A 72,089-nucleotide genomic window follows, 5' to 3' on the forward strand; every position below is an offset into this window, starting at 1 on the left:
AATCGATACTATGTGGACGATATAGATCTTCAAATTGCGTCCATATTATGCTGCTAATAGGTGCTATAGATATTCAAACAAAGCACATATCTACAGGGCACATTATACTAATAGTTATAAGTGCCATAGTTTAGTATATATAGTGCTTGTAGTGATGTGACACCTCCGTCAATTTAATATATACGCTGCCTAATATACCTCATATAATGATCTTGGAGACTATAGAGCTGTCTTTGTCTCACTATCTATTTTTTAATAGTGAGGCTGTCACTCATTAATTCATAAACGAGGACACTCCCATTAATTGGTATTGAATGGTACAGATCAACATATATACTAGTAAGGTATATTGGTTCAATGCTTGTCAATGCTACTAAATGCCAAACAGCGTCTGTGTTTTTTTCTTTTCAATGCACATTAACTTAGTGCTCCTAAACGTCACAGCAGCATATGCACATTAGCAAGGCACATTACATTAGTGCTCACGAGTGCCACAATATAGAGCATGTAGTGCTTATAGTAATATCAGGCATAAATAGACATAGTTTTATAGTAATCTGAGATTGCTGCTCAAACTGCGGGTAACGGCTAAGCCGAAATCGGCATTGTTTTAAACATAAAGTAAGGTGAACGGGGCCCTCAGCATAGACCCGATGCGCATTTCGCCTATGGCTTTATCAAGGAATCAACCCGATGGGTGTATTTGGGGCGTTTAAATACCCTTACCTTTCCTTACTGCCAATCAGCGCTCTGTAGAATGGAGACAGGAATTCATGTAGATTGCCGATTGCCGATTATAGTATCAGACCTGAGTAATGGATCATTAAAAAGATGATCCCATGCATTACAGCTTACCTAGCTGCCGATCAAAGCTTAATGGAAATGGAGATAGGAAATCATGTTGATTGCCGATTCAAGTGCCAGACCTAAACAGTGGATCATTGAGAAAATGATCCTATGTATTCCAACTATAATGGAATTTATACAGAGATCAAATAGAGAATCATAATATCTTTGATGTTATAATAATATATAGGAGTCCAATTATATTTATATAACTAAAGTATGTTCTTCACGCATATAAGATTCCCTATGCTAATTATTTTACATATATCTAATCTCCATATCCATATAAAATTTAGTGATATAATAAGTGATTAAATGTTATATAGTGATATAGTAATCCCACATATAATTCATAATAACTGTTAAATATCCTTTGCATTAGAATTAATGTCTTCCATAAAAGATATGGATGTCTATTTACTTTTCTCCATAAAACATCAATCTATAAATTCACAAGTTATCATCAGTGAGTAATATTGATATATGATCTATAACCCTATATTTTGAAAAATTTTATAAATTGATAACGTGATATGTGACAAAAACAGAAAAATAAAGTGAAAAATATATATATATTGAAAAAAATATATGTATCATCAATGAATAATATTTATATATTAACTATATCCCTATATTTAGAAAAAATTTCAGAAAATAATAATGTGATATGTGATAAAAACAAGAAAAAATTGTGTATAAAAAAGTATTTTTTATGAAAAAATATATTTAAGAGAGAGAATAAAAATAAAACTTATGACTCTCATAATAGAAAAAAAGAAGAAAGAAAAGAAGAAGAAAAATTATGGATTATCATTAGGACCCCAAGGATGAACACTCCCCATTAAAAATATAAGGCGTGCTTCTCTCCTGAGAAGTTGTTTAGTTATTTCGCCTCCTCTTCCATCTGTTTACATTTGTTCCATTGCAAATGCTTTAAGTAAGCGTGGATTACTTTGATGGTGAGATAAAAAATGTCTGGCTACCGTGGATAATATTTTAAATTTCTTTTGATCAGCATCTGCATTGCGAATATTTCCTGCATGTTCTAGCAGTCTTTGTTTAAAAGGTCTGCTGGTCATGCCTATATATCGAAAATTGCAAGGGCACATTAAACAGTAAATGACATTTCGTGAGTTGCAGTTTAATGATTCTGACCATGGTGATATGTCATCAATCTCAAAAAAATACACTTTTGGCCAGAGGGATATTTTAGGAAGAGGACAAGAAATCCAAAATCCCAATATAAAAGGACCAGGAGAGGGTGGAAGAAATTTAAGAACAAGGAACACTGGAGGGAGATGGGAGAAACCCAAAACATACAGGAAGAGATATTAATGGATTACCAAATGTAATTGCAGATTATTAATTTAACAAATAGGATTCTTACAGAACCCCAGAAAAGAATCCTAAGCAAAGGATTATCCTATTCTCCAACGCAAACCATGAATAGATTTGAATTGGAGAAGGATATACATCTTTTTGCAAGGAAATTATTTCTTAAAAAGTTCTTTCTTAATAAAGAAGATCTTCCTAAAAACTCCAATTCTCAAGATCATACACCTGGTACCAGTGAAGAACCACCCCTCTTGGTACATCAATTTGATACCAATGAAGAAAGAGAGGCTTTGGAAACTCTAATTGAATTACAGAACGATAATGAAATATCTGACTCTCTGAAAAGAATCTCTGATAAACCACTCCTAAAGAAAAAGTCAACGTTCTTTCCCGATATTAATAGTAATCCACATATCAAAATATTTATTGATTTAGTATCACAAGATCTTGACAAGTTAGTAATGAGGAAAGAGAGGATGAAACATAATATTAGCAAAGAAGAACAAGATGCTCTCAATGATATACAAAACTGGCCAGATGTCCTTATAAAACCATCCGACAAAGGTGGAAATATAGTCCTTTGGCCTAGAGATATGTACGTTGAGGAAGCAGAAAAACAACTTTTGAAATCTCAATGTTATAAAAAGCTAGCATGCAATCCAACAATTGAATTTTTGAAACAATATAACAATCTAATTCAACAAGCAAGGGACATAGGTACAATAAACAAAACTCAGTTTGAGTATTTAGAGACAAAGGAACCCAAAGTGGCAACATTTTATATGTTGCCAAAAGTCCACAAAGACAAATTGAAACCACCTGGTAGACCTATTGTCTCTGGTATCAACAATCTAACTGAGAAGGCGAGCTGTTTTATTGACCAATATTTAAGACCATATGTTGTGAGTTTACCATCATACGTCAGGGACACCATGGACATTCAGACGAAAATAGAAGATTTGACTATCGCTTCAGGGACATGGTTGGTCACATGTGACGTACAATCCCTATATACTAGTATCCAACATACTAGAGGATTGCATGCTATTGAATATTTCTTAAATATGGACATCCACTCAGAATTTAATAAATTCCTGCTTCAACTTCTCGAGTTTATACTGACAAGAAACTTTTTTATCTTTAATGGTGGTTTCTTCCTGCAGCAGAGGGGGACTGCAATGGGGACAGCATGTGCACCAACCTATGCAAATTTATACATGGGTTGGTGGGAAAAAGAACATGTCTTTACAGACAGTAATGAATGCTATACCCAACATGTCCTCCTCTGGCTACGTTACATAGACGACCTCTTCATAATATGGGATGGAGACAAAGATATGTTTGAGGAATTTACAACTATTCTCAATTCCAATAATCTCAATTTAAAACTCACTATAGAGATGAGCCAACAGTCTGTGAGTTTCTTAGATCTATTAATTTCAGTAAAAGAAGATGGTCATTTAATTTCAGATATGTATAGAAAACAGACAGCGACAAACAGTATCCTACATGCAACAAGCTCCCACCCAAGATCGGTAATATCTGGTATACCCAAAGGAGAGTTTTTGAGAACCCGAAGGAACTGTGCTGAGGAAGAAACCTTTAAAAGAAGAGCCAAAGAATTGGATCAAAGGTTGATAGCAAGAGGATATAGTAAAAGGGCCACGCGGAAGGCATTTCATCTGGCCGAACAGAAGAGAAGAGAGGTACTGATTCATCCTAAGCCTAAACAAACATCAATGAGTCAAGAACAACAAACATTAAGATTTATTAGTACATTCTGTCAAGAGAATCAAAGGATTAGAGAGATCATTCAAAATCATTGGCATGTTTTAAGAGCTGATCCAGACCTAGCCAATATCATTGGACATAGAGTCCAAATTTCCTGGAGGAGATCTTGGAATTTGAAAGACTCTTTAGTACACAGCCATTATAGATCAGAATCCACGGTTAGATTAACCACTAAAGGATTCTTCAGCTGTGGTCATTGTAAAGCATTCCAACATATGATTAATACAAAACAATTCTCAGACAGATATAATCATACATGGCAAATTCAGGATTTTCTAAACTGCAACTCACGAAATGTCATTTACTGTTTAATGTGCCCTTGCAATTTTCGATATATAGGCATGACCAGCAGACCTTTTAAACAAAGACTGCTAGAACATGCAGGAAATATTCGCAATGCAGATGCTGATCAAAAGAAATTTAAAATATTAACCACGGTAGCCAGACATTTTTTATCTCACCATCAAAGTAATCCACGCTTACTTAATGCATTTGCAATGGAACAAATTTAAACAGATGGAAGAGGAGGCGAAATAACTAAACAACTTCTCAGGAGAGAAGCACGCCTTATATTTTTAATGGGGAGTGTTCATCCTTGGGGTCCTAATGATAGAAATAATTATTCTGCCTTTCTATGAGTGAACAGACTTTCATCTTCACATATTTTGGATTAAATGAGATTTCCAATAAAAATCAATATATCATAATATCATATCCACATAGGGGTAGTATCACATAATCGGACACATTTTATTAACTTTTCACACATAATTTTTCTTCTTCTTTTCTTTCTTCTTTTTTTCTGTTATGAGAGTCATAAGTTTTATTTTTATTCTCTCTCTTAAATATATTTTTTCATAAAAAATACTTTTTTATACACAATTTTTTCTTGTTTTTATCACATATCACATTACTATTTTCTGATTTTTTTTCTAAATATAGGGATATAGTTAATATATAAATATTATTCATTGATGATACATATATTTTTTTCAATATATATATATTTTTCACTTTATTTTTCTGTTTTTGTCACATATCACGTTATCAATTTATTACATTTTTCAAAATATAGGGTTATAGATCATATATCAATATTACTCACTGATGATAACTTGTGAATTTATAGATTGATGTTTTATGGAGAAAAGTAAATAGACATCCATATCTTTTATGGAAGACATTAATTCTAATGCAAAGGATATTTAACAGTTATTATGAATTATATGTGGGATTACTATATCACTATATAACATTTAATCACTTATTATATCACTAGGTTTAATATGGATATGGAGATTAGATATATGTAAAATAATTAGCATAGGGAATCTTATATGCGTGAAGAACATACTTTAGTTATATAAATATAATTGGACTCCTATATATTATTATAACATCAAAGATATTATGATTCTCTATTTGATCTCTGTATAAATTCCATTATAGTTGGAATACATAGGATCATTTTCTCAATGATCCACTGTTTAGGTCTGGCACTTGAATCGGCAATCAACATGATTTCCTATCTCCATTTCCATTAAGCTTTGATCAGCAGCTAGGTAAGCTGTAATGCATGGGATCATCTTTTTAATGATCCATTACTCAGGTCTGATACTATAATCGGCAATCTACATGAATTCCTGTCTCCATTCTACAGAGCGCTGATTGGCAGTAAGGAAAGGTAAGGGTATTTAAACGCCCCAAATACACCCATCGGGTTGATTCCTTGATAAAGCCATAGGCGAAATGCGCATCGGGTCTATGCTGAGGGCCCCGTTCACCTTACTTTATGTTTAAAACAAAGCCGATTTTGGCTTAGCCGTTACCCGCAGTTTGAGCAGCAATCTCCGATTACTATAAAACTATGTCTATTTATGCCTGATATTACTATAAGCACTACATGCTCTATATTGTGGCACTCATGAGCACTAATGTAATGTGCCTTGCTAATGTGCATATGCCACTGTGACGTTTAGGAGCACTAAGTTAATGTACATTGAAAATAAAAAAACACAGATGCTGTTTGGCATTTAGTAGCATTGACAAGCATTGAACCAATATACCTTACTAGTATATATGTTGATCTGTACCATTCAATACCAATTAATGGGAGTGTCCTCGTTTATGAATTAATGAGTGACAGCCTCACTATTAAAAAATAGATAGTGAGACAAAGACAGCTCTATAGTCTCCAAGATCATTATATGAGGTATATTAGGCAGCGTATATATTAAATTGACGGAGGTGTCACATCACTACAAGCACTATATATACTAAACTGTGGCACTTATAACTATTAGTATAATGTGCCCTGTAGATATGTGCTTTGTTTGAATATCTATAGCACCTATTAGCAGCATAATATGGACGCAATTTGAAGATCTATATCGTCCACATAGTATCGATTTAATGTGTTTCTATGAACATATACGTTATTTTGTAATATTGAATGTGACCACAATCAATTTATAAACCTTCTTATATATGAAGGATTACTAAGAGATATATTTGGACAGAGTAGTGCTTGTTGGAATTATTGTGTGGAAAATTAATTAATTCCGATTTCATCTAATAAATTTCACATGTGTTAAATAAGCCTGATTCAACACTTTGTGGTGGTTATGATCATTGAAAGAATACATGTGCTTATTTGAGATCCCACAGTATTGAAAAACACTGTCTGTCTATGTGCTGCTTCATAGCTTAAGTGTGAATAATTTAAAAATGTCTTTATATGTGAAACATTATAAGTCAATACAGTTGGATACAGTGATATTAACTGGAATCAATGTGTTGATAATAAGAGGAGATATAGTGCACACTACTTGAGATAATTGATATCAGTCCACAATTTTCAGTAGAGTATGTCATAAATAGATAAATGTGCATTTGATTGCACTCTGATATTATAAGAGTGAAATAAAATAAATATCAGAAACACGAATTAATAGTGACACTACTGATTGATATATCAACTATGTAATTATGTGAGTAATAGAGACAGATTGATATTTTGTTATTTATTCTGCAGAGTGAACTTAGACTGTTATTTTTGAAATAATTTAATAACAGCAGGATTGCCATCACTTATCTGGCAGTATTGTACTGATAAGTATCCATTAATATCAACTTGAAGCAGATGGTGATTACAGTACTTTATATTTAGAGGACACAAATAAAAGAATTTAATAATATTTGAATCGGATAATATTTATTCACCCAAAAATATTCAGATATAAAGGTTTATTTATTCATAGACATAACAGTAAACATTTGTAAAGGAAGATCATAAGTCTGCTGTTGGGTGACGGAGCCCTTGGCATATTATTTTAAACTTTATTTCTTTCTTTAATCTATCATTTTAATATTTCGCCATCCATGAATCTCTAGAGGGGATATTTTAACTAATTATCAATAAAAGTTAATTTTTAAGATTTACTATTTAATTCTCGACCAGTGCACCAACATACTACTTCTTTTTTGTGTAGCTCTGTTGTATGTATAATTAATAGTAGTAGGTAGCACCCCCCTGATATATTAATTCAAATAGAATACTTAATATATATTTATAAGGTGGTTGTCGAGTCAAATCTGTGCGGTGTTTGTGTTTTTTCTCTAAATCATACTTTCTTTACAAGCTGAAGTCTTCAGTCTCTGACACCAGCACGATTTATAATAATATTAATAGATAGATAATCTAAGAGAAATTTCTTTTCCATCTTTTCCCTCATAAACGATCTCATATTTGGAGGTCACCATTTCCTTTCCAATAAAAAATGGCCAGTTTCAGCATTAATCAGGATTTAACCCATAGACAGGAGAAATGGCAGAATGAAGCTAGCAATTTTTTCTCTAATGAGAGTTTAATCAGAATAGGCGATAAAGATGATTGGTCCACGGGACTACAGGAATTGAAAAAGATTTTACTTAAACAATCCAGGACACGTTGGAATAGGCTTGCATTTGATAACTACATAAAAAACAATATGATACCGAGAAGTCTTACACCAAAGATCTTTCCCTCATTCGAATTGGCCAACGAGCTATTGAAAAAAGAGTGGGAAGATACCCTTGCCAAGTGTTCATTTGAATTGATCAAAATTCTGATTAAACATGATGAAATAGTCTTAGAACAGTGTACTAAAGAAATAAATTGTATCAGTGATAAACTAAAACAGTTTGAAAATCTTGAAGAATTTCAGAAAACTTATCAAAAACATATCGTGGAAGTAGAAAACATGGAAAAACTTATAATAGAACGGAAAAGACGTAAATTCCAACGAGATACAAATGATTACGTTGAAAATCAGGTATTTCAGTGGAGGAAATCAAAAATAAAGATGACACAAACTGATTATAATTATACCACCTCGGAGGTAGACTCATCAGATTCTGACCATGGTGATATGTCATCAATCTCAAAAAAATACACTTTTGGCCAGAGGGATATTTTAGGAAGAGGACAAGAAATCCAAAATCCCAATATAAAAGGACCAGGAGAGGGAGGAAGAAATTTAAGAACAAGGAACACTGGAGGGAGATGGGAGAAACCCAAAACATACAGGAAGAGATATTAATGGATAACCAAATGTAATTGCAGATTATTAATTTAACAAATAGGATTCTTACAGAACCCCAGAAAAGAATCCTAAGCAAAGAATTATCCTATTCTCCAACGCAAACCATGAATAGATTTGAATTGGAGAAGGATATACATCTTTTTGCAAGGAAATTATTTCTTAAAAAGTTCTTTCTTAATAAAGAAGATCTTCCTAAAAACTCCAATTCTCAAGATCATGCACCTAGTACCAGTGAAGAACCACCCCTCTTGGTACATCAATTTGATACCAATGAAGAAAGAGAGGCTTTGGAAACTCTAATTGAATTACTGAACGATAATGAAATATCTGACTCTCTGAAAAGAATCTCTGATAAACCACTCCTAAAGAAAAAGTCAACGTTCTTTCCTGATATTAATAATAATCCACATATCAAAATATTTATTGATTTAGTATCACAAGATCTTGACAAGTTAGTAATGAGGAAAGAGAGGATGAAACGTAATATTAGCAAAGAAGAACAAGATGCTCTCAATGATATACAAAACTGGCAAGATGTCCTTATAAAACCATCCGACAAAGGTGGAAATATAGTTCTTTGGCCTAGAGATATGTACGTTGAGGAAGCAGAAAAACAACTTTTGAAATCTCAATGTTATAAAAAACTAGCATGCAATCCAACAATTGAATTTTTGAAACAATATAACAATCTAATTCAACAAGCAAGGGACATAGGTACAATAAACAAAACTCAGTTTGAGTATTTAGAGACAAAGGAACCCAAAGTGGCAACATTTTATATGTTACCAAAAGTCCACAAAGACAAATTGAAACCACCTGGTAGACCTATTGTCTCTGGTATCAACAATCTAACTGAGAAGGCGAGCTGATTTATTGACCAATATTTAAGACCATATGTTGTGAGTTTACCATCATACGTCAGGGACACCATGGACATTCAGACAAAAATAGAAGATTTGACTATCGCTTCAGGGACATGGTTGGTCACATGTGACGTACAATCCCTATATACTAGTATCCAACATACTAGAGGATTGCATGCTATTGAATATTTCTTAAATATGGACATCCACTCAGAATTTAATAAATTCCTGCTTCAACTTCTCGAGTTTATACTGACAAGAAACTTTTTTATCTTTAATGGCGGTTTCTTCCTGCAGCAGAGGGGGACTGCAATGGGGACAGCATGTGCACCAACCTATGCAAATTTATACATGGGTTGGTGGGAAAAAGAACATGTCTTTACAGACAGTAATGAATGCTATACCCAACATGTCCTCCTCTGGCTACGTTACATAGATGACCTCTTCATAATATGGGATGGAGACAAAGATATGTTTGAGGAATTTACAACTATTCTCAATTCCAATAATCTCAATTTAAAACTCACTATAGAGATGAGCCAACAGTCTGTGAGTTTCTTAGATCTATTAATTTCAGTTAAAGAAGATGGTCATTTAATATCAGATATGTATAGAAAACAGACAGCGACAAACAGTATCCTACATGCAACAAGCTCCCACCCAAGATCGGTAATATCTGGTATACCCAAAGGAGAGTTTTTGAGAACCCGAAGGAACTGTGCTGAGGAAGAAACCTTTAAAATAAGAGCCAAAGAATTGGATCAAAGGTTGATAGCAAGAGGATATAGTAAAAGGTCCACGTGGAAGGCATTTAATCTGGCCGAACAGAAGAGAAGAGAGGTACTGATTCATCCTAAGCCTAAACAAACATCAATAAGTCAAGACCAACAAACATTAAGATTTATTGGTACATTCTGTCAAGAGAATCAAAGGATTAGAGAGATTATTCAAAATCATTGGCATTTCTTAAGAGCTGATCCAGACCTAGCCAATATCATTGGAGATAGAGTCCAAATTTCCTGGAGGAGATCTAGGAATTTGAAAGACTCTTTAGTACACAGCCATTATAGATCAGAATCCACGGTTAGATTAACCACTAAAGGATTCTTCAGCTGTGGTCATTGTAAAGCATGCCAACATATGATTAATACAAAACAATTCTCAGACAGATATAATCATACATGGCAAATTCAGAATTTTCTAAACTGCAACTCACGAAATGTCATTTACTGTTTAATGTGCCCTTGCAATTTTTGATATATAGGCATGACCAGCAGACCTTTTAAACAAAGACTGCTAGAACATGCAGGAAATATTTGCAATGCAGATGCTGATCAAAAGAAATTTAAAATATTAACCACGGTAGCCAGACATTTTTTATCTCACCATCAAAGTAATCCACGCTTACTTAATGCATTTGCAATGGAACAAATTTAAACAGATGGAAGAGGAGGCGAAATAACTAAACAACTTCTCAGGAGAGAAGCACGCCTTATATTTTTAATGGGGAGTGTTCATCCTTGGGGTCTTAATGATAGAAATAATTATTCTGCCTTTCTATGAGTGAACAGACTTTCATCTTCACATATTTTGGATTAAATGAGATTTCCAATAAAAATCAATATATCATAATATCATATCCACATAGGGGTAGTATCACATAATTGGACACATTTTATTAACTTTTCACACATAATTTTTCTTCTTCTTTTCTTTCTTCTTTTTTTCTATTATGAGAGTCATAAGTTTTATTTTTATTCTCTCTCTTAAATATATTTTTTCATAAAAAATACTTTTTTATACACAATTTTTTCTTGTTTTTATCACATATCACATTACTATTTTCTGATTTTTTTTCTAAATATAGGGATATAGTTAATATATAAATATTATTCATTGATGATACATATATTTTTTTCAATATATATATATTTTTCACTTTATTTTTCTATTTTTGTCACATATCACGTTATCAATTTATTACATTTTTCAAAATATAGGGTTATAGATCATATATCAATATTACTCACTGATGATAACTTGTGAATTTATAGATTGATGTTTTATGGAGAAAAGTAAATAGACATCCATATCTTTTATGGAAGACATTAATTCTAATGCAAAGGATATTTAACAGTTATTATGAATTATATGTGGGATTACTATATCACTATATAACATTTAATCACTTATTATATCACCAGGTTTAATATGGATATGGAGATTAGATATATGTAAAATAATTAGCATAGGGAATCTTATATGCGTGAAGAACATACTTTAGTTATATAAATATAATTGGACTCCTATATATTATTATAACATCAAAGATATTATGATTCTCTATTTGATCTCTGTATAAATTCCATTATAGTTGGAATACATAGGATCATTTTCTCAATGATCCACTGTTTAGGTCTGGCACTTGAATCGGCAATCAACATGATTTCCTATCTCCATTTCCATTAAGCTTTGATCGGCAGCTAGGTAAGCTGTAATGCATGGGATCATCTTTTTAATGATCCATTACTCAGGTCTGATACTATAATCGGCAATCGGCAATCTACATGAATTCCTGTCTCCATTCTACAGAGCGCTGATTGGCAGTAAGGAAAGGTAAGGGTATTTAAACGCCCCAAATACACCCATCGGGTTGATTCCTTGATAAAGCCATAGGCGAAATGCGCATCGGGTCTATGCTGAGGGCCCCGTTCACCCTACTTTATGTTTAAAACAATGCCGATTTCGGCTTAGCCGTTACCCGCAGTTTGAGCAGCAATCTCCGATTACTATAAAACTATGTCTATTTATGCCTGATATTACTATAAGCACTACATGCTCTATATTGTGGCACTCGTGAGCACTAATGTAATGTGCCTTGCTAATGTGCATATGCTGCTGTGACGTTTAGGAGCACTAAGTTAATGTGCATTGAAAAGAAAAAAACACAGACGCTGTTTGGCATTTAGTAGCATTGACAAGCATTGAACCAATATACCTTACTAGTATATATGTTGATCTGTACCATTCAATACCAATTAATGGGAGTGTCCTCATTTATGAATTAATGAGTGACAGCCTCACTATTAAAAAATAGATAGTGAGACAAAGACAGCTCTATAGTCTCCAAGATCATTATATGAGGTATATTAGGCAGCGTATATATTAAATTGACGGAGGTGTCACATCACTACAAGCACTATATATACTAAACTGTGGCACTTACAACTATTAGTATAATGTGCCCTGTAGATATGTGCTTTGTTTGAATATCTATAGCACCTATTAGCAACATAATATGGACGCAATTTGAAGATCTATATCGTCCACATAGTATCGATTTAATGTGTTTCTTTGAACATATACGTTATTTTGTAATATTGAATGTGACCACAATCAATTTATAAACCTTCTTATATATGAAGGATTACTAAGAGATATATTTGGACAGAGTAGTGCTTGTTGGAATTATTGTGTGGAAAATTAATTAATTCCGATTTCATCTAATAAATTTCACATGTGTTAAATAAGCCTGATTCAACACTTTGCGGTGGTTATGATCATTGAAAGAATACATGTGCTTATTTGAGATCCCACAGTATTGAAAAACACTGTCTGTCTATGTGCTGCTTCATAGCTTAAGTGTGAATAATTTAAAAATTTCTTTATATGTGAAACATTATAAGTCAATACAGTTGGATACAGTGATATTAACTGGAATCAACGTGTTGATAATAAGAGGAGATATAGTGCACACTACTTGAGATAATTGATATCAGTCCACAATTTTCAGTAGAGTATGTCATAAATAGATAAATGTGCATTTGATTGCACTCTGATATTATAAGAGCGAAATAAAATAAATATCAGAAACACGAATTAATAGTGACACTACTGATTGATATATCAACTATGTAATTATGTGAGTAATAGAGACAGATTGATATTTTGTTATTTATTCTGCAGAGAGAACTTAGACTGTTATTTTTTGAAATAATTTAATAACAGCAGGATTGCCATCACTTATCTGGCAGTATTGTACTGATAAGTATCCATTAATATCAACTTGAAGCAGATGGTGATTACAGTACTTTATATTTAGAGGACACAAATAAAAGAATTTAATAATATTTGAATCGGATAATATTTATTCACACAAAAATATTCAGATATAATGGTTTATTTATTCATAGACATAACAGTAAACATTTGTAAAGGAAGATCATAAGTCTGCTGTTGGGTGACGGAGCCCTTTGCATATTATTTTAAACGTTATTTCTTTCTTTAATCTATCATTTTATTATTTCGCCATCCATGAATCTCTAGAGGGGATATTTTAACTAATTATCAATAAAAGTAAATTTTTAAGAATTACTATTAAATTCTCGACCAGTGCACCAACATACTACTTCTTTTTTGTGTAGCTCTGTTGTATGTATAATTAATAGTAGTAGGTAGCACTCCCCTGATATATTAATTCAAATAGAATACTTAATATATATTTATAAGGTGGTTGTCGAGTCAAATATGTGCCGTGTTTGTGTTTTTTCTCTAAATAATGAATACACAGTAAGAAAGAGTGAATGGTATAATGGTATAATGATATCATTAGTATTTTGAAATCCAAATTGACAAATGGCAAAATTCTATAGTACTTTTACAAGGACACAATAAAAACACAGATTTTGCATTACATTATATTTGCGTATGTAATATCAATGCCATCCAGAAGGTGGTTTATTTCTTTTTTATAGTATTTACATATACCTTAGTCACCACATAACATTTCAATATTTATTATGTGTAGGTCAAGTGGAGAATAGCAACAAGCAACTATGATGATGAGCGCTGGGCATCCATCACATGGCCTACTAATCACAGATGCAGAATGGGATATATAAGGGGCGTTCATTCATATAATGATCTATACAGAAAAGTCCAACCATTGGAAAAGCAGATAAATGGATTTATTTCAATTAGAGATGAGCTGGTTCAGATTAGTTCGGATTTCCACGCCAAGTTCGGATTTTTCACGGCAAAAAACGGGACTCAGAAAGAGGCAAAACATCATTTTTCATTGCCAAACATCATCATTCCTGGACTTTTGACAAGGAATGATGATGTTTGTCCATGTAAGATGACATTTTGCCTCTTCCTGAGTCCATATTTTGCCAGAAAAATCCAAACTCAGCGTGGAGATCCAAACCCGCTCATCTCTAATTTCAATATTATTCAGCATTTGCACATAGTGAGCTATACTGTCATTTCCAACTCACTCACTGCAGACAATATGAAACATTTTAAATGAGCCGATATATACAGTGTGATTAAAGGGAACCTCCATAAAGTATTTAGGTATTTTGCATTACATTATACTTGCGGATACAATATCAATGCCATCAAGAAGGTGGTTTATTTCTTATTATTAGTATTGGTATGTGTCTTGTCACACATACTAATAATATGCAAATTCCAGCTGACGGGACATTACGGGGTTTCCCAAGTCCCGCCAGTGAATCAGAGGCCAATTCACATCTAGCAGCTTCTCATTGGCTGGAACCCATTTGTACCAATACCAATGAGAGGCTGCTAGATGTGAAGTGGCCTTTGATTGGCTAGCGGAACGTGGGAAACCCCATGATGTCCAGTCAGCTGGCATTCACGTAGTATTGGTATGTGTGACAAGACACATACCAATTCTAGGCCGTATGGTATCGGGTAAGCGTGTTCTTATTTTGCCAAGACCCCCCCGTAATCCTACGGAGACCAGTGTGAGGATCAGGTGAGTATAGGATCTTTGTTGCCGGTCCATACACATGGATTCTACTTGGAGAAGAGGACAGAAACATCTCATAGAAAGTAAGTATGTATGATTGATGTATGTGTGTAATAAATCTTTACTAACTATGGTGTGTGTGTCATGTCTTTATTTAGCTATTTATTTTACAGTGGGGGTAGAGGTGCCGGCCGCCAGCTGGTTCTTGTAGTTCCACAAGTGCCAAAGGCATGATGGCACCTGTAGTTCCACGGTAAAATACAATATTTGACATCTATTTTATACTTTATTACCCACATACCCACAGCCCAGGGGTGTGGGGAAGAGCCCTGGGCTTAAGGCCAAGCCTGAGGTTATGGGAGAGAGGGATCCCTTTTTTCGGGGGTCCTCACCTCCCTGAGATTCCCGGCTTGGCCTGACCGACTTGGTGTGAGAATGCTTTGGCTCTGGAGATCCGGTAATAGGGTCTCCGGGTTGTGGCATTACACCCCGGTCGTTTTGGGTCCGGTGCTGTTTTATGAAATGCAACAAGTTTCATGCATGCAGAGTGCACAATGGGCAATGTGGATGACAATGTGCAGGAGATCGTATCATCATCGACATAGCCAGTACACACTGGCCAGTGCTGACAATATGTTGTACAATCTGCTAGATTGGACAAAATATCATCAGGTGTGTCTCCAGCATTACACTGTGATGTTTATTTATTTATTATTTTTAGAATCTTGTGCATAAGTTTTTATGTTATGTTACTGTTTGCATTTGTACATAAAGTGTCAGAAATATGCTGATATTCTTTTATTAATTTCTATTTCAGATGCAGAACGTCAGAGGCCTGATTGACAGGATGTACTCAGGAGGGAGTTGAACCTCCTGAGCAATTATTTGGGGCTTATCCAAGAGTCCATTGAGAGGATGAGGAGTGTTTTGAGGTAAAATTTAGATTTTTGTGTTTAAAAAAATTAATAAATCCAATCCAATTTTTTTTGTTTATATCATGTGTTGTGTAAATATTATATGTTAGCTTATTATAGTTTACAAGTGAGTATATATTAATAATACACAAAGCAAAAAAAACACACATAGGCCCTGATTCATAAGTGCACTGCTAATTGCAAATTCCCGATTATCTGCGAGTGGGCAGAATGGGTCCTGCGTTTTCACACGCAGTGATTCCCACCATGACTCAATTTAAACAAGCTGATTCTAAACTTAAACATTTGGGTGTACAGATTACTTCTGATCTGTCTCAGCTTTATACTGCTAATTTCTCTGCTGTTATAGACAAAATTGTCACTATGCTTGACAGTTGGAAATTACTGCTGTTGCCAGATTTGGGGCATGCGGCTTTCCTTAAAAGCATTATCTTCCCAAAGATTTTTTATTTCATGCAAATGTTGCCAATTAGCTTGTCTAAATCAGATATTATTTTTTTTTAATAAGAAAATGACCAAAAGTGGCCATTTCAAGGTTAGTGGCTGTACACAATTCGGGAGGGGCTGGAATCCCAGAGTTATCCTCTTACTCAGTGTCAGTCTTTTACAGATATATGAATGACTGGTTCTTGGATCAAAATACTTATACTGATTATAAGCTGGATATAGTACTATTTTCCCCTTATTCCCCTAGTGCTCCCCCCCCCCCAGCCACAATCCCCCTCTTTCCCCCACAGCCTCCTGGAGCAGGGACAACAATAATGCAAGAATAATAAGATACTTACCTGACCTCCTTCTGTTCTGTCCTCCATCCAGGGTTGTTGCTAGCCTCAGTCCAGTCCTCACATGTCATGGCTCCTCTTTCAGCGGTGTGGTGTGACTTCATGACGTCACGCGCACTGGCTCACAACAATTAAGAACTTTATTGAACGCGAGCCGGCAGCAGCAGCTTAGGTAGGATGTGGAGCGGGAGCACAGGATGGAGCGGGAGGGTGGGTCCTTGCCTGTCACCTCTATTGTGCAGCAGCGGAGGGTAAGAGAGAGCCCCTGGGCCTGTCACAACAAGGATATAGTAATACAGGGCTCGAGCCACCGTCCTTATGGCTGCAAGCTACCGGTGGCTTGCGAGCAATGGGTTGGTGACCGCTGGTTTATACTGTAATAGAAAACTATAAAAGGTGTACAATGTTTCCTTATTCCGCAAAAGCTTTTGAAGTTTCAACAGTTGTATCCAATTGTATTATCAAGAAGCAGGATTAGATAAACAAAGTAATGCTTTATTTTTACTTGTAAAACAAATGAAAAAGTCCAAATACATAAAAATAGTAAAAAGCAGCAGCAAAGTCTTTTGATAGCCAAACCACACTGTCACATATAGCATGGTTTCTTTGCAGAAAACGGTGGCAGTTTTTTAAATACTGTAACTATATCACATAGATTCCTTCTCAAATCAAAGAGGCAATTTTCATGTAGAAAAATCAGTGGAGCAATGATGTGATTGTTGGCTCATAGAGGCAGTTTTTATGCAGAAAAGATAGTAGAGCAACAATGATTTTTAGCTCATTGGACTTTCGGAAATATAAGGTATGCGGCAGTAGACACACCGGCAGAAGCCAGAAGCCAGGGTCCTTGTGGTCCCCAGCCGCTAAACCTCCCTCTTCTGCGCGTCGCTGATGGATGCAATTAGGGATCAGGCAATGTATCCCGCACTTGGAAATCAGTACTGACCACCTCGATATGCTGCTACTATTTATTTATTAATGTTACCCAGGTGTTATTAAGGACTAAGATAACAAATAGTATTAATGTCACCCAGGGGTTATTAAGGACTAAGATAACAAATAGCATTAATGTCACCCAGGTGTTATCAAGGACTAAAATAACAAATAGTATTAATGTTACCCAGGTGTTATCAAGGACTAAGATAACAAATAGTATTAATGTCACCCAGGGGTTATTAAGGACTAAGATAACAATTAGTGCTAATGTCACCCAGGTGTTATCAAGGACTAAGATGACAAATATTATTAATGTCGCCCATATGTTATTAGGATTAAGATGAAAAATAGTATTAATCTCACCCAGATGTTATTAAAGACTAAAATGATGAATAGTATTTATGTCACCCAGGTGTTATTAAGGACTAAGATGACAAATAGTATTAATGTCACCTAGTTGTTTTTAGGGACTAAGATGATGAATAGTATTAATGTCAGCCAGGTGTTTTTAGGGACTAAGAGGACAAATAGTTTTAATGTCACCCAGGTGTTATGAGGGGACTTAGCTGACAAATAGTACTAATGTCACCAAGGTGTTTCCAGGAATTAAGATAAAAAATAGTGTTAATATCGCCAGGTGTTATTAGTGGACTAAGAAGACAGTATTAATGTCACCCAGGTGTTATTAAGGACTAAGATGATAAATACTACTAATGTCACCCATGTGTTATTAGGACTAAAAAGACAAATAGTATTAAGGTTACCCAGGTGTTTTTAAGGACTAAAATGACAAATAGTATTAATGTCACCTAGTGGTTTTTAAGGACATAGATGATGAATAGTATTAATGTCACCCAGGTGGTTTTAGGGACTAAGATGACAAATAGTTTTAATCTTACCCAGATGTTATTAGTGGACTTAGATGACAGTATTAATGTCACGCAGGTGTTATTAACGACTAAGATGACAAATAGTACTAATGTCACTCATTTGTTTTTAAGGACTTAGATGACAAATAGTATTATGTCACCGAGGTGTTATCAAAGGTCTGAGATGACAAATAGTATTAATCTCACCCAGGTGTTATAAAGGACTAAAATAACAAACAGTATTAATGTCACCTATGAGTTTTTAAGGGACTAAAATAACAAAAAGTATTAACGTCACCCAAGTGTTATTAAGAACTCAGATAACAAGTGATGATACTAATGATTAGGGGACTAAGATGATGAATAGTATTAATGTCACCCAGGTGTTAAGGACTAAGATGACAAGTAGTACTAATGTCACCAATGTGTTATTAAGGAATAAGATGACAAATAGTATTAATGTTACTCAGGTGTTATTAAGGAATAAGATGACAAATTGTATTAATGTCACCTAGTTGCTATTAAGGACTAAGATGATGAACAGTATTAATGTCACAGATCTTTTTAGGGACTAAGATGAAAAAAAGTATTAATGTCACCCAGGTGTTATTAAGGACTAAGACGACAATTAGAATTAATGTCACCTTGTTGTTATTAAGTACTAAAATAACAAATAGTATTATTGTCACCCAGATTTTATTAGGGACTAAGGTGACAGTATTAATGTCACCCAGGAGTTTTTAGAGACTAAGATGACAAATATTATTAATGTCACCCAGGTGTTATTAAGGACTAAGATGACAAATATTACTAATGTCAACAATGTGTTATTGAGGACTAAGATGACAAATAGTATTATTGTCACTAATTTGTTATTAAGGACTAAGATGACAAATAGTATTAATGTCACTATTGTGTTATTAAAGACTAAGATGACAAATAGTATTAATGTCACTAATGTGTTATTAAAGTCTAAGATGACAAATAGTATTAATGTCACTAATGTGTTATTAAGGACTAAGATGACAAATAGTATTAATGTCACTAATGTGTTATTAAAGACTAAGATGACAAATAGTATTAATGTCACTAATGTGTTATTAAAGACTAAGATGACAAATAGTATTAATGTCACCATGGTGTTATTAGGGACTAAGATGACAAGTAGAATTAATGTCACCCAGCTGTTATTAAGGACTAAGATTACAAATAGCATTAATGTTACCTTGTTGTTATTAAGTACTATGACGATGAATTGTAATAATGTCACATAGGTGTTTTAAGGAACTAAGATGATAAACAGTTTTAATGTCACCCAAGTGTTATTAGGGACTAAGGTGACAGTATCAATGTCACCAAGAGGTTTTTAGGGACTAAGATGACAAAAAGTATTAATGTCACCCAGGTCTTATTATGGACTATGATGTCAAATAATATTAATGTCACCCAGGTATTATTAAGGACTAAGATGACAAATAGTATTAATGTCACCCAGGTGTTCGTAGGGGCTAATATGACAAATAGTATGAATGTCACCCCAGTGTGTTTAGGGGACTAAGATGATAAATAGTATTAATGTCACCCATGTGTTATAAGTGGACTAAGATGACAAAGAGTTTAAAGTCACCCATGTGTTATTAATGACTAAGATGACAAATAGTATTAACGTCATACAGGTGTTATTAAATACTAAAATGACAAATAGTATTAATGTCACCCAGGTGTTATTAGGATGAAGATGACAAATAGTATTAAAGTCACCCAGGTGTTATTAAGAACTAAGATAACAAATAGTATTAATGTCACTTAGTTGTTATTTAGTACTAAGATGCTGAGCAGTATTAATGTCACCCAGGTGTTTTTAGGGACTATTGGTGCATACACACGGTCAGATATTTCTTCAGATCTGAATGATGATGATTTTGAAAAATCCTTCAATCGTTCATATCTGAAGGAAAATCTGACATATGTTACATGTCTAAATGATGAACGATGCGCGTTCCCGATGGTCAGATAACGATATCTGACATCTGATGTGTTTGCAGTCAGACTTGGATGATGCCATTCATTTTAATGCAGTCAAAAATCGTTCAATCCTTTGGTAAAATCATTCAAATCATTCAAATCGTTCAATAATTCATCTGACAGATCTGAAAAATCTGACAAATCTGACCATGTGTATGCTCCATAAGACAACATATATTTCTAATGTCACCCAGGTGTTATTAGGGGACTAAGATGATGAATAGTATTAATGTCACACAGGTGTTTTTTGGACTAAGATGACAGTATTAATGTCACCCATGTGTTATTAAGGACTAAGATGACAAATAGTACTAATGTCACCGATGTCTTATTAAGGACTAAGATGACAAATAGTACTAATGTCACCGATGTCTTATTAAGGACTAAAATGACAAATAGTATTAATGTCACTCAGGTGTTATTAAGGAATAATATGACATATAGTATTAATGTAACTTAGTACTTATTAAAGACTAAGATGATGAATAGTATTAATGTCATAGATCTTTTTTGGACTAAGATGACAAATAGTTTTAATGTCACCCATGTGTTATTAGGGACTAAGATGACAGCATTACTGTCACCCAGGGAATTTAAGTGACTAAAATGACAAAAAGTAATAATGTCACCCAGGTGTTACTAGAGACTATGATGACAAATAGTCTTAATGTCACCCAGGTGATTTTAGGGACTAAGATGACAAATAGTATTAATGTCACCTAGGTGTTTTTAGGGGACTAAGATGACAAATAATATTAATGTCACCAAGCTGTTTTTAGGGGACGAAGATGATAAATAGAATTAATGTCACCCAGGTGTGTTTAGGGGACTAAGATGATAAATAGTATTAATGTCACCCAGGTGTTATAATGGACTGAGATGACAAATAATTTTAATGTCACCCAGGTGTTATTAAGGACTAAGATGACAAATAGTATTAATGTCACCCAGGTGTTTTTAGGGACTAAGATGACAAATACTATAAATGTCACACAGGTGTCATTAAGGTTTAGTATGACAAATAGTATAAATGTCACCCAGCTGTGTTTAGGGGACTAAGCTGACAAATATTATTATTGTCCCAATGTGTTATTATAGGATTAAGGTGACAAATAGTGTTAATGTCACCCTGGTGTTATTATGGACTAAGATGGCAATATTAATGTCACCCAGTTGATATTAAAGACTAAGATGACAAATAGTACTAATGTCACCCATGTGTTAATAAGGACTTAGATGACATATAGTGTTAATGTCACCCAGGTGTTATTAGGGACTAAAATGACAAATAGTTTTAATGTCACCCAGGTGTTATTAGGAGACTAAGATGATGAATAGTATTAATGTCACCCAGGTGTTTTAATGACTAAGATGACAATTAGTTTTAATGTCACCCAGGTGTTATTAGGGACTAAGATGACAGCATTAGTGTCTCCCAGGTGTTATTAAGGCCTAAGATGACAAATAGTACTAATGTCACCCATGTGTTATTAAGGACTAAAATGACAATTAGTATTAATGTCACCCAGGTGTCATTAATGACTAAGATGACAAATAGTATTAATGTCACCCAGGTGTTATTAATGACTAAGATGACAAATTGTATCAGTCACCCAGGTGTTAAGGACTAAGATGACAAATAGTATTAATGTCACCTAGTTGTTATTAAAGACTAGGATGACACAGAGTTTTAATGTCACCCATGTGTTATTAAAGACTAAAGGCCTGATTCAGACCCACTTGCTAGCGCTTGAGCGCTGGCGCGGGTCGATGGTGTGCTCTGCACACGTGCAGCGGCCGCACTGCGCTTGTGAAAGCACCACAGAGAGAGAAAGTCTCACTACAAAAGGGGCGGCTGTTGATGTTGATCAACAGCTCACCCCGTCTTGTAAGCATGGCGGAGGGTTGGCTTCACAAACAAAGGCGTTCCCAATCGAATGCCTGCCGTTTGTGGGCGACCCCACTGACATCACCAGTGATGTCAGTGAGAGAGCTTCCTGCTCTATTAGAGCCAGAAGCTCTCTGGAGGTTTTGGCCACAAGACCCTACCACAAAGGTCTCGTCGCAAGCCCAATGGTCGCTATGGTCTTGACCATCACCTAGGTGTTTTAAGGACTAAAGTGACAAATAGTACTAATGTCACCCAGGTGTTATTAAGGTTTACGATGACAAATTGTATTATTGTCATCCAGGTGTTATTAAGGACTAAGATGACAAATTGTATTATTGTCACCCAGGTGTTATTAATGTCTAAGATGACCAATAGTTTTAATGTCACCCAGGTGTTATTAGGGACTAAGATTAAAGTTTTGATGTAACCCGGGTGTTATTAAGGATTTAGATGACAGATAGTACTAATGTCTCCCTTGTGTTATTAAGGACTAAGATGACAAATAGTTTTAATGTCACCCATGTGTTATTAAGGACTAAGATGACAAATAGTATTAATTTCAACCGGGTGTAATTAAGGACTAAGATGACGTATAGTATTAATGTCACCCAGGTGTTTTAGGGACTAAGATGACAAATAGTTTTAATGTCACCAAGGTTTTATTAGGGACTAAGATAAAATTATTGATGTCACCCAGGTGTTATGAAGGACTAAGATGATAAATAGTATTAATGTCACATAGATGTTATTAAGGACTAAGACGACAAATAATATTAAAGTCAGTTAGGTGTTATTAAGGACTAAGATGACAATTAGTTTTAATGTCACCCAGGTGTTATTAGGGACTAACGGTAAAGAAAAAGAAATGTCCTCTTTGTTGGCGCACTATTAAATCATTATAAAATTTAGCTTTTATTGATAATATTAAAATAACAAAACTTTCATCAAGTGAAATATGCTGTACATATTGACTATCGTAAATTTAAAAATATATTAAATAAACATGGTTTATTGCGTGTGTCTCTATTTGTATTCAATTAAAAATCATTTTATGTCCACCTTAAAATACACCATCAAATTAATCTAATAGAACTAAAATAAGTTCTGATGAGAAATAATATGCACCCACTGACGTGATATATGATGAAACTGGTTACGACCTGGAATGCTACAATAGTTTCAATTTAATAGCAGTTCTTCTATGTGGAAACAAAGTAGCAGATCAGTTACATTTCACTAGTCCGTGGAAATAAATGGCTACATTTGCCATTTAGATATACATTGCTAGAGAACACAGTACTGAGTAGTGAAAACTACTCTCTGCCGATGTACGTTTCACTGCTGAAGTTTTATCAAGGCAACACGAGTTTGCTGTGGAAATTATTAATATTCATAATGGGGATCCAATCGTGAGAGCCCTCAAGGTCACATGCTCTCACTAGCCAATAATGGGTGCCAAAGAGAATAACCATTCAGCTTTGGTTCTAGGTTGTCACATGTATCGGCATCCTCCAATCTGATATCACTACCCCTGTGAATAGGAGAAGGGAACGATAATTAATCATATGTAACTAGATCATAAAGATCCATTAGATAGTAAAATACTAGATCGAGGCTAATGAATGACCAAGGTCTTATCTGAGGCAAACATATAAACAAATATAGCGTCTTCTTCCATAGACGGGCACATATATAGATTGGCTGTTATAATCCCATTGAGACAAAAAATCAATCAGCATATTCTGCTGTGATATAAAAAAATAATATTAAACGTGACTGAATATAATAAAATGCAGTGCTAAAACAATATGTGCTACACATATGAATTAGAGAAAAAAGAAATAACATATAATAAAATTGTATGGGTGTGCAGAGTGTGAAATAAGGTTGTGCTGAGTGAAAAAATGAAGACGGGGATTGAAAGGGGTCTCCAATATACAGTGAAAAAAATGTGAATAAAAATTAGAAAAAAGACTGAGTGAAGAAATATAAAAGTAATAAGTATTATGAATATTGTGACAAGTGATACCAAAACAAGGACCTAAAATATAATCCTCAGTATTGGAATAAAAAGTGTGAGTGTGAAGATGTGCATAATGGGTGTCAAACCTAATAAATGTATGATGAAAATAATTGTGACCAAAAAAGTGATAAATAATAATTATAAAAAGATGTCACTAAGTTAGGATAAAGTAAATCGATACTGCAAAAAAAGATTAAACTAATATCAAATAATACATCATGTCCATTAAAAATTAAATAAAATTAAACACAAATGCCTCTAACCAAACTGATATAGAAGAATATATATGTTGATAATGCTGCGGAACTATATAGAATTATTACGGTCCATGGGGACCGATAGACCGACAGCAGTCACCACGAGATGCCACCCCACCACACCAGCCCCAAATATGAAGCCGTCTTGGCAGGACTGCGTCCAGAAACAGCCAGCCCCAGCCCCACCGGCCAAATACATAGTTCCCATCGTCATTTGTTCACAGATAATTGGAATTATATATCTAAATTATATATACATAATGCAGAACACCCAATATTATTAGGATACACTGTAAATCACTCCTAATGACTAGAAAATAGATCAAAATTACCTCACAAATTGGGCACAAACAATGATCTCCCTCCTATTATAAGTAAGGTCTATGGTATGCATAAGTCAATGTATTTCTCCAAATCATCCTCCACTCAGATGTGGATAATTAGATGTTGAGGAGACTACAAAGTTCAAATGTATATTGATTACCAAACGGAATTGAAAGAATAATCATAAATAATGATAGGAGATGCATGAAGTGCTGGAATTCGATTAGGGTCAAAACAAGTAATACATACTGTCCAGTATGACGTAACTACACGTCACGACACACTGCCTGTATAAATTGGTCCCTTCCTATAAAGTATAAGGTATACAGATTTCCTCAGTTTGACTCTGGATATCTATTTAACAGAAAATTTACAAGGTACATTAAACAGCATATTAAACAGCATATTAAACAGCTAATTCCAAAGAAGAGGGTATATATGCAGTTAATTAATGGTGAATTCAAAGAATTTCCATATGTATCTCTTAATAAATATTAAGAGAATAATCAATGCTAATAATGAAGGATGTGAAAGGTATTAAATTGAGTTGATATCCAGGTAAGTAATGCCTACTGTCCAGTATGTCAAAACTTCACATATTCATATGACTCTTCCTAAGAAATTTAAGATCAGAAGGGGCAAGGGGAGGAGGAATAAGAAAAAGGGATATGAGAGGATGGCCAGAGGAACCAAGGGAGCATACAGGAAATAACAGACGCTAATGAAAAATCTCTCAAGGTCATCAATCTTACAGATAGATCTCTTACTGAAGATCAAATATCCCTATTATCCAAAGGTCTGTCTTTTTCCCTGGTTCAATCACCTGATAGATTTGACTGCGAGAAAGATCTCCAGCTCTTTACCAGGAAGATCTTATTAAAAAAATTTTTTGTAATCAACAAGATCAATTACTTTTGAATACCCAATATTCCTTTATTCCAAATTTTTCAGATGATATACGTATGATTGGAAGTTTGGAAGATCTAGAGTCAGGGGAATCTAGCATGACATCACAAGATCTGAGACCTTTTGACCAAACTCAAATTAAGCCCAAATCAGTATTTATTCCGGATTTAAAAACTTGTCCCCCTTTGAAAGTATTCATTGACTTGGTATCTAAGGATTTAGACAGACTATTTTCAGAACATATTAACTACAATACTTCAGATAATATCGCAAAAGGGGAGAGGCTAGCACTTTACCAAATATCTAACTGGCAAGATACTATATTTAAAACCATCTGATAAGGGGGGCAATGTGGTTTTATGGCCTAGGACATTATACATCAATGAATTAACCAAACAATTAAATGACACTCAGTGCTATAAGAAACTTACATTTGACCCCACTCAAGTTTATCTTGTGAAATCTAAAAATCTGTTATCTGTAGCCTTGACTGATGGAATCATATCCAAAAAAGATTACAAATTCCTTAAAGTAGAGAGTCCCAAAGTACCAACATTGTATCTATTGCCAAAAATCCACAAGAATGACCAAATACCACCTGGCCACCCTATTGTATCTGGGAAAGGTAGTCTGACAGGGAAAGCAAGCATATTTGTCGATCAATACCTTAGACAGTATGTCTTAGCTTTACCTTCTTATGCCAAAGATACTACAGACGTTTTAACCAAACTGCATGATCTAACTGTCACCCCAGGGACTTGGATAGCTACCTATGACGTAGAAAGCCTCTATACCAGTATACATCATGAGAAAGAGATTGAGGCTGCCAAATACTTTCTCAACATGAGTAGGGATCAGGAACTTAAACCCTTTCTACTCACTTTACTGGAATTTGTACTAACCAAAAACTTCTTTACTTGTGAAGATAAGTTCTACCTCCATGTTAGAGGCAGAGCTATGGGTACAGCTTGTGCACCTACCTATGCTGGCCTCTACCTGGGGTGGTGGGAAAGGGAACATGTTTTTGTGGAGGATCATGAGAAATACACAGATCACTTTTAATATACCTGCGGTATTTATGGGCAGCACAGACAGTGTAATGGTTAGCATTACTGCCTCACAGCACTGAGGTCGTGGGTTCGATTCCCTACCTGTGCGGAGTTTGTATATTCTCTCTGTGTTTGCGTGGGTTTCCTCCGGGTACTCCAGTTTCATCCCACACTCCAAAAATATACTGGTAGGTTAATTGGCTCCCAATACAAATTAACCCTAGTGTGTATGTGTGTGAGCATGTGATAAGGAATATAGAGTGTGAGATCCACTGGGGCAGGGACTGATGTGAATGGCCAAATATTCTCTGTAAAGCACTGCGGAATATGTGTGCACTATATAAATAACTGGTAATAAAAATAAATAATAAATAATATATAGATGTTATTTTGGTACTTTTGGATGGTGATAAAGAATTTGCCTCAATTTGAAACTCACAGGAGAAGCGAGTCAAACTTCAGTTCATTTTTTAGATCTGACTATTAATATTTTGGAGGATGGCCATATCATTACTGATATATACTTAGTACTTAATAACACATGGTTAACAATAATACCATTTGTCATCTTAGTCCCCTAAAAACACCTGGGTGACATTAATACTATTTTTCATGTTAGTCCCTAAAAACACCTGGGTGACATTAAGACTATTTGTTATCATAGTCCCTAATAACACCTGGGTGACATTAATACTTTTTGTCATCTTAGTCCCTAAAATCCCCTGGGTGACATTAATGCTGTCATCTTAGTCCCTAATAACACCTGGGTGACATTAAAACTATTCATCTTCTTAGTACTTAATAACACCTGGGTGACATTATTAATATTTGTCGTCTTAGTCCTTAATAACAAATAGGTGACATTAATACTAATTGTCATCATATTCCTTAATAACACCTGACTGACATTAATACTATTTGTCATCTTAGTCCTTAATAACACATTGGTGACATTAGTACTATTTGTCATCTTAGTCCTTAATAACACCTGGGTGATACTAGTACTGTCATCTTGGTCCAAAAAACACCGGGGTGACATTAATACTATTCATCATCTTAGTCCCCTAATAACACCTGGGTGACATTACAAATAATTGTCGTCTTAGACCCTAAAAACACCTGGGTGACATTAATACTATTCATCATCTTAGTCCTTAATAACAACTAGGTGACATTAATACTATTTGTCATCTTAGTCCTTAATAACACCTGGGTGATATTAATACTATTTGTCATTTTATTCCTTAATAACACATGGGTGACATTAATGCTATTTGTTATCTTAGTCCTAAATAACAACCAGGTGACATTAATGCTATTTGTCATCTTAGTCCTATCATTTCCTATTTAACCTCTATATCATAAAGTCACTATTTAGCGTTGCGTACACACATGAAATAATAGCTTTCTAGACTTTGAGTGTGGTTCCAAAGCACAAAAGTTATTATTCACATAAAAGCAGATAGTTACACGCCTTGATCTATAATACAATTAGCGCAATGGTTATACAATATACAAGGCACAGTCAATTCATACACATGCGCTCTGGATCCAGATTTCCCGGCATCAACAATGTAACCTCCATCAACAGAAAAAAGAAAGATGACTATCTACCAGATCCAGGGTACTTGCATATAAACAATTGCAGAGTTAGGCAATACAATAGAACAAGTTGGCATAATCTCATTGGTTCTTCTTCCTGGTTTTTCTGCTACTATACAGTTCATAGGTCAGTTTGTATTGCAATAGTTCAGCCTCCAACAGCTCTTTGTGTCCTTTTTCCCACTGAAGAACAAGTCTAAACTGGCTAATAAACATTACATTACAGAGTACATTTTAATGCCTTTCTCTATATGATCCATAATTCGCAGATGCATGTTACGATCTCCTTGCCGATGGAACCAGAAATCTGCAAATAAACAGTGGTTAAGAATAGCACCAAACACGGTCTGTTTATCATGTACTAAACCCTAGATATCAAAATACCTGCATTTCACAATAGATTTGATAACATATAAAACGTTTAATATGAACCTTAATGCTAGGGAACCTTTTTGTATAAGTATGCAATGTGTCAGTGTGGGGATATTAAGAAAAGACGCTAGTATGTGTTGTTCATATACTTCGTTGTTGAGTACACCATGGTACGTGCTTTACGGGGTTGTTCATATTATATGTAGTAATAAATGTACTTATTAATATAATGAGGACTTTTAACCTTGGGCAGTGGCAGGCTAACGATGCTAATAATCATAACAGCGTCGTACATGGGGTATCATACAGTCACTACTATGCGTGTTGTGTTTTATGTGTAGAGTGCTTTGCTAAACAATCGTAGTTCCTAATAACACCTGGGTGACAATAAAACTATTGGTCATCTTAGACATTAATAACACCTTGGTGACATTAATACTGTCATGTTAGTCCTTAATAACACATGGGTGACATTAAAATTATGGACCTCATTCAGAGTCTCTCGCTAGATGCGATCGCTCGCACCCAGCGTATGCAAATTTGTCAAAGTGATGCCATGGGAAGCGATCGATCGCCAAGGCATAAGCACGCCCTCCATGTCTTAGCGAGCGGCCAGCATACACCCAATCGCACAGGCAGAGCCGCCCACCAGCACACGTCATTTCCAGGAAGTGTATTAAAACATTGGTACATCGAGGACAATCGGAAGCAATCACAGTGCTTGTGGTTGCCTTACCCTACCGAAAGCACTGCAAGGAATTCAGTGTAAAAAACAGGCATGTGACGTGTACTATGACGCTGCCTTTTAATTATGCATGCCTCTAATACGTTGTTGAAACACTCAGGCACGACTGCGTTCACACCTCCACTCCCTCGTTAATAGTGTACTGCCCCTGTTACAACCCACAAACGGCCTCTCTTGTCACTCATTTCACTGGGCTGTCTTTGCTGCGGGACCGAGCGGCCTGCGATCGCACAGAGTAGATTGCACATGCGCAGAACGAAGAGTGCACATGCGCGTACGCAACCCATACGGCTGCTTGCGTGTACACAGCACTAGCGAGAGACTCTGAATGAGGTCCTATGTGTCATCTTAGTCTTTAATAACAACTAGGTGACATTAACACTATTTGTAATCTTAGTCCTTAAAAACACCTGGGTGACATTAATACAATTTGTCATCATAGTCCTTAATAACACCTGGGTCACATTAATACTATTTGTCATCTTAGTCCTTAATAACACCTGGGTGACATTAATACTATTTGTCATATTAGTCCTTAATAACACATGGTTGAATTTAGTACTATTTGTCATCTTAGTCCTTAATAACACATGGGTGACATAAAAACTATTTGTCATATTGAGCCCTAAAACACCTGGGTGACATTAATACTGTCATCTTCGTCCCTAATAACACCTGTATTACATAAAAACTAATTGTTATCTTAGGGCCTGATTCAGTCCCACTCGCGAGTGGCTGTCCTCTCGCAAGTGGGTCGATGGTGCGCAAGCATGAGACGCGACGAGCGAAAGACTTTCCTTCGCTCGTAGTGTCTGATCAAAGGGGGCGTGCTGTCGATGTTGATTGACAGCACACCCCCTTTGGTGGGCGTGCCGGGGGCGTGCCTGCCAGACGGAGGCGTTCCCAAGGGAACGCCTACCGTCAGAAGCCGGCCCCACTGACATCACTAGTGATGTCAGTGGGAGTGATTTTGGCTCTGATAGAGCCAAAATCACTCCTTGCCTAGCGGTTGAGAAACTCGACCGCAGGCTTCTGCTCGCACTGGCGATGGTCGCGATGGACAAGACCATCGCGACCATCATCCTGCACGCTCGTATAGGCTGTGGGTGGTGACCCACAGCTATACGAGCGTCCAGGAGGACGCTCCATAATTATGGAGGTGGGCCCTGATTCAGAGCGAGCGCTCTGGTCAGAGCGTCCGGCTCTGAATCAGGGCCTTAGTCCTTAAAACACCTGGGTGACTTTAAAACTATTTGTCATCTTGGTAATTAATAACACATGGGTGACATTATTACTGTGATCTTAGTCTTTAATAACACATGGGTGACATTAAAACTATGTGTCATCCTAGTCTTTAATAACAACTAGGTGACAATAGTACTATTTGTCATCTTAGTCCTTAACACCTGGGTGACATTAATACTATTTGTCAGCTTAGTCATTAATAACACCTGGGTGACTTGAATACTCTTTGTCATCTTAGTCCTTAATAACACATGGGTGACATTAGTATTATTTGTCATCTTAGTCCTTAATAACACCTGGGTGACATTAAAACTATTTGTCATCCAAGTCCCTAAAAACACCTGGGTGACGTTATTACTATTCATTATCTTAGTCCTTAAAACAAATAGGTGACATTAATACTCTTTGTCATCTTAATCATTAATAACAGTGGGGTGACATTAAAACTATTTGTCATCTTAGTCCTTAATAATACCTGGGTGTTTTTAAGGACAGACATTAATACTGTTTGTCAGAGCCGTAACTAGACTTTTTGGTGCCCTGTGCCAGAGAGAGCATAGACGCCCCCCTCATTTTTCAAAGGATCATAATGCACCCAAAAAAGGGCCATGGCCTCATGGCGAAGGGCCAGGGAAGAAATAGGAGAGGCCAGGAGATGCTGGGGATGAAAGAAGAGGAAGCTACAAGCAAGAATGAAAATAAACAGAAATTTGATAGACACAAACAGTGCCCCCTGACCTGTGGTGCCCTGTGCGATGGCACATGGCCGCACTACCCTAGCTACGGCCCTGCTGTTTGTCATCTTAGTCCTTAATAACACATGGGTGGCATTAGTAATATTTGTCATCTTATTCCTAAATAACACCTCACTGACATTAATACTATTTGTCATCTTAGTCCTTAATAACACATCGGTGACATTAGTACTATTTGTTATCTTAGTCCTTAATAACACCTGGGTGATACTAATACTGTCATCTTAGTCCAAAAAACACATGGGTGACATTAATACTATTCATCATCTTAGTCCCCTAAAAACACCTGGGTGATATTAATACTATTCATTATCTTTGTCCTTAATAACAACTTGGTGACATTAATACTATTTGTCATCTTAGTCCTTAATAACACATGGGTGACATTAAAACTGTCATCTTTGTCCCTAATAACACCTGGGTTACATTAAAACTAATTGTCATCTTAGTCCTTAAAACACCTGGGTGACATTAAAACTATTTGTCATCTTAGTAATTAATAACATATGAGTGACATTATTACTGTGATCTTAGTCTTTAATAACACATGGAGGACATTAAAAATATGTGTCATCCTAGTCTTTAATAACAACTAGGTGACAATAATACTATTTGTCATCTTAGTCCTTAACACCTGGGTGACGTTACTACAATTTGTCATCTAAGTCATTAATAACACCTGGGTGACATTAATACTATTTGTCATCTTAGTCATTAATAACACCTGGGTGACATTAGTACTATTTGTCATCTTAGTCCTTAACACCTGGGTGACATTAATACTGTCATTTTAGTCCCTAATGACACCTGGGTGACATTAAAACTAATTCTCATCTTAGTCCTTATAACACCTGGGTGACATTAATACTATTGGTCATCTTAGTCCCCTAAAAACACCTGGGTGACATTAAAACTATTTGTCATGTAAGTCCCTAAAAACACCTAGGTGACATTAAAACTATTTGTCATCTAAGTCCCTAAAAACACCTAGGTGACACTATTACTATTCATCATCTTAGTCCTTAAAACCACTAGGTGACATTAATACCGTTTGTCATCTTAGTCCTTAATAACACCTTGGGACATTAATACTCTTTGTCATCGTAGTCATTAATAACACCGGGGTGACATTAATACTATTTGTCATCTTAGTCCTTAACAACACCTGGGTGAGATTAATATTAGTCATCATCTTAGTCCCCTAGTAACACCTGGGTGGCATTAGAAATATTTGTCGTCTTAGTCCCTAAAAACACCTGGGTGACATTAATACTATTCATCATCTTAGTCCTTAATAACAACTAGGTGACATTAATACTATTTGTCATATTAGTCCTTAATAACACCTGGGTGATATTAATACTATTTGTCTTCTTAGTCCTTAATAATATCTGGGTGACAGTAATACTATTTGTCATCTTAGTCCTAATAACACATGGGCGACATTAGTAGTATTTGTCATCTTAGTCTTAATAACACCCGGGTGACATTAATAATGTCTTCTTAGTCCAATAATAACACCTGGGTGACATTAAAACTATTTGTCCTCTTAGTCCTTAAAGACTACTAGGTGACATTAATACTATTTGTCATCTTAGTCCTTAATAATATCTGGGTGAAATTAATACTATTTTTCATCTTAGTCCTAATAATATATGGGTGACATTAATACTATTTGTTATCTTAGTCCTTAATAACACCTGGGTAACATTAATAAATAAATAAATAGTAGCAGCATGTTGAGGCGGTCAGTACTGATTTCCAAGTGCGGGATACATTGCCTGATCCCTAATTGCATCCATCAGCGACGTGCAGAAGAGGGAGGTTTAGCGGCTGGGGACCACAAGGATCCTGGCTTCTGGCTTCTGCCGGTGTGTCTACTGCCGCATACCTTATATTTCCGAAAGTCCAATGAGCTAAAAATCATTGTTGCTCTACTATCTTTTCTGCATAAAAACTGCCTCTATGAGCCAACAATCACATCATTGCTCCACTGATTTTTCTACATGAAAATTGCCTCTTTGATTTGAGAAGGAATCTATGTGATATAGTTACAGTATTTAAAACACTGCCACCATTTTCTGCATAGAAACCGTGCTATATGTGAAAGTATGGTTTGGCTATCAAAAGACTTTGCTGCTGCTTTTTACTATTTTTATGTATTTGGACTTTTTCATATGTTTTACAAGTAAAAATAAAGCATTACTTTGTTCATCTAATCCTGCTTCTTTGTAATACAATTGGATACAACTGTTGAAACTACAAAAGTTTTTGCGGAAAAAGGAAACATTGTACACCTTTTATAGTTTTCTATTACAGTATAAACCAGCAGTTGCCAACCCATTGCTCGAGTGCCACCGGTAGATTGCAGCCATAAGGACGGTGGCTCGAGCCCTGTATTACTATATCCTTGTTGTGACAGGCCCAGGGGCTCTCTCCTACCCCCCACTGCTGCACAATAGAGGTGACGGGCAAGGCCCCGCCCTACCGCTCCATCCTGCGCTCCCGCTCCACATCCTACCTAGGCTGCTGCTGCCAGCCCACGCAATAAAGTTTTTAATTGTTGTGAGCCAGCGCACGTGATGTCATGAAGTCACACCACACCGCTCAAAGAGGAGCCATGACATGTGAGTACTGGACTGAGGCTAGCAACAACCCTGGATGGAGGGGCAGCCAGAACAGAAGGAGGTCAGGTAAGTATCTTATTATTCTTGCATTATTGTTGTCCCTGCTCCAGGAGGCTCTGGGGGAAAGAGGGGGATTGTGGCTGGAGGGGGAGCACTAGGGGAATAAGGGGAAAATAGTACTATATCTAGCTGATAATCAGTATAAGTATTTTGATCCAAGAACCAATCGTTCATATATCTGTAAAAGACTGACACTGAGTAAGAGGATAACTCTGGGATTCCAGCCCCTCCCGAATTGTGTACAGCCACTAACCTTGAAATAACCACTTTTGGTTCCTTGCCCTCTCATAGAAAGCGGGTCATTTTTTTATTTTAAAAAAATTATATCTGATTTAGACAAGCTAATTGGCAACATTTGCATGAAATAAAAAATCTTTTGGAAGATAATGCTTTTAAAGAAAGCCGCATGCCCCAAAACTGGCATTAGCAGTCATTTCCAACTGTCAAGCATAGTGACAATTTTGTCTATAACAGCAGAGAAATTAGCAGTATAAAGCTGAGACAGATCAGAAGTAATCTGTACACCCAAATGTTTAAGTTTAGAATCAGCTTGTTTAAATTGAGTCATGGTGGGAATCACTGCGTGTGAAAACGCAGGACCCATTCTGCCCACTCGCAGATAATCATGAATTTGCAATCAGCAGTGCACTTATGAATCAGGGCCTATGTGTGTTTTTTTTGCTTTGTGTATTATTAATATATACTCACTTGTAAACTATAATAAGCTAACATATAATAATTACACAACACATGATATAAGCAAAAAAAACTGGATTGGATATATTAATTTTTTTTAAACACAAAAATCTGAATTTTACCTCAAAACACTCCTCATCCTCTCCATGGACTCTTGGATAAGCCCCAAATAATTGCTCAGGAGGTTCAACTCCCTCCTGAGTACATCCTGTCAATCAGGCATCTGACGTTCTGCATCTGAAATAGAAATTAAAAAAAGAATATCGGCATATTTCTGACACTTTATGTACAAATGCAAACAGTAACATACGTAAAACAGAGAAATAGATGTTTGCGCTCCACGCTGCACCTGGCAGCTAATAACAATGTGATATTCACCAATCACAGATGTATGTATGGTCAAAAATAAAGAACGTTAAAAGCGCTCAAGTAAAGGTGCAAGTAAAGTAAAAATATAGTGTTGTCCAATTGACATAAAATAGTCACTTGTTTATAGTTCAACTGTTGTACATTCTTATTTTCTTTAGAGTCAGCAACCTGGTTTCACCACTTGGTTTTTCACACTAATACCCCTCAGCATCAAAAGGCCATATAAGACAAATAGAGGGGAGAATACATAGTGTAAAACCATAAAACATTTATTCAAAATAACATTAATAAAAAATGGTCGCGTACCATCCAAAACCTTTACAGAAAGGCACAGTTTTAGGCATATAGGGGTAAATTATCTGCTCCCCCTATTTGAGCAATACCTTCCCACAGTCAGGGTAGATGGCAGCAACACAGGATACAGCACCTAATAACATAACATAAAAACTTATGCACAAGATTATAAAAATAATAAATAAAATAAACATCACAGTGTAATGCTGGAGACACACCTGATGATATTTTGTCCAATCTAGCAGATTGGAAACATATTGGGGGTCATTCAGACCCACTCGCGAGTGGCAGTACGCTCGCAAGTGGGTCGATGGTCCCCACTGCGCATGCGCACGACGGAGGGAGCTCCGTCGTGCGCATGCGCGAGACCCGGCGATCGAAGGACTTTCCATCGCTCCGGGTCTCGCACCAAAGGGGATGTGCTGTCAATGTTGATTGACTGCATGCCCCCTTTGGTGGGTGTGCCGGGGGCGTGCCTGCCAGACGGAGGCGTTCCCATGGGAATGCCTACCGTCTGAAGCCGGCCCCACTGACATCACTAGTGATGTCAGTGGGAGTTATTTTCACTCTGATAGAGCCAAAATCACTCCTGGGCTTGAGGTTGAGAAACCCAACCACAGGGTTTCACTCGCAAGTCCGATGGTCGCGATGGTCACCAACAGCTATACGAGCATCCAGGAGGACGCTCCATATTAATGGAGGAGGGCCCTGATTCAGAGCGAGCGCTCTGGTCAGAGCGTCCGGCTCTGAATCAGGGCCATTGTCAGCACTGGCCAGTGTGTACCGGCTATGTCGATGATGATACGCTGTTCCGCACGTTGTCATCCACATTGCCCATTGTGCACCCTGCATGCATGAAACTTGTTGCATTTCATAAATGGAGCAGAAGCACACAGTTGACACTTAGGGGTCAATTTACAGAGATTCGAGATTCAACGGATTAACAAAGAGATTAATCTCGCTGTAAATCACCAAAATTCCGGTGATTTAATCACTTTTTTCATTCCAAATTTACCAACAGACAATTTGAGGCTAAACGAGTATGCAGGAGATTACTCACCTGAGATTGCAGTGTTTTCTCTCTGCAAATCTCTCCCGAGCTACAACCTGCACATATCAGTGAGTTATGTGAAGGCTGCTTATGTGTTAGACCTTGAAAAACCTGTCCTGGTGCCTAAAATTATAGGGAACAAAATTAGTAGGGTTCCACCATAATTTAGGTATGAGCATCAGGCTGCAGGGCCAGTCCTGGTTTTAATTATAGGAGGAAAATAATTGTGTAGGGGTCCCACTATAATTAAAACCAGCACCGGACCCAAAACGACCGGGGTGGTAATGCCACAACTTGGAGACCCTATTACCGGGTCTCCAGAGCCAAAGCATTCTCACACCAAGTCGGTCAGGCCAAGCCGGGGATCTCAGGGGAGGTGGGAACCCCCGAAAAAAGGGGTCCCCATCTCCCATAACCTCAGGCTTGGCCTGAAGCCCAGGGCTCTTCCCCAGACCCCTGGGCTGTGGGTATGTGGGTAATAAAGTATAAAATAGATGTGAACTGTTGTATTTTACCATGGAACTACAGGTGCTAGAATGCCTTTGGCACTTGTGGAACTACAAGAACCACCTGGAGGCCGGCACCTGTACCCCCACTGTTAAATAAATAGCTATATATTATAAAGACATGACACACACACCATAGTTAGTAAAGATTTATTACACACATACATCAATCATACATACTTACTTTCTATGAGATGTTTCTGTCCTCTTCTCCAAGTAGAATCCATGTGTATGGACCGGCAACATAGATCCTATACTCACCTGATCCTCACACTGGTCTCCGTAGGATTACGGGGGGGTCTTGGCAAAATAAGAACACGCTTACCCGATACCATACGGCCTAGAATTGGTATGTGTCTTGTCACACATACCAATACTACGTGAATGCCAGCTGACTAAACATCATGGGGTTTCCCACATTCCGCCAGTCAATCAGAGGCCGCTTCCCATCTAGCAGCCTCTCATTGGTAGACGTACAAATGGGTTCCAGCCAATGAGAAGCTGCTAGATGTGAATTGGCCTCTGATTGGCAGGCGGGACTTGGGAAACCCCGTAACATCCCGTCAGCTGGAATTTGCGTATTATTAGTATGTGTGACAAGACACATACCAATACTAATAATAAGGAATAAACCAACTTCTTGATGGCATTGATATTGCATCCGGAAATATAATGTAATGCAAAATACCTAAATACTGTATGGAGGTTCCCTTTAATCACACTGTATATATCGGCTCATTTAAAATGTTTCATATTGTCTGCAGTGAGTGAGTTGGAAATTACAGTATAGCTCACTATGTGCAAATGCTGAATAATATTGAAATTAGAGATGAGCGGGTTTGGATTTCCACGCAGAGTTTGGATTTTTCTGGCAAAAAATGGGACTCAGAAAGAGACAAAATATCATCTTTCATGGACAAACATCATCATTCCTGGTCAAAAGTCCAGGAATGTTGATGTTTGGCAATGAAAAATGATGTTTTGCCTCTTTCTGAGTCCTGTTTTTTGCCCAGAAAAATCCGAACTCGGCGTGGAAATCCGAACTAATCCGAACCAGCTCATCTCTAATTGAAATAAATCCATTTATCTGCTTTTCCAATTGGTTGGACTTTTCTGTATAGATCATTATATGAATGAACGCCCCTTATACATCCCATTCTGCATCTGTGATTAGTAGGCCGTGTGATGGATGCCCAGCGCTCATCATCATAGTTGCTTGTTGTTATTCTAATCTCCACTTGGCCTACACATAATAAATAGGGAAATGTAATGCGGTGACTAAGGTATATGTAAATACTATAAAAAAGAAATAAACCACCTTCTTAATGGCATTGATATTGCATCCGCAAATATAATGTAATGCAAAATCTGTGTTTTTATTGTGTCCTTGTAAAAGTACTATAGAATTTTGCCATTTGTCAATTTGGATTTCAAAATGCTAATGATATCATTATAACCATTCACTCATTCTTACTGTGTATTCATTATGCCAGAATTTAGGCTACAGTAAATATACTGTAGGTGTTTATGATTAAAGCATAAAAGGCTGAAATTGCATTGTTATGTCATAGTCAGGTCCCTCTGAGCTCTGTGATGTCACAGGATTCTCATCACTCTGAGAGAGTTGGTTGGACAGGGAGGTTCTCAGAGAATTTGTTCCAGGACAGATATTTGCACAGTTATAGGATTTTTCTTTATATTGTAGAGATTCAAAACCCAATTCCAGGAGGCCGCCTCTTCACCTGAACAGGTAATGAAACTGAGATCTCGTAGTGGTTCATAATATTTGTTTAATCTGTTATATTAATACTATAGCTAGAATGGGCAGACACACACCACTTCAGTAACTAAAGTTATAGTACATAGAAATTATCTGCCTGCTTTGTTTATATATAGAAATATTTTACCAAGGAATAATGCATGCATCATATTGGCCTAAATACATTATATACAGATAATACAGACCAGAGGCTATGGGCATTACAATTACAAACACCGTTATATAGTGATAAGACAGAAGCTTTGCTATAAGGCAAGTGAGAGATATAAGTGACTATAGTAGGTTCTCATATATGAATTCTTATAACGAGTAGGTTTCTCATTTGGTGATGTCTCTTGTTCTACTCCTCCTATGAGCCTGAAACTATAACATTGCCAACTGCATTGTGTCAGGGATTTATTCTAGTAATAAAACTGCAACATGAAAAGTTATGGTAATAGTTTCAGACATCATTATTATCAATTGACAGAACAAATACTGATAAAGGCATCAAGAGTGAATCAGAAAAGAGATATTGAATTTGGGGTATAAATGTATGAAAAAATAATTGATGGTTTTAGTGATATTTGGGAACCAAAGTAAAACTATATCTATAATATTATGTGAATGCTATAGGGACTAGATAACTCAAAGCATATCCTGTGTCTCACACAAACCAACCAACTAACGGCATAGTGAGTAATGTATACATGAGTTAGTGATGGCAGTGGGGATGTATAGATGCTGCTGGCCCTTCATTTACATTTTGTTTTTTAACTTTTAGTTTATTGATATTTTCTATGAATTTTTATGAACTTTAATTTAAGAGCCGCAACAATGAATGTGTGTGTGGTGCCACCATCCATGGCACAATGCCTGGGGTGACACTGCAACAGCCCTGTTGCACCTGCATTTGGCTTTTAGGGTGTCTGAAATGTAGCCTATAGAGCTGTCACAGAGCCACCTTTGGGTGCTCCAGGCACGTGTCTGCAGCCTGTAGAGCTGCTGGAGCATCCTTTGAACATTCGTGGGAACTCCGCTTCCTCCTTGAATGGTGGACCCACGTCCTCAATGTGATGTCATTCCACGACATGAGAAATGTCAGAGGGCAGGGCTGGCATGGGGTTGATTATAGCCCTGCTATGGCCCTGTTTAGAGATAGCTTTAGTTGGAAGGATTTTATTTTCATTACTTTAACACCTTCCTCTCCCCAACCATCTGGTTATATCATTGATGGCCAGGCTAAATTATCATCAGCTCAATACTCTGTACTAGGGGTGTGCACCGGCCACTTTTCGTGTTTTGTGTTTTGGTTTTGGATCTGGATCTTTCTTCGTGTTTTGGATCTGGATTGGTTTTGCCAAAACCACCCTTCCGTGTTTTGGGTTCTGGATTTTGTGTTTTGGATCTGTATTTTTTTTTAAAAAAGCATAAAAACAGCTAAAATCACAGAATTTGTTGGTTTCTCTGCTCCTATGCTATTATTAACCTCAATAACCTTAATTTCCACTCATTTCCAGTCTATTCTGAACACCTCACACCTCACAATAGTGTTTTTATGACCAAAAGGTTGCACCGAGGTAGCTGGATGACTATGCTAAGCGACACGAGTGGGCGGCACAAACACGTGACCCATCTAGGAGTGACACTGCAGTGGCAGACAGGATGGCAGTTAGAAAAACTAGGCCCCAAACTGTACATAATGCAAAGAAAAAAAAGAAGTGCAAGATGGAATTGTCCTTTGGCCCTCCCACCCACCCTTATGTTGTATAAACAGGACATGCACACTTTAACAAATCAATCATTTCAGCGCCAGGGTCTGCCACACAGCTGTGGCTGCAATGATTGGTTCGTTTGGGCCCCCACAAAACAAGCTGGCAATTAATGTGTCCCTGCACAAACTGGCTCTACGGAGGCAAGATGTCATCCTCATCCTCCTCATCCACCGATTCTTCACCCTCTTCAGTGTGTACATCCTCATCCTCACAAAGTATTAACTCGTCCCCACTTGAATCCACCACCACAGGTCCCTCTGTACCTTCTGGAGGCTGGTCTCCCTGGAAGAGCTGATAATTCATTTTGATGAACATCATCTTCTCCACATTCTGTGGAAGCAACCTCCTACGCCTTTCGCTGACAAGGTTCCCTTTCGGAGTACACACTGGAGGGGGGGCAACTCAGGTAAAATAGAGCCAGCTTGTACAGGGGCCTCCAAATTGCCTCTTTTTCCTGCCAGTACAGGTATGGACTGTCTGACATGCCTATTTGGATGCTGTCACCTATGTAATCCTCCACCATTCTGTCAATGGTGACAGTATCATATGCAGTGACAGTAGACATGTCAGAAATTGTTGCCAGGTCCTTCAGTCCGGACCAGATGTCCAAACTTGGTCCTGCCTGCCCTGCATCACCACCAGCGGGTTGCTTAGGATACCTAAGTTTTTTCCTGGCAGCCCCAGTTGCGGAAGAAAATGAAGAAGGAGCCGTTGACGTGTCACGTTCCGCTTCAGCTGACAGTGTGTTCACCAGCAGGTCTTTGCACCTCTGCAGGCTTGTGTCGGCCGGAAAGAGAGACACCACATAGGCTTTAAACCTAGGATCAAGCACGGTGGCCATAATGTAGTGGTCTGATTTCAACAGATTGACCACCCTGGAATCCTGGCAAAGCGAATGAAGGGCTTCATCCACAAGTCCCACATGCCGAGCGGAATCGCTCCGTTTTAGCTCCTCCTTCACTTTCTCCAGCTGCTTCTGCAAAAGCCTGATGAGGGGAATGACCTGACTTAAGCTGGCTGTGTCTGAACTGACTTCACGTGTGGCAAGTTCGAAGGGCTGGAGAACCTTGCACAACACGGAAATCATTCTCCACTGTGCTTGAGTCAGGTGCATACCCCCTCCTTTGCCTATGTCATAGGTGGATGTATAGGCTTGTATGGCCTTTTGCTGCTCCTCCATCCTCTGAAGCATATAGAGGGTTGAGTTCCACCACGTCACAACCTCTTGCTTCAGGTGATGGCGGGGCAGGTTCAAGAGTGTTTGCTGGTGCTCCAGTCTTCAGCACGCAGTCGCTGAATTGCGAAAGTGGCCAGAAATTTTTCGGGCCACCCAAAGCGTCTCCTGCACGCCCCTGTCGCTTTTCAGAAAATTCTGCACCACCAAGTTTATTGTGTGAGCAAAACATGGGACGTGCTGGAATTTGCCCAGATGTAATGCCCGCACAATATTGGTGGCGTTGTCAGATATCACAAATCCCCAGGAGAGTCTAAGTGGGGTAAGCCACTGGGCGATGATTTCCCTCAGTTTCTCTAAGAGGTTGTCGGCGGTGTGCCTCTTACTGAAACCGGTGATACACAGCATAGCCTGCCTTGTAACGAGCTGGCGTTTCTGAGATGCTGCTACTGGTGACGTTGCTGCTGTTGCTGCGTAAGGTGATACATCTACCCAGTGGGCTGTCACAGTCATATAGTCCTTAGTCTGCCCTGTTCCACTTGTCCACATGTCCGTGGTTAAGTGGACATTGTGTACAACGGCATTTTTCAGGACACTGAGGACACTTTTTCTGACGTTTCTGTACAGTCTCGGTATCGCCTGCCTAGTGAAGTGGAATCTAGACGGGATTTGGAACCGGGGACACACTACCTCCATCAATTGTCTAAATCCCACTGCACTAATGGCGGATACCGGACGCACGTCTAACACCAACATAGCAGTCAAGGCCTCAGTTATACGTTTTGATTCAGGATGACTGCTGTCGTACTTCATCCTCCTCGCTAAGGACTGTTGGAGGGTCAATTGTTTAGTAAAAGTAGTGGTGTTCCTACTTCCTCTCTGGGATGATGAACGACTCCCAGCAGCAGCAACAGCAGCAGCGGCAGCAGTAGGCGTAGCAATGCAGGATCCTCCATAGGAATCCCGGATAGGAGAGTCAGTCATGCCAGTGACATGGCCTGCAGGACTACTTCCGATCCTGACTAAGGAGGAAATTGACGAGGAGGGAGTTGACGGTGTGGTTTGCAGGCGCTTGGATACAACAGGACAACGGGATTTAGGTGTCCCTGGACTGCTTACGGTCTTAGCCAAAGTTTCTGAACTTGACAGTAACTTTTTATGAACGCGCTGCAGGTGCCGTATAAGGGAGGATGTAACTAGGTGGTTGACGTCCCTACCCCTACTTATTTCACCTTTACATATGGTACATATGGCAAGACAGTTGTTGTCCAGATTTGGATAGAAATATTGCCAGACCAAAGAGGTGGAATGTTTGGTCTTCTGCCCAGGCATGACCGTGATGGGCTTTTTCATCCCACGGACAACAACTGTCTCCCCCGGAGCCTGATTTAAACAAACCACATCACCATCAGAATCCTCCTCGCCAACTTCCTCCTCAGCGCCAGCTACACCAGTATCCTCATCCTGTTGTACTTCAACAGTGACATCTTCAATTTGCATATCAGCAAGTGGACTGTGGGTGCTCCTTTCAGCACTTGCAGGGGGCGTGCAAATGGTGGAAAGAGCCACCTCTTCCCGTCCAGTGCTGGGAAGGTCAGGCATCGCAACCACCACCACACTTGGACTCTCCTTGGGGATTTGTGATATCTTCTTAGAAAGCACAGTTCTTCGCTGTGCTTTTGCCAGCTTAACTCTTTTGATTTTTTTAGTGGGAGGAGGGCTTCCATCGTCATGTGAAGCTGAACCACTAGTCATGAACATACTAGGGATCGACCTTAGCTGTCCCTTGCCACTCCGTGTCGTAAATGGCATATTGGCAAGTTTACGTTTCTCTTCAGCTGATTTAAATGTCTTTTTCAAGGTCATTTTCCTGAACTTTGCCATTTGGGATTGTATGTGCCCTCTACTATGACATTAGGCATCGGCCTTGGCAGACGACGTTGATGGCATGTTATCGTCTATGTCATGACTAGTGGCAGCAGCTTCAGCACTAGGAGGAAGTGGTTCTTGATCTTTCTCTATTTTATTTTTATCGGAGAAAGTTTGGTCCTCCATTTATGTTATATCGATTTGATATATACGTGCGGCTAAAAACAGAAAATATTTTTTTTTTTGGTTTGGACTGGAGTGTACTTTCGGGGGTTACAGCACCCTTAACGGTCAAGCCAGCCGGCCCTTTACTTATGACACAGGCGCACGCTTGGCACTACTTTGTTGATGCACGTGCGGCTACTGCGCACACAATTCACAAACACAGAAAATAATTTTTTTTTGGTTTGGACTGGAGTGTACTTTCGGGGGTTACAGCACCCTTAACGGTCAAGCCAGCCGGCCCTTTACTTATGACACAGGCGCATGCTTGGCACTACTTTGTTGATGCACGTGCGGCTACTGCGCACACAATTCACAAACACAGAAAATAATTTTTTTTTTGGTTTGGACTGGAGTGTACTTTCGGGGGTTACAGCACCCTTAACGGTCAAGCCAGCCGGCCCTTTACTTATGACACAGGCGCATGCTTGGCACTACTTTGTTGATGCACGTGCGGCTACTGCGCACACAATTTACAAACACAGAAAATAATTTTTTTTTGGTTTGGATTGGAGTGTACTTTCGGGCGTTACAGCACCTTTTAACGGTCAAGCCACCCGGCCCTTTACTTATGACACAGGCGCACGCTTGGCACTACTTTGTTGATGCACGTGCGGCTACTGCGCACACAATTCACAAACACAGAAAATATTTTTTTTTTTGGTTTGGACTGGAGTGTACTTTGGGGGTTACAGCACCCTTTAACGGTCAAGCCAGCCGGCCCTTTACTTATGACACAGGCGCACGCATGGCACTACTTTGTTGATGCACGTGCGGCTACTGCGCACACAATTCACAAACACAGAAAATAATTTTTTTTTGGTTTGGACTGGAGTGTACTTTCGGGGGTTACAGCACCCTTTAACGGTCAAGCCAGCCGGCCCTTTACTTATGACACAGGCGCACGCTTGGCACTACTTTGTTGATGCACGTGCGGCTACTGCGCACACAATTCACAAACACAGAAAATAATTTTTTTTTTGGTTTGGACTGGAGTGTACTTTGGGGGTTACAGCACCCTTTAATGGTCAAGCCAGCCGGCCCTTTACTTATGACACAGGCGCACGCTTGGCACTACTTTGTTGATGCACGTGCGGCTACTGCGCACACAATTCACAAACACAGAAAATAATTTTTTTTTTGGTTTGGACTGGAGTGTACTTTCGGGGGTTACAGCACCCTTAACAGTCAAGCCAGCCGGCCCTTTACTTATGACACAGGCGCACGCTTGGCACTACTTTGTTGATGCACGTGCGGCTACTGCGCACACAATTCACAAACACAGAAAATAATTTTTTTTTTTGGTTTGGACTGGAGTGTACTTTCGGGGGTTACAGCACCCTTAACGGTCAAGCCTGCCGGCCCTTTACTTATGACACAGGCGCACGCTTGGCACTACTTTGTTGATGCACGTGCGGCTACTGCGCACACAATTCACAAACACAGAAAATATTTTTTTTTTGGTTTGGACTGGAGTGTACTTTCGGGGGTTACAGCACCCTTTAACGGTCAAGCCAGCCGGCCCTTTACTTATGACACAGGCGCACGCTTGGCACTTCTTTGTTGATGCACGTGCGGCTACTGCGCACACAATTCACAAACACAGAAAATATATTATTTTTTTAGCACTTGGGGGGAGCACCCCTGATGGACAGAGCACCCCCTGGACAACACTACAGCACCCCTTTAGGACTGGGACACTGCACAGGACTTTGGAGTGGACACAGCCCCTATGGAGAACTGACTGCACAACACAGTCCAGCCAGCCCCTATGGACTTTGAAGTAGTGGACAACAGCAGCACTACACTACACTACACTACACAGCCCTAACTCCCACCCTCCCTCTTCACTGTCCACAGCCGAGTGAGAAAATGGCGCTGACGCGGGTACCTTATATAGGATCCAAAACCCGCGAGACTCGGAAGGCGGGATGATGACGTTTTGCCTCGATTTCAGATCCGAGTCAGGCGGGAAAAGTCGAGCCTGACTCGGATTGGACTCGGATCGGGGGGGCTCGGGGGGGTTCGGATTTCAGAAATCCGAACCTGCTCACCCTTACTCTGTACCCAGGTTTAGCTAGTGCCAATCACTAGTGGTATAATGGGTCCAATTCTAATCTTGTCATAACACATATATTTCTCCCAGCTCAGAAGTGAACAATACAGAAAGGAGATGTAGGACTTTTAATGTAATAGTACAGAGACTAGAGTAGATGAGTGACAGATTGCATAAACCAATAGAACCAATAGGACACAAAAGAAGTGACATCAAGCATTACTACCAACTGAATTTAGTTCTCAGTAGGCCTCTTACATTCATTGAAATATACTGTGCAGAAGATCTATTTTGATGACTATTCCTGCTATTCTATATAAGGTGCTTGCTGTGTGGCATCTCCAAATGTGTATTGTATTAAAAATAATTCTAAGATTTCAATTGATTTTAATACTTGCCTCAATATGTTTTCTATATATAATGTATTGTGTAGATATAGGCTCCTGACATTTACCAGAGCTTAAAGTCAGCAAAGCAGAGAAGATGGGCAGATGTTACATGTACAACAGTGCCCATTACTCTGTGTATTAATTGCGGAGCAAGGAACACTATTTGATCTATTTATAGACTCAGTATGGAGCCAGACACCATTTCTGAGAGAAACTTACCAGTATTTGTAGTTATGAGGTTATGTTCTCTTACTATATACACATACAGGGTGCATATAATCCAACTGCTATTTGTGCCTAATAGTTAGACATGGACGGCTGGCCTCCAGGTAACACTTGGGGAGAAATACCTACAAGTTATGTAACCTGGGTAAGTGATAATGACCATGACTGTAGTGTCAATCCAGTTACTGTAGTTTACAAAATATTAAAACATCTATCCTAATAAACTATGATATACATATAGTACATAATACCATATATATCTGTACTAGGGGTGTGCACCGGCCACTTTTCGTGTTTTGTGTTTTGGTTTTGGATCTGGATCTTTCTTCGTGTTTTGGATCTGGATTGGTTTTGCCAAAACCACCCTTCCGTGTTTTGGGTTCTGGGTTTTGTGTTTTGGATCTGTATTTTTTTGAAAAAAAGCATAAAAACAGCTAAAATCACAGAATTTGTAGGTTTTTCTGCTCCTATGCTATTATTAACCTCAATAACCTTAATTTCCACTCATTTCCAGTCTATTCTGAACACCTCACACCTCACAATAGTGTTTTTATGTCCAAAAGGTTGCACCGAGGTAGCTGGATGACTATGCTAAGCGACACGAGTGGGCGGCACAAACACGTGACCCATCTAGGAGTGACACTGCAGTGGCAGGCAGGATGGCAGTTAGAAAAACTAGGCCCCAAACTGTACATAATGCAAAGAAAAAAAGAGGTGCAAGATGGAATTGTCCTTGGGCCCTCCCACCCACCCTTATGTTGTATAAACAGGACATGCACACTTTAACAAATCAATCATTTCAGCGCCAGGGTCTGCCACACAACTGTGGCTGAAATGATTGGTTCGTTTGGGCCCCCACAAAACAAGCTGGCAATTAATGTGTCCCTGCACAAACTGGCTCTACGGAGGCAAGATGTCATCCTCATCCTCCTCATCCACCGATTCCTCACCCTCTTCAGTGTGTACATCCTCATCCTCACAAAGTATTAACTCGTCCCCACTTGAATCCACCACCACAGGTCCCTCTGTACCTTCTGGAGGCTGATCTCCCTGGAAGAGCTGATAATTCATTTTGATGAACATCATCTTCTCCACATTCTGTGGAAGCAACCTCCTACGCCTTTCGCTGACAAGGTTCCCGGCTGCACTAAACACTCTTTCGGAGTACACACTGGAGGGGGGGCAACTCAGGTAAAATAGAGCCAGTTTGTACAGGGGCCTCCAAATTGCCTCTTTTTCCTGCCAGTACAGGTATGGACTGTCTGACATGCCTACTTGGATGCTGTCACCGATGTAATCCTCCACCATTCTGTCAATGGTGACAGTATCATATGCAGTGACAGTAGACATGTCAGAAATTGTTGCCAGGTCCTTCAGTCCGGACCAGATGTCCAAACTTGGTCCTGCCTGCCCTGCATCACCGCCAGCGGGTTGCTTAGGATACCTAAGTTTTTTCCTGGCAGCCCCAGTTGCGGGAGAAAATGAAGAAGGAGCTGTTGACGTGTCACGTTCCGCTTCAGCTGACAGTGTGTTCACCAGCAGGTCTTTGCACCTCTGCAGGCTTGTGTTGGCCGGAAAGAGAGACACCACATAGGCTTTAAACCTAGGATCGAGCACGGTGGCCAAAATGTAGTGGTCTGATTTCAACAGATTGACCACCCTGGAATCCTGGCAAAGCGAATGAAGGGCTTCATCCACAAGTCCCACATGCCGAGCGGAATCGCTCCGTCATAGCTCCTCCTTCACTTTCTCCAGCTGCTTCTGCAAAAGCCTGATGAGGGGAATGACCTGACTCAAGCTGGCAGTGTCTGAACTGACTTCACGTGTGGCAAGTTCGAAGGGCTGAAGAACCTTGCACAACACGGAAATCATTCTCCACTGCGCTTGAGTCAGGTGCATACCCCCTCCTTTGCCTATGTCATAGGTGGATGTATAGGCTTGTATGGCCTTTTGCTGCTCCTCCATCCTCTGAAGCATATAGAGGGTTGAGTTCCACCGCGTCACAACCTCTTGCTTCAGGTGATGGCGGGGCAGGTTCAAGAGTGTTTGCTGGCGCTCCAGTCTTCGGCACGCAGTCGCTGAATGGCGAAAGTGGCCAGAAATTTTTCGGGCCACCCAAAGCGTCTCCTGCATGCCCCTGTCGCTTTTCAGAAAATTCTGCACCACCAAGTTTATTGTGTGAGCAAAACATGGGACGTGCTGGAATTTGCCCAGATGTAATGCCCGCACAATATTGGTGGCGTTGTCAGATATCACAAATCCCCAGGAGAGTCTAAGTGGGGTAAGCCACTGGGCGATGATTTCCCTCAGTTTCTCTAAGAGGTTGTCGGCGGTGTGCCTCTTACTGAAACCGGTGATACACAGCGTAGCCTGCCTTGTAACGAGCTGGCGTTTCTGAGATGCTGCTACTGGTGACGCTGCTGCTGTTGCTGCGTAAGGTGATACATCTACCCAGTGGGCTGTCACAGTCATATAGTCCTTAGTCTGCCCTGTTCCACTTGTCCACATGTCCGTGGTTAAGTGGACATTGTGTACAACGGCATTTTTCAGGACACTGAGGACACTTTTTCTGACGTTTCTGTACAGTCTCGGTATCGCCTGCCTAGTGAAGTGGAATCTAGACGGGATTTGGAACCGGGGACACACTACCTCCATCAATTGTCTAAATCCCACTGCACTAATGGCGGATACCGGACGCACGTCTAACACCAACATAGCAGTCAAGGCCTCAGTTATACGTTTTGCTTCAGGATGACTGCTGTCGTACTTCATCCTCCTCGCTAAGGACTGTTGGAGGGTCAATTGTTTAGTAAAAGTAGTGGTGTTCCTACTTCCTCTCTGGGATGATGAACGACTCCCAGCAGCAGCAGCAACAGCAGCAGCGGCAGCAGTAGGCGTAGCAATGCAGGATCCTCCGGAGGAATCCCGGATAGGAGAGTCAGTCATGCCAGTGATATGGCCTGCAGGACTACTTCCGATCCTGACTAAGGAGGAAATTGACGAGGAGGGAGTTGACGGTGTGGTTTGCAGGCGCTTGGATACAACAGGACAACGGGATTTAGGTGTCCCTGGACTGCTTACGGTCTGAGCCAAAGTTTCTGAACTTGACAGTAACTTTTTATGAACGCGCTGCAGGTGCCGTATAAGGGAGGATGTTCCTAGGTGGTTGACGTCCCTACCCCTACTTATTTCACCTTTACATATGGTACATATGGCAAGACAGTTGTTGTCCGGATTTGGATAGAAATATTGCCAGACCAAAGAGGTGGAATGTTTGGTCTTCTGCCCAGGCATGACCGTGATGGGCTTTTTCATCCCACGGACAACAACTGTCTCCCCCGGAGCCTGATTTAAACAAACCACATCACCATCAGAATCCTCCTCGCCAACTTCCTCCTCAGCGCCAGCTACACCAGTATCCTCATCCTGTTGTACTTCAACAGTGACATCTTCAATTTGCATATCAGCAAGTGGACTGTGGGTGCTCCTTTCAGCACTTGCAGGGGGCGTGCAAATGGTGGAAAGAGCCACCTCTTCCCGTCCAGTGCTGGGAAGGTCAGGCATCGCAACCACCACCACACTTGGACTCTCTTTGGGGATTTGTGATATCTTCTTAGAAAGCACAGTTCTTCGCTGTGCTTTTGCCAGCTTAACTCTTTTGATTTTTTTAGTGGGAGGAGTGCTTCCATCGTCATGTGAAGCTGAACCACTAGTCATGTACATACTAGGGATCGACCTTAGCCGTTCCTTGCCACTCCGTGTCGTAAATGGCATATTGGCAAGTTTACGTTTCTCTTCAGCTGATTTAAATGTCTTTTTCAAGGTCATTTTCCTGAACTTTGCCATTTGGGATTGTATGTGCCCTCTACTATGACATTGGGCATCGGCCTTGGCAGACGACGTTGATGGCATGTTATCGTCTATGTCATGACTAGTGGCAGCAGCTTCAGCAGTAGGAGGAAGTGGTTCTTGATCTTTCTCTATTTTATTTTTATCGGAGAAAGTTTGGTCCTCCATTTATGTTATATCGATTTGATATATACGTGCGGCTAAACACAGAAAATAAATTTTTTTTTGGTTCGGACTGGAGTGTACTTTGTGGGTTACAGCACCCTTTAACGGTCAAGCCAGCCGGCCCTTTACTTATGACACAGGCGCACTCTTGGCACTACTTTGTTGATGCACGTGCGGCTACTGCGCACACAATTCACAAACACAGAAAATAATTTTTTTTTGGTTTGGACTGGAGTGTACTTTGGGGGTTACAGCACCCTTTAACGGTCAAGCCAGCCGGCCCTTTACTTATGACACAGGCGCACGCTTGGCACTACTTTGTTGATGCACGTGCGGCTACTGCGCACACAATTCACAAACACAGAAAATAATTTTTTTTTGGTTTGGACTGGAGTGTACTTTCGGGGGTTACAGCACCCTTCAACGGTCAAGCCAGCCGGCCCTTTACTTATGACACAGGCGCACGCTTGGCACTACTTTGTTGATGCACGTGCGGCTACTGCGCACACAATTCACAAACACAGAAAATAATTTTTTTTTAGGTTTGGACTGGAGTGTACTTTCGGGGGTTACAGCACCCTTAACGGTCAAGCCAGCCGGCCCTTTACTTATGACACAGGCGCACGCTTGGCACTACTTTGTTGATGCACGTGCGGCTACTGCGCACACAATTCACAAACACAGAAAATAATTTTTTTTTAGGTTTGGACTGGAGTGTACTTTCGGGGGTTACAGCACCCTTAACGGTCAAGCCAGCCGGCCCTTTACTTATGACACAGGCGCACGCTTGGCACTACTTTGTTGATGCACGTGCGGCTACTGCGCACACAATTCACAAACACAGAAAATAATTTTTTTTTTGGTTTGGACTGGAGTGTACTTTCGGGAGTTACAGCACCCTTAACGGTCAAGCCAGCCGGCCCTTTACTTATGACACAGGTGCACGCTTGGCACTACTTTGTTGATGCACGTGCGGCTACTGCGCACACAATTCACAAACACAGAAAATAATTTTTTTTTGGTTTGGACTGGAGTGTACTTTCAGGGGTTACAGCACCCTTTAACGGTCAAGCCAGCCGGCCCTTTACTTATGACACAGGCGCACGCTTGGCACTACTTTGTTGATGCACGTGCGGCTACTGCGCACACAATTCACAAACACAGAAAATAATTTTTTTTTGGTTTGGACTGGAGTGTACTTTCGGGGGTTACAGCACCCTTTAACGGTCAAGCCAGCCGGCCCTTTACTTATGACACAGGCGCACTCTTGGCACTACTTTGTTGATGCACGTGCGGCTACTGCGCACACAATTCACAAACACAGAAAATAATTTTTTTTTAGGTTTGGACTGGAGTGTACTTTCGGGGGTTACAGCACCCTTAACGGTCAAGCCAGCTGGCCCTTTACTTATGACACAGGCGCACGCTTGGCACTACTTTGTTGATGCACGTGCGGCTACTGCGCACACAATTCACAACCACAGAAAATAATTTTTTTTTCGTTTGGACTGGAGTGTACTTTCGGGAGTTACAGCACCCTTTAACGGTCAAGCCAGCCGGCCCTTTACTTATGACACAGGCGCACGCTTGGCACTACTTTGTTGATGCACGTGCGGCTACTGCGCACACAATTCACAAACACAGAAAATAATTTTTTTTTAGGTTTGGACTGGAGTGTACTTTCGGGGGTTACAGCACCCTTAACGGTCAAGCCAGCCGGCCCTTTACTTATGACACAGGCGCACGCTTGGCACTACTTTGTTGATGCACGTGCGGCTACTGCGCACACAATTCACAAACACAGAAAATAATTTTTTTTTAGGTTTGGACTGGAGTGTACTTTCGGGGGTTACAGCACCCTTAACGGTCAAGCCAGCCGGCCCTTTACTTATGACACAGGCGCACGCTTGGCACTACTTTGTTGATGCACGTGCGGCTACTGCGCACACAATTCACAAACACAGAAAATAATTTTTTTTTTGGTTTGGACTGGAGTGTACTTTCGGGGGTTACAGCACCCTTAACGGTCAAGCCAGCCGGCCCTTTACTTATGACACAGGCGAACGCTTGACACTACTTTGTTGATGCACGTGCGGCTACTGCGCACACAATTCACAAACACAGAAAATAATTTTTTTTTGGTTTGGACTGGAGTGTACTTTCAGGGGTTACAGCACCCTTTAACGGTCAAGCCAGCCGGCCCTTTACTTATGACACAGGCGCACGCTTGGCACTACTTTGTTGATGCACGTGCGGCTACTGCGCACACAATTCACAAACACAGAAAATAATTTTTTTTTGGTTTGGACTGGAGTGTACTTTCGGGGGTTACAGCAACCTTTAACGGTCAAGCCAGCCGGCCCTTTACTTATGACACAGGGGCACTCTTGGCACTACTTTGTTGATGCACGTGCGGCTACTGCGCACACAATTCACAAACACAGAAAATAATTTTTTTTTAGGTTTGGACTGGAGTGTACTTTCGGGGGTTACAGCACCCTTAACGGTCAAGCCAGCCGGCCCTTTACTTATGACACAGGCGCACGCTTGGCACTACTTTGTTGATGCACGTGCGGCTACTGCGCACACAATTCACAAACACAGAAAATAATTTTTTTTTTGGTTTGGACTGGAGTGTACTTTCGGGGGTTACAGCACCCTTAACGGTCAAGCCAGCCGGCCCTTTACTTATGACACAGGCGCACGCTTGGCACTACTTTGTTGATGCACGTGCGGCTACTGCGCACACAATTCACAAACACAGAAAATATATTATTTTTTTAGCACTTGGGGGGAGCACCCCTGATGGACAGAGCACCCCCTGGACAACACTACAGCACCCCTTTAGGACTGGGACACTGCACAGGACTTTGGAACTGACTGCACAACACAGTCCAGCCAGCCCCTATGGACTTTGAAGTAGTGGACACAGCCCCTATTAACAACAGCAGCACAGCACAACACAGCCAGCCCCTATGGACTTTGAAGTAGTGGACAACAGCAGCACTACACTACACTACACTACACAGCACTAACTCCCACCCTCCCTCTTCACTGTCCACAGCCGAGTGAGAAAATGGCGCCGACGCGGGTACCTTATATAGGATCCAAAACCCGCGAGACTCGGAAGGCGGGATGATGACGTTTTGCCTCGATGTCAGATCCGAGTCAGGCGGGAAAAGTCGAGCCTGACTCGGATCGGACTCGGATCGGGGGGGCTCGGGGGGGTTCGGATTTCAGAAATCCGAACCCGCTCACCCCTAATCTGTACTAATAAAGAGGAAAATTAGTTTTATCACAATTAAAAGTTACTTACCATTACCAACCTTCCATTACAGAGTTATGGGGTTGCTCTCTTTGTACCACAATCCTCATCACCAGGGAGCCACCCTGAAATTGGGTCCCACAAAGGAAAAACCAGCCTGCTTTACAGGCCACAGTGTAGGGATGCATGGTTTTGCTCTACACTAGACATAATGATATATGCAAGCTTCAACACCCATAGTAACCACTCTATCACTTACACATGTCAAAAGGTCAGTGTGCAGAATTCAGATAGCTGTACCATGATTTGACAGATGTGCTGACATGACACATCCCTATGTTATGTCGGCAGGGTAGTGTGTCCACACTGGGAAGGCTAATAACAATAGCTTGGTGTTTCTCCGGCACTGAAGGGGGGAACAGTTTAGGACCCCACCAACTAGAATATAAGTACTTTTCACAAACTGGAATAGCTATCTACAGGATATAGTAACTGTCCTTTTACATGTTTTATAGTTGATTCACTAAAGCAGGAGAACATTAAGTGCCCAAATTATATTTAATTTGTCTGTCTAGGGTTGGGATGCATGAGTCATCGCATTCGGGATGTGATGCATCCTGCCACCATTCGCATGCATGCCAGCGTTGAACATGGCAAAGGAACGCTCTCTCGGTAACAGCGGCCCTTTGCAGTGTAAGAACAAGGAACCAAGCACCAACGGGTTGCTGGGATGAATAGAATTAGATCCCTTTCACAGCACTCTCCCAAAAGAAGCCCATAGGCTTATATAGAGTAATGCCATCAGGAAGATGGCGTTACCCACTGCAACCAGGCCCTGCAGTGCATCGCATTCCGGGGCTTGGTGCATATGAGAAATGCTGCCAACCAGAATTTTGGGGGTTTGACCACATTTCTCCCCTTGCTACATCCTGCCCTAGATGAGGCTGCCAAGAGCTTTTTAGTGGAACCTGCAGGTTTGGGTCTTGTCCCTGTAGCCCAGTCCATTTTAAAAATAACTCTTCAAGTTTCCTAGACTGTGGTCCAGGCTGGGACTGGGGGTGAGAGAAAGGGAGTTGGCAGAATTCTTGTGACACAGAGCCTTATATTCCTGTCAGAAATACCTATCTGGGTGCTGCCTGTGCATAGGACTTCCCTTCATCTTCATTGGGACTTTTTAATAGTGTTCAGCAGTATGGTATAACTGAACGATGGCATACAGTATGTTCAATGTGGTTCCTCTTTTCCTGCAGTAAATTCCGCAGATATTACATGTTTAAGCAGGCACTATTTTTTCTTTTGCTGCCCCTTCATACCATACTAGCCTCCTCTCCTGGAAGATGCGAGAGGATTATGATTTTTCGAGTAGCTCCCCGCACACTTGGAAGAGTGACTGAATCTTCTGCATCCCGCCCACTTTCTAGTGAAGTGTGCGGGATGGGGAGACAGTTGCTGGGAATAGCAAGTCCGTATGGAGGCTAGAGAGACAAAATGATGCAACCGCATACCTAATGATGTAAAGGGCCCAGCCCTGCCCCCTAAATGATGCATCTCCTCTCTGGGCTTTTACTGTACCTGAGAGAAGATTAAAAATGTTGGCAAGTATGCTTCATACAGACAGCTGGTCTCTCTATTACAGACCGATATAAGAGCCTGGTTGTACATTAATAATCATACAGAAAGCTGGTCTCTTTATTACAGACCGATATAATTGCCTGGTTGTACATTAATAATCATACAGACAGCTGGTCTCTTTATTACAGACCGATATAATTGCCTGGTTGTACATTAATAATCATACAGACTGCTGGTCTCTTTATTACAGACCGATATAAGATCCTGGTTGTACATTAATAATCATACAGACAGCTGGTCTCTGTATTACAGACCGATATAAGAACCTGGTTGTACATTAATAAGCATAGATAAGTAAGGAGGCATTAGACAGTCAAACACAGCAAATGACAATGGCAATGTATTACTTCCCTATACAGATACCTTATTATTATTATTATTATTATTATTATTATTATTATTATGATGATGATGATTATTATTATTATTATTATTATTATTATTATTATTATTATTATTAGACTTTATTTATATTACACAAACCTATTACACAGTGCTTTTTAGAGAATGTTTAAAAGTTATTTTTTAGTCCATTTTGGGCTCCATATGTCAGAAAGACATTGATTTTAATATAAACAAACTACTGGTATCTATATTACAGAAAGAGGTCAGAGTCTACATCAACACTTAAATGACTCCCAGCGGTTACATAATCGAAACATTGATGTTTCAGCAAATTACAATGGTGAGTCATCATTTCAGTGCACTGGTAAATTATATTATTAATTATTATTATTATTATTATTATTGTTAGTATTTTTATTATTGTTGAAAATAGTATTTTTAGCAGAAGTAATAGTAGAATATATTCACAAATATTATACACAGCACTTTGCAGTTTTTAATTATTTTTTTATTTTGTTTTGGCACTTTGTTTTTAATCAAAAATGATTACTGTTATCTGTATTACAGACCAAGGTAAGAACATATTCATATATGTTTGAAGATTTAAACGGCAACAGTACAGAGTATTTTGTAACCCAAGCACATACTATGGTGAGTTATATCTTAGCTACAATGCCAAATTATTATTATCAATATCCTTTATATAGTTAAAATATCCTACACAGTGTTTTATAGAGAATATTTTGTAATCAATATTTATGATTACATTTTGGCCAGCCAATGTAACAAAAACATTTTTTTTATCTAAATGGGCTGTTCTATACATATTTATATTATAGGCAGGAGTAAGAGTCATCGCTAGCCTGTACGATATGTCCAATAACTACGAGACACAATATTTAATCACACAGGGAATTACAATGGTGAGTAATCACTTTACTACACAAGTAAATTGCTAATAGTATTATAATTAGTAGTAGTAGTAGTAGTAGTAGTTTTACTATTATCAGGGCCGGACTGGGACTAAAAATAGGTCCTGGCATTTAAAGCAAACAGGCCCACCTCTGGGGCCTCTGCGAGCAGAGAAGGTGCGCGGACTGAAAAAAGGTGTGGTCTCATGACAAGGGGGCATGGCCTTGTAGAAAATTACTACCTTGGACCCCAGTTTTGCACCCTGCACCCCCACATACTGGTCACCACAGCAAAAAAAGCACACACATTGGTCCCACTAAAGAACTTAAGACCAGGGGCAGACTGGGAACTAAAAGTGGCCCTGAAAAAAAGTGACCTCACGTGGATGGCACTAAATCATCGGTAGGCGGAACCAACATCAAAGTTACATTTACTAAAGTGTACTAATAATTATTATTATATAGAGAAGCCATCTAATCTTAAGTAACCACAGGGCCACAGACCTCACACTTTACTGCAGCATTTAAAAGTTTCGAGGGTCAGAGGAGACCAGATGGACCTAGGGGAGGATTTATATGGGTGGTGGGGGCTGATCTCTGAGATACAGGTAAAAAGAATGTATAAGGTATAGCTAGTAACATACAGGTAGATACAATGTATTAGTTATAGTTGGAAACAGCTATATAAAGTGATGGATTGGGTGGGATAGGCGAGTGTCAGGGATACTCTCTGCTCTGTCTGTGTGCAGCATCCTTAGACAGCCAGCCCACTCACATTTGGGAAGAGGGTAACAACACCCATCTACACTGACACCGCCATACACAGGGGAAGGGGGTAATAACACCCATATACACTGTTAATTCCTTTCCTCTATACTCTGTATAGGAGTATCAATGTATATGTGTAATAATAATATATGAGTGCAATTACTTCCCTTCCTCTTGTGTATAGGAGTAACAACATCCATCTGCACTGACACAGGGGAAGGGGGTAATAACACCCATATACACTGATATTCCTATACACAAGAGGAAGGGAAAGTGAAGTAAAACCCATTTGCACTGCATACACAGGGGGAAGAGGGTAATAATGCCCAGCAATAAATGTGAAGCAGCACATTTAAACTACACAATGTGTGAAACTGGAAATAGAAGATGGGTAATGTCTATCAATCGGCAAGGCTCATGTTATCCATGCCTTCATACAGTGGCGTAAGTTCATCCCATATGCCCGGAGGCAAGTTATAATATGGTGCCCACACGTCACAGTCGCTGACACTGTAATGTAGCAATTCCCATGCAGACAGGCTATAAATAGAGGAAGGCAGCAGCTGGTGGTCTGACACGGAGCTCTCCACTAGTGTATGGTAGCTTCTTTGGTGCCGGGATGGGGTTCCATGTATTGGGCGGCCGTGATGGTACACTCCGGGTACATAGTTACAGCCCTAAGTGGGGTGAATATGTTCTGGACAATGGAGGAGGTGCCCCTTCAGAGCTGCAGCCCGGCGGCAGGCGCCTCCATTGTCTCCCATAGTTCTGCCCCTGCCTTCATTACAGTGCATGATGTAGAGATGACATTGTGGGGGGGGGCTGCTGCAAATCTAGTGTCAATAGTCAATACCCCCCACATTAATTAAATAGAAAAAAATGAATGTTTATGTTCCCCTGATGCCCAACAACTCCTAGTAGTGATCAGGAGAGTCCCCCCCGACTAGGAGCAGCACTTGAATAATAGAGCAGCATGCAGAGCAACCCCAGCACACTTGCAGATCACAATCGTAGCACTGACATATGGTACCAGCAGCACTCCCTGCACCACTTGCTTGCGATTTTAAGTTACATAACATAGGCATACATAGATGACATAGATAAAATACATAACTATGTGCAGGTGCCTCTCTAACCCACTCACCTCTTTTATGGTGTTGGATTCTGCCAACCCCGTCCTGCCTCGGAAACTGCCTAGAGCTTGGGCCAGGTCTGCCAGCTGCAGTGCATGGATCCCCCCTTCTCCAGCCCGGTGCTGCACCCACTGCTGGAGGACACCAGGAAAGAAGATCTCCAGCCAGCCCCAGCGGAGGGACACCATGCCCCCTCCTCCATCCTCCTCAGTCTCAATGCCCTGGTTGTCCATGCTCCATGCCTGTTGGGTGCAGAAGGAAAGCGACAAGGAAGTGGATCCCCAGGGGGCAGTCTGAGGGCATGGGCAGGGGGCAGTTCCTGCCTTGGAAAGGTATTAATTTCTATCATGGCTTGGGAGGGGGCTGCAGGCTGGGGAGGATGCAACTGGCACTGCCCTCTCCTGATCCGACTTCCCTATCTTCCTCTCCCTCCAGCTCCGCCCGTGACTGAAGCTTCACTCCGCTGGAGTTCACCATGTTGCAGCTGGGCAAGCAGGCACCGTCCTGGACACACAGACACTCCATCCCCTCAGCCCCGGCAACCAATTTATTCATTCAGTAACCCCTCACAGTCCCAGGCCCCCTCTGAGATGCTGCTGCCAGTGCGCCTGCACAGCTCCCACACTGGAGCCGGGGCCACATGTTAAAACAAAAAGTCAGACGCTTCTGATCGATGGCTGGACCAGCCCATACGGCCGTCGGCCCTTCTGGCATGTGCCAGAATTGCCAGATGGCCAGTCCAGCCCTGACTATTATTATCAACCCTGAAATAGCCTAAACACTTTACAAAGTGGCATATTTATCAATTATCAGGTTTAGACCCAATAATTATCATTTTCTTTCACTGATATTCTCCCCAACAAGAAATTATATACCTCCCAGATATATGAAGGAACACATCCAGGGACAGGGGCTAATAGGAGCCCATCCCTGCGATGAGTAAATGATCGCTGATGCGATCACTGGGTCTGATTTAGCATGGATTGCTATTACGATCGTGGCTGCGATTGCACACACAGGTCTGCTGTGAAATTCTGCTAATGAATGGAATCGCAATGCCGTCGCACAGCCAGCATAGAGACAACCACTACCACTATCTGTAATACCTTGGAGTCCTGCGTACACATTGGAAACATCAAGTAACATTGGTCCCTCATGCACAATTACAGGAGGTCTGACCTTACTCAGAAATTGCTAACCTCATCTCCCGTAGTAAATACTCAAGCTATATGCCATCACAGTGGCTAATATATGCATGCCCATGCAATGCCGTTCAAATGGACAGGCACGCCTGCGTTTCTCTGACCACTCCCCTGTCACCACCCCCAAAAGGTCACTGCTTGTCACTCACTCTGTGATGGCTTTCTTTCTGCGTGCAGAGATCACAGTACCATCGCAATGCTATCTCACACCTGCGCACCGCGGTGCACATGCATGCACACTATGCACCATTGGGCAATCTGCGTATGCTGTTGCAATTGGGATCCGTGCTGAATCAGGCCCACTGTACTTTCTGCTGCGGGATCCCTGGTACGCTAGTGGTTATGCGTGGTCTTCAGATTGCACATATTCAAATGGCCTTTACCAGAGGGGGATCCAATGGATTGCACTACTGGCAAATTGTGCCATATGTAGGACTATAGGATAAAGATGGAGTTAGTTATCATGGCAAAGCTTCACATTGGCAAATTTCAGAATATAGCTGCCCCCATAGAAACTTATGGGGACTGCAATTGCAAACTGAAACAGGGGAACCATAGCCTCCAGGGGATGAGGGAATTCTCTCAAAATTTGTTTCATAAATAAGTGCTTTATAGAGAATACTTAATCAATATTTATGTGTAAGATTTGGGTCCCCATAGTAACAATGACATGGGGAACCATAGCATTCAGAGGATGAGGGATTTCTCTCAAAATGTATTCAATAAATGAGTAAGGTTTGGGTCCCCATAGTAATAAGGACATTGTTTTATTCTAAATGGACTATGGTTTTCTTTATTACAGAGTGAGATCCTGTCATATAATGATGTGCCCCATCACCATCATAACTTGCAACATCTTACAATCACCAATGAAGTTACAATGGTGCGTAATCACTTATATGCACAAGTAAATAGTCGTAATAAATTTACTACAGATGAGTTCTCATATCCCCAGTGTCTTTGCGCCTTATGGCACAAGAAGCCTGGTGTGGCTGAGCCACGTAGAAAGGTGTAGCGTACCATCTTTTTCTTTAAATGATGCACCTTATTTGCATTATAGACTGCAGAAAAACACCACTCACAGTGTACTAGGGATGCTGGGCTGTGAGTTTAGCTGCACATGACTTACTTTAGTTTAATGAGGAGGAGGAATGAGGTGAAGGGGCTCTACCATGGTATATGTGTATAAGGGATTCTACCATGGCATAATGTGTATAAGGGGCTCTACTGTAGCGTAATGTGTATAAGCGGCTCTACTATGGTGTAATGTGTATAAGGGGTTCTACTGTGGTGTAATGTGTATAAGGGGCTCTACTGTGGTGTAATGTGTATAAGGGGCTCTACTATGGTGTAATGTGTATAAGCAGCTCTACTGTGGTGTAACATGTATAAAGGGTAAACTGTGGTGTAATGTGTATAAGGGATTCTACCATGGCATAATGTGTATAAGGGGCTCTACTGTAGCGTAATGTGTATAAGCGGCTCTACTGTGGTGTAATGTGTATAAGAGGCTCTACTGTGGTGTAATGTGTATAAGGGGCTCTACTGTGGTGTCATGTGTATAAGGGGCTCTACTATGGTGTAATGTGTATAAGCAGCTCTACTGTGGTGTAACATGTATAAAGGGTAAACTGTGGTGTAATGTGTATACAGGGCACTACTGTGTGGCATAACGTGTACAAGGGGCACTACTATGTAGTGTAACATATATTATTTATTTATTACCAGTTATTATTTACATAGTGCACACATATTCTGCAGCACCTTACAGAGAGAATATTTGACCATTCACATCAGTCCCTACCTCAGTGGAGATTACAATCTATATTCCCTACCACATGTACACACACATACACACTAGGGGTTAATTTTGTTGGAGCCAATTAATCTACCAGTATATTTTTAGAGTGTGGGAGGAAACCAGAGTACCCAGAGGAAACCCACGCAAGCACAGGGAGAATATACAAACTCTACACAGTTGTGGGCTGAGTGAGAATTGAACTCACAACCTCAATGCTGTGAGGCAGTAATGCTAACAATTACACCGTCTGTGTGTATAAAGGGAACTACAGTATACATGTATAACATAACATTGGGCCTGATTCAGCATGGATCACTATTGCTATTGCAGCTCCATAATCGCATGCAGTCTCACTGCGAAAATATGCTAATGATTACAATCACAATGTCATCCCAGCCAAACATAAGGACACCCACTTTACCTTACAAACATCCATCACACTTAGCAAGTCTGCAAAAGCATCTGGAACATCGAGTACCATTGCAGCCTCACACACACTTGCACAAGGTCTGACCTTACTCAGAAATTGCTAACCTCATCGCTTGCAGTGCAAGACCAAGCTGCGTTTGGCATCACGGTGGCTAAAATATGCACTGCTCTGTAACATCGGGGGGGACAAGCAAAAGGTAGGCAAGTATGGTCTAATGTGACAAACAACCACTACTGTGCAGTGTAATGTAAATTGGTACTAATTCTCTTTCTAGCACAGGGCACCAAATAGCTAGCTATGGCCGCTGTGTCCTGCATGGGGGAAAAGTTCCAATGAAACAGTCACCAGCAACTCGGCCAAGTGAATAGATGCCATGCACATGCACACGGCATCTATTTACACTGTTGAGAAAGCATGGGGACAGCTCAGCATCTCCGTGAGTGCTGGGCATGCCCCCTTTTCTAGTGACCACGCTCCTTTTTCAGGTGACCAACAATGGCGCAGCAGGATCCCAATCACATTCTTTATATACAGCTCACTTGTGGTGCGGATGTCCCATGGCACTGAATCTCGTGAGATCTGTGATGTCATCACATGCATTGAAGTGGCGCCATGGGCGGTCCGGTGTGGGTATTAGGTATTATGTCTGTATGCACCCTGATGAAAATTAGAATCTTGCACCGGTGTGTGTGGATATAGAATATATAGTATGCAATGACCGGCACTCATCACAACCACTGTACAGCTTGCCAGAGTGCTCCTCCACCAGTAAGGTAATGTAGTAGCCCTGAAATGTCATAAAGACATGAAACATTGGAAATGACAAGGGTCACTGTTACTGTGCATTGTTACTGTGAGGCCAGAAGTGCCATCCCTTATAACAATAGGTATATATATTTCTTTTTTCACGAGTGGCATATATTTTCTGGTTTACTTTCCATTGATGGGATCAGTAGTTGGAATGTGTGCTGATCCTTGTTGTGCCATATTGGAGGATATAGGTGGCCACCAGGTGAGTTATCTCAGAAATTATAAATACATATGACCCAAAGTGGGTGCTATTATTATATAACGTAGGACCACCAAAAGCAGAAACACCTTGGTGTGGCTGGTGACGTAACCATATGTTTGCAATTGTATGTAACTGAAATCTCTGCATTTACTATCATGGCCGTAACTACCATAAGTGCAAGGGGTGCAGCTGCTATGGAGCCCAGAGCTTAGGGGGGCCATTTTCTTTGTCAAAGTTACATGTGATATATACATTTTTTCCATTGGGTGGTACATTGGGGCCCTTATAAACCTTTGCTATGGGGCCTTCAAATACCTAGTTAATAAGTAATCACTGCCGCAGCATATAATTCCTTTATATAGATATAGGATATGAGTTATCTTTAATGAATCTTTAATGAATTAAACATGGAACCTACTAGTTATTGTACAATGTCTGAGTTATAACTAGTATATTGTCTAGTAATAGTCATACTGCCAGAACTATTCATATGACTTTAGAGGACACATATAACATACTGTATATAATTTATATCTCCACCAGGTGAACTCGGAAGAGATGGAGGAAATAGAAGAAGACATCATGCCTGATGCAGACAGGGATCAATCGTCAGATAATGGCACAAAAAAGAAGAGATCACGTCTGCAATCAGCGCTACATTACCTGCGGAAAAGATGTCGCCAGCTGCTCTGTTGCTGTGTCCCCTAATAACATCTGGGTGACAGTAATAATATTTACCATCTTAGTCCCCTAATAACATCTGGGTGACAGTAATAATATTTACCATCTTAGTCCCCTAATAACATCTGGGTGATAGTAATAATATTTACCATCTTAGTCCCCTAAAAACATCTGGGAGACAGTAATAATATTTACAATCTTTGTCCGCTAAAAACATCTGGGTAACAGTAATAATATTTACCATCTTAGTCCCCTAAAAACATCTGGGTGACAGTAATAATATTTTCCATCTTAGTCCCCTAATAACATCTGGGTGACAGTAATAAAATCAATAAACAATCTATGAAGTGAAAGTTAGTTCTCTAGTAATATGGGAGGTTCACCCAGTAGAATTCTTGTCTCATACCATTCTATGTTATGAAGTGAGTGTTTAATTTGAGTCTGAAAATCCATTGATAAGATGGAGATGTAACTCTCAAAAAATGTAGCAACTAATCTGTCTTTATTTAAAGTTGTCTCCAATCAATCCATCTTAAAAATGTGGTGGATTTTCTGTTTAAATAATTTTAAGGAGGGTGGGGGTGTCAAAATCCACTCCTGTAGGATGGATTTCTGAGTGTGAGGTTCTGGATTTGTTGTGGGCCCGGGGTGGTGATAGGAGCAGACACTGAAGCAGGATTAAATGAAAAGGTGGAACTTTTAATTAGTGGTTTGATAGACATGAATAATGACAAAAACTAAAGTCCAGATATAGCAATAAGTGCACTTGGGAGCTGTGGTGAAGTAATGGGAAAAAGACCAGTTAGTGAGAGGCAATGAACAATGTCCAGGAAGTGACAGGTTAATAGAGAATGTTCAGGTAGTGGCAGACAATGGGAACTGTCCAGGTAGTGACTAGTTAATAGGGAAATGTCCAGTTGATGACAAGCTGGAGAAATCAGGTGTAGTGGCTGAAATAAAGAATGCAGGCTAAGGAAGGATTATCCAGCAGAGTGTCAGTGGAGGCAAGGTGCAGGGTGAACAGCAGACTCAGGTACTCAGTAAAGGGAAAGGTAATGGAGGATGCAGGGTAGTCCAGCGGGGTTGGAGCAGACAAGCAGGCAGGCAGGTAGTGTATCACAGGAAACAGGTGGTGAGCACAGGGAACTCTCTGTCAGCTATGCTGAGAAACAAGTTGCACTGGCAATGAAGTGAGACTCTGAACCTCCCTAAAAACTAAGTGCTGTGCCGTGACTGGCCATAGAGAGCATGTGACAAACCAGGATTGGGGGATTAGGTCATGTGACTGGAGGCAGGATGGCGGTGCCCATGCCGAAGCGGAACAGAAGCACCGCCAGGCCTCACCAGCCCAAAGTGACAACATGCTCGCACAGAACCACGCACAGCCAATGCCCCTTGCCAAACACCAAGTTTTTAACTAATAAGGGACAATTAAGATCTGGGAAATCCACTAGCCATTGTTGTACGCCTGAATGACTAGTAGAATGGTCCATCGGGGAACATAAAAATATGTAATGTGCAGATATGGATTTTCTGGCGGTAGGTGGGGAACCCAACAGTTCATCTAGCATATTCGACCAATCTCCTTCCGAGAATCTCTGGGCAACAGAGACAGCGTAATGTTGCATCTGGAAATAAGCCAGTGGGAAGCATTGTAGAATTGGAAAGGTTGTTTTAGCCTCATCAAAGTATAAAAGCTTTCTGGCAGATGAGTCCACTACCCCTCTAAGATTTTTAAGTCCCTTTTCCCAAAAAATTATAAAAGGATGAGCAGCCTCTCCGTGCTGGAAAGCCTTATTATCTAGAAATGTCAGAAATAGACACTTGTATTCATTTAGATTCGCTTTACGTCTCAGTCTATGCCATTAACGATATGTCGACCAGAGTAAAGGGTTATATTTTATGTCCTGATCTATCTTAGATTACCTTTTGAAAGGAAATGGGTGTCTAACGCTGTGTTAGTATAAATGTCACTGTTTGATATCCAATCCCGCAGATGTCTCATTATAGCTGCATGATTGTATATTTGAATCTGGGGAAAGTTAATACCTCCGTTCGATTTATGTTGTTGGAGCTTTATCATTGCTATCCTTGGTCTCTTTCCTTTCCAAATGAATTTGCGGAAAAGACCATTCATTTTTATCAGGTCAGTATTGCTTATCAGTAGCGGTAGGGATTGCATTAAATACAAATGACGTGGGAAAGTTGACATCTTAATTAGATTCGCTCTGCCTAGGTAGGAACAAGTCAAATGATTCCATCCTTCTAAATCACTTGAAATAGCCGATATTGCATCCCCTATGTTTAACTGATATAGGGCCTGATTCAGAGCCGCTCGCTATTTGCAGTCGTTCGTTTTATAAAAAGGGGTGGCTATTCAAATGAACCGTTCGCACTTTGCGGTCTGTTCACGCCTCTAAGTCTGAATGAGCGAGCAAAACTTGCGGTTGTAATTTTGAAAAAAACGCCCCCTTGCCGCTCGCACCATACGTCATGTCCACTATTTATTAGATTAATCGAGTACATCGTACAGCGTATGAACTGCTCGCTATTCTTGTGGTTAGTTTTTTCAACCGCTATTTTGCGAGCAGTTCTGAGTTAAAAAAAAACAAGTGACGTGGTCAATGACGCTGCTGGACTAATTATGCACTCCTTTAAAACGCCCGTTTTGACCTTTAAGCACGCCTGCGTTCTGTTCTCCACACCCCGTTTTCAAGCACCTTCTCCTGTTACCACCCACATACGCCTCCTTCTGTCACTCAAAGTAGCAGGCATTCGCTATATAGCGAACAAACGATTTTCAGTCTCACTGACTGGTTCGCGCATGCGTATTAAAATCCGTACGCATGCGCAGATGTGCGAACATCGGTCAGAACGAACGAGCGGCCGCTTACGAGCGGCTCTGAATCAGGCCCATAGTTCTGAGGGATGTTTATACAGCTTAATGCCCAAATATGTAAAGTGAGATTTTGCCCAAATTAGCAGAAGTTCTCGGCTCCAAGTTGGCCTAATTACCCCTGGTCCTAAGTACATACCTATTGACTTTGAGAAGTTGACCTCAAATCCTGACACACTTCCGAAGCCTCGCAAGAGATCAAGGACTTTGGGCAGAGAATTTTGGGGGTTGCTTATATATAGTAATATATCATCCGCGAACGCAGATATTTTTACCTCCATATTACCTATTTGGATTCCCTTAAATATAGATGAATCTTGCAAAAGATGCAGTAAAGGGTGAATTGATAAGTTAAAGAGAAGCGGCGATAATGGGCACCCTTGCCTTGTACCCCAGTGCATAGACAATTGTTCTCCTCTAAGACCGTTAACTAGAAGGGAAGTGGAGGGCGTTGTATAAAAGTAACGAATAAGTTTTATAAAGTTGTCATCAAATTATCTGTCCTCCAACATCTTAAACAGATGGGGCCAGGGCAAGGCCTTATGTGTGTCTAAACGTAAGAGCATATGTCCCCCTTTTGCCCCTTGAGACGCAGCCACTGTTGCCGCTATTGCAGTGCGTATTGCTTTTACAGAGAGTCGTCCCCGAACAATACCTAGTTGGTGGGAAGTTAGAAACTCCGGAAGGATCTGATGTAACCTATTAGCCATTATCTTTGAAAAATACCTTAAAATCTATGTTTAGGAGAGCAATTGGCCTGTAGGATTCCACCAACATTGGGTCTTTTCCCTGTTTATTAATAAGTGTAGTGAATGCTTTGGTAAAGGAAGGGTATTCAGGATGGGATCTATAAATTGTATTAAACAATTCAAGGAGTGTGGGTATGATTTCACGTTTGAGCATCTTAAAATATGCCCCAGTGAAACCATCCGGACCTGGGGACTTGAGAGTCAACAAACCAGCAATCACACAGTCCAATTCCTCCTCCTTGATCTCTCCCTCCAAAACCGCCTGTTGAGATTGCATTAGTTTGGGCAATTTAGCTTGAGATAATAGGTGAGCATGTGTAGCCTCCTGTGTAGGGATAGGGCTATATAAGTTGGAGTAAAATTGATGAAATTGTTCCAATATCTCTTTAGTATGGGTACAGGTTATGTTCGAGGAGACATCCTGCAGCGCAGTCACAAATGAGCGATTTTTCCAAGGCTTCGACATTGCAGCCAACAATTTGCCCGAGTGGTTTCCCCACTTGTAGTAGGATTGTTTTGTATAATCCAGGTGTTGTTGTGCCTCTGAAGTTAGAAAGAAGTCAAAGAGCTGTCTATCTTTAAGATATATTTTTAGGGTTGTCTCAGAGGATGATTCTATGTACTGATTAAGGCCGGACATCCTTCTAACAACTGCAGTCCACCCCACACTATTTATTAATCCCCTGTGCGCAGTGACCAATTATTCTTTCAATTTGTCATCTTAGTCCTTAATAACACCTGGGAGACATAAATACTATTTGTCATCTTAGTCCTTAAAAACACCTGGGTTACATTAATACTATTTGTACCATAGTTCCCTAATAACACCTGGGTGACATTGATACTATTTGTCATCTTAGTCCCCTAATAACACCTGGGTGACATTGATACTATTTGTCATCTTAGTCCCCTAATAACACATGGGTGACATTGATACTATTTGTCATCTTAGTCCCCTAATAACACATGGGTGACATTGATACTATTTGTCATCTTAGTCCCCTAATAACACATGGGTGACATTGATACTATTTGTCATCTTAGTCCCCTAATAACACCTGGGTGACATTGATACTATTTGTCATCTTAGTCCCCTAATAACACATGGGTGAATATAAAATTATTTGTCATCTTAGTCCCCAAATAATAACACATGGGTGTCATTAACACTATTTGACATCTTTGTCCCTAATAACACCTGGGTGACATTAAAACTTTTGTTATCTTCGTCCCTAATAGCCATTGGGTGACATTAAAACTATTTGTCATCATAGTCCCCTAATAACACCTAGGTGACATGAAACAATTTGTCATCTTAGTCCCTAAAAACACCTGGGTTACATTAATACTATTTGTCATCATAGTCCCCGAATAATACATGGGTGACATTAATACTATTTGTCATCTTAGTCCCTAATAACAGCTGGTGATATTAATACTGTTTGTCTTCTTAATCCCTAAAAACCCCTGGGTGACATAATACTATTTGTCATCTTAGTCCTTAATAACAACTTGGGAACATTAACACTATTTGTCATCTTATTCCTTGATAACACCTGAGTTACATTAATACTATTTGTCATCTTAGTCCTTTATAACACATAGGTGACTTTAATACAATATGTCATTTTAGTCCTTAATAACAACTAGGTGACATTAATACTATTTGTCATCTTAGTCCTTAATAGCAGCTGGGTGATATCAATACTATTTATCTACTTATTCCTTAAAAACACCTTGGTGACATTAATACTATTTGTCATCTTAGTCCTTAATAACACCTAGGTGACATTTATATTATTTGTCATCTTAGTCCTTAATAATACATGGGTGACATTAGTAATATTTGTCATCTTAGTCCTTAATAACAGCTGAGTGACATTAATACTATTTATCTACTTATTCCTTAAAAACACCTTGGTGACATTAATACTATTTGTTATATTAGTTCTTATTAACACCTAGGTGACATTTATACTATTTGTCATCTTAGACCTTAATAATGCATTGGTGACATTAGTAATATTTGTCATCTTAGTCCTTAACAGCTGTGTGACAGTAATACTATTTATCTACTTATTCCTTAATAACACATGGGTGATATTGAAAATATTTGTCATCTTAGTCTTTAATAACAACTAGGTGACATTAATACTATTTGTCATCTTAGTCGTAAAAAACACCTGGGTGACATTAATACTATTAGTTATCTAAGTCCCTAATAACCCCTGGTGACATTAATAATGTCATCTTAGTCTATAATGCACCATGGTGACATTAAAACTATTTGTCATTTTAGTCTCTAAAACACCTGGGTGACAATAATAATATTCATCTTCTTAGTACTTAATAACACCTGGGTGACATTATTACTATTTGTCATCTTAGTCCTTAAAAACACCTGGGTGACATTATTACTACTTGTCATCTTAGTCCCTAATAACAACTAGGTGACATTAATACTATTTGTCATCTTAGACATTAACAACAAATGGGTGACATTAGTACATATTGTCATCTTAGACCTTAAAACACCTGGGTGACATTAATACTATTTGTCATCTTGGAGCTTAATAACACATGGGTGTTATTAGTACTATTTGTCATCTTACTCCTTAATAACACCAGGGTGACATTAATAATATTTTTTATCTTAGCTCTTAATAACACCTGGGTGACTAATATTATTTATCATCTTAGTACCTAATAACATCTGGGTGACATTAAAACTATTTGTCATCTTAATACCTTAATAAGAAATGTTTGACATTAATACTATTTGTCATCTTAGTCCTAATGACACCTGGTTGACATTTATCCTATTTGTCATCTTACCATAACGAATACCTGGGTGACATTAATACTATTTGTCACCTTAGTCCTTAAAAACACCTGGTTGACTTTAGTACTATTTGTCACCTTAGTCCACTTATAACACAAGGGTGACATTAATACTATTTATCGTTTTAGTCCCCTAAAAATACCTGGGTGACAATAAAACTATTTGTCATCTTAGTCCCCAAATAATTTAATAATACTTCAGTGACATTAGTATTATTTATCATATTAGTCCTTAATAACACCTGGGTGACATTAAAACTACTTCTCATCTTAGTCCCTAATAGCACCTGGGTGACATTTATACTATTTTGCATCTTAGTCACCTAATAACACCTGTGGGACCATAAAAACATTTGTCATCTTAGTTCTTAAAAACATCTGGGTGACATTTATACTATTTATCATCTTAGTACTTAATACCTGGGTGACATCAATACTTTTATCTTAGTCCCTAATAAAACCTGGGTCACATTAAAACTATTTGTCATCTTAGTCCCTAAAACACCTGGGTGACATTAATACTATTTGTCATCTTAGTCATTAATAACACTTGGGTGAAATTAAAACTCTTTGTCATCTTAGTCCTTTAAACACTTGGGAGACATTAGTACTATTTGTCATCTAAATCCTTAACAACACCTGGGTGACATCAAAACTTTCATCTTAGTCCATAAGAACACGTGGGTGACATTAAAACTATTGGTCATCTTAGTCCTTAATAACACCTGGGTGACATTATTACAATTTGTCATCTTAGTCCTTAATAACACCTGGGTGACATTAATACTATTTGTCATCTTAGTCATTAATACGACCTGGGTGACATTAGTACTGTTTGTCATCTTAGTCCTTAATAATACCTGGGTGACATCAATACTTTCATCTTAGTTCATAATAACACCTGGGTGACATTAAAACTATTTGTCATCTTAGTCCTTAAAACACCTGGGTGACATTAATACTAGATGTGTGCACCGGCCACTTTTCGTGTTTCGTGTTTTGGTTTTGGATCTGGATCTTTCTTCGTGTTTTGGATCTGGATTGGTTTTGCCAAAACCACCCTTCCGTGTTTTGGGTTCTAGGTTTTGTGTTTTGGATCTGTATTTTTTTTTAAAAAAGCATAAAAACAGCTAAAATCACAGAATTTGTGGTTTTTTCTGCTCCTATGCTATTATTAACCTCAATAACCTTAATTTCGACTCATTTCCAGTCTATTCTGAACACCTCACAATAGTGTTGTTATGTCCAAAAGGTTGCACCGAGGTAGCTGGATGACTATGCTAAGCGACACGAGTGGGCAGCACAAACATGTGACCCATCTAGGAGTGACACTGCAGTGGCAGACAAGATGACAATTTGAAAAACTAGGCCCCAAACAGCACATAATGCAAAGAAAAAAAAGAGGTGCAAGATGGAATTGTCCTTGG

This window comes from Taudactylus pleione, unplaced genomic scaffold, assembly GCF_031769625.1.
Source record: "Taudactylus pleione unplaced genomic scaffold, aTauple2 ptg000366l, whole genome shotgun sequence".
NCBI lineage: Eukaryota > Metazoa > Chordata > Amphibia > Anura > Myobatrachidae > Taudactylus > Taudactylus pleione.